This window comes from Aethina tumida, chromosome 5, assembly GCF_024364675.1.
Source record: "Aethina tumida isolate Nest 87 chromosome 5, icAetTumi1.1, whole genome shotgun sequence".
Taxonomy (NCBI): Eukaryota; Metazoa; Arthropoda; class Insecta; order Coleoptera; family Nitidulidae; genus Aethina; species Aethina tumida.
Window position 1 is genome coordinate 14,415,760 of NC_065439.1, and position 72,089 is coordinate 14,487,848.

Genomic DNA, 72,089 nt, shown 5'->3' on the forward strand with positions numbered 1-72,089 from the left:
ATATTTACCTCATTTTTCTTTCGACAAACTGAAATATTGTTCTTCTGTGGATATTTCTTAATATCTCTTATTGTGTTTTCAAATACATAATAATAATAAATTTACCATTATTTTACAATTTTGTATTAAAATTCTTATTAGATTTTATAAAAATATGACATATATTAAAATATATATATATATATATATATATATATATATATATATATATATAATATAATAAACACAAACAAAAATTTACAAAACAATTTATTCTTTTCCTAACTTACAACTTAAATTTAAATATTTATTACATAAATTTTCACAATTTTTTCTAGTTAAAAATACAACATAAATAATTGTTACAACTATTTAAGTTGTTTTATAAATACCTAAAATTAATAATAATTAATTGTCTATTATTTTACAATTTTATATTAAAATTCTTTTTAGATTTTATAAAAATATAAATTTACGACTTTTTTTTTAATAATTTTATTTAAATATTAATTATTTAAATTTATTTAAATACATACTTAATGTAATAAATACAATTAAACATTTATTAAAAAGTTTATTCTTTCTTTTTTTGAAAATTGAAACATTTATTTGGGGGAATTTCTGCACTTTTTGTTAGTAAACAATATATTATTATATTTATTTTAATTATTTTACGAATACATAATAATAACAATATATATTCCGTTATTTTTTACAATTTTATATTAAATTTCTTATTAGACATTATAAAAATAGAAACATACTACTTCATTTCATTTAAATATTTATATTTTAATTTTTTAATGAAATCAAAAAATTATAAAAAAAATATTCTTTTTTGAAAATTCAAATATTTATTTGATAAACTTATATAATTTTTAATAGTAAAATAATTTATTTGCCACATTTGTTCAAGTTATTTTACGAAGTTCTTATTATATTTTATAAAAATATAAACATACTATTTCAATTCATTTGAATATTTATATTTTACTATTTTATTCCTTTTCAGATTTTTTGAAAATTCAAATATTTAATTCATAAATTTCTACAGGTTTTAATAATAAACAATATATTGTTACATTTGTTTTAATTATTTTACGAATACGAAATAATGATTATAAATATACATATATAAATATATATTTGTCACATTTGATTTATTTAAGTTCTTATTAGATTTTATAAAAATATGAACATACTATTTCAATTCATTTTAATATTTATATTTTATTATTTAATGAAATAAATACAAATAAAAGTTTAAATATATATAAAATTCTCCTTTTTTTAATATATTTAGTTTATTAAAATTTTATTTTCTGTTACAATTTTTAATAAATTATAAATAAATTATTAGTATATTTCATTATATTATTAATAATATATTTGATATAATTCTAGAATACGTATTAATTTTTATTTATTTATTTATTTTCCTTTTTTTACATTTATTAATTAAGATTAATTTGTGTTATATAATATTAATTTATTAAACAGCATATACTGTGATGTCGTAAGAAGTCACTCGTGGTAACTTTTGAATGGAACAAGATATCGACCTCGAATAAAAAAGTCTATTTAAAACGTATTCAATATTTATTCTTAGAAAAAATTAGGTATTACTATAATTACACAATAGAAGATTTTGTATCCCGATTAATTCTGAATTGTTTGTTGTGCTTATAATAATTATATGGGGAAGACATTTACAACCGTATGGTAAATATTTGTTGTTTTGATCAATTCAAATAATATATGATAATTTTCAAAATAATTTAACAAGTCACATCCTATTTATTTATAATTTGTTGTTATTAAAACCTCTATATTTCTATATTTTTTAAATTTATAATTAAAAATATTTTTACATCAGAATTTTGATATTCTCGAAACTATTATACTTCTACTTTTCTTTTTTCATGGTTATATATTAAAAACCCAGTTTTCTTTACCCTTTTTTTACAGAAAACCCTCTTAACAATTTTAATTTTATGGCATAATTATTAATTACATTTTGTGCCCGCGGTAATTTTAACGATGACCGAACGCGTAACGTAAAAAGTTGAAAGAGTTTCCAGTTGCCGATTTACATTTTCGATTTGTGTAAAGGGCGGGGGTTGAAAAAGGCGCGGTGTTAGGCGAATCTTTACGCGTTTTGCATAAATTACTTGCGCGAAATAACACAATGTTGTGTACAGTACCGATGGGTATCTGGAGTGAGTAAAGGAAAATTACTGAATTGTGTGGCAGATAAAGGCAAGTAATACCGGTAATGGGCTATAAAATGTGCACAGTACAAAGGGCACATAACGCCGCAACTCGTAAACAGATAATTACCTTCGCCTCCATTTTAAAACGGCACAAACCGAAATGATGACCCATCCGGAGGAAAAAGCCTTAAAACGCACCAAAATCAACACTCTGGCTCGGGACTAAAATAATAATTCGGCGGATCGATCTACGGGTTTTTCGGTCGATAATTTAATTTCGTTCAGTATTTTTTCCGAGGTGCGACTCATTGTTCATCCGCCATACTAATAGCTGTCCATAATACAATTTGAACACTTTGTGGTGTCCGGATTATGACCTCACACGAAGCATTTTCGAAGATGAATGGCGCAAGAATGCTAATAACGTCGGATAGGTTTCGTTTTAATTATTTTCAGATTTATTTTACGGGCCAGTGTATAATACAGTCGGTGGACGTTAACAAATTAATTCGTGGGCAATCTATTAATTATGATTGTAGGGAGCTGAGGAAATTCGATTTGATTCCAGTTTTGTATTTAAATAACTGTTAAATTGGTCCCCGGACTTGTGAGAAAGATTGTTTATTAAGAGGTTTATTAATGTTGGAGCGTTGCTTTTATATACAAAGAAAATTGTGGTTTCTGAATTATTGTGCTATTTTTAACATTTATTATAACAGTTACTTCTTTCTATATGTAAACAAAATTTGGCCTGTAATATTCTCCGTACATACTTTGAAATTTTTTTATTTCAAAATATCTTTATAAATTTACTATACACAAATAAAAAATATGTACAAATGTTATAAATAAATAAAATATATTAATATAAAATAGAATTAAATTGAGTTTGGATTTGTATATTATTGTGTATGTTTTTGTATATTTTTTATTTTCAGTTCTTATGATATTAAAATTTATACAAAATATCTCTAATAAATACACAAAATTTAGTTTTATTTAATATACAGTGGTTTGGTCTATCTGAATCCTGAAAGAGACATCATGTGCAATAGAGACAGTAAGTCTTCTGTCATGCATGATGTCTCTCTCTAAATTCAGACGGGTCAAACGCTTTTCCTGCTGTATAGAAATAAAAAATGAATATCACTGAAAATTAAACACCCTTTAATTATTCTTTCAATACCTAGTTTATTTGTAGTTTTTTCATTTGTTTAAATATTGATGATGTAAAAAGGAAAAACAATTTTCCTCTTTTATCAATAAACAAAATTTAGATATAGTTGTTCAATCCAGTAGATAGTTTTTGTATTTTTTTATTTCAAAACTTATGATATTTAAGATTATACAAATATAAAATATATACAAAATTTAACAAAGAATGAAAGAAAATTTAACTATTAATTATTTTTTTCTGTACGTAGTTTAGGTATAACTTTAAAATAAACAAATATAAAATATCTACAAAATATTACTAAAAAATAATAAAAAAAATAACTATTAATTATTTTTTTCTGTACGTAGTTTATATATTTATTTTATTTCAATAATGATAATTTTAAGATTTATATAAATATAAAATTTATACAAAATATTATTTAATTATATTATTATTAATTTAACAATTATTTTTTTTTTGTACGTTGTTTTTGAATTTTCTATTTCAATTCCAATAATAAAATTTATACAAATATAAATAATAAATGTCCATAATATCACTAAAAATAATTAAAATTTAGGTTATAATTATTAATTTAATATTAATATTAAACCTTTTTTGTATTTTTATTTGTTTAAATATGGTCATATTAAACAGAAAAAAATCTTTCTAAACTTATGATATTAATATTTTACAAATATAAAATATATGTTTACAAAATATCATTAACTATTAATCAAAATTTAGCTTTAAGTATTCTTTGAGAACCTAGTTTATTTGTAATTTTTTATTTGTTTAAATACTGATGATATTAAAAAGAAAAGAGTCTTTATCTTTTATGAATAAATAAAAATAACAAGTATCATTAAAAATTAATCGAAGTTTGGATTAAAATTATTATTTCATGTACATAGTTCTTGTATATATTTTTTTAGGTACTTATGATATTAAAATTTCTGTTAAAATAAATATAAAATATTTACAAAATATCACTAAAAATTATCAAAATTTAATTTTTAATTATTTTTTTTTGTACGCAGTACAGTGATATTAAAATTTCTGTTAAAATAAATATAAAATATTTACAAAATATCACTAAAAATTATCAAAATTTAATTTTTAATTATTTTTTTTTTGTACGCAGTTTTTGTATTTTTTATTTTGTACAAAACATCACTAATAATTTATATAAATGTAACTATTAATTGTTTTTCAGTACGTAGTTTTTGAATTTTTTCCAAATTTATAAAAAATGTTACTAAAAAATGTATATAAAATGTGTGTATACAAAATATCACTAAAAATTAAACAAAATTTAGCCTTTAATTATTCTTTGAGTACCTAGTTTGTTTGTATTTTTTTTATTTGTTTAAATTTTGATTAAAATACAAAGAAAAAAGCCTTTATCTTTTATGAATAAATAAAAATAAATTAATGACAAATATTAAAAATTATTATTCCCTATACGTAGTTCTTGTATATTTTTTATTTAAATACTTATGATATTAAAATTTATGCAAAAATAAATATAAAATATATACAAAATATCTCTAAAAATTATCAAAATTTAATTTTTAATTTTTTTCTTTACGCAGTTTATGTATCTTTTTACTTCAATACTATTGATATTAAAATTTATACAAATATTAAATATATACAAAACATCACTAAAAAATGAACTAAATTTAAGTATTAATTGTTTTTCTGTACGTAGTTTTTGATTTTTTATTTCAATTCTGATAATAATAAAATAACAAAAAAATCACTAAAAAATTATATAAAATATTTGTATACAAAATATCAACAAAAAATAAACAAAATTAGCCTTTAATTATTCTTTGAATAATATAATAAATATAAAATATATATCACTAAAAATTCAATAAATTTTAACTATTATTTATTTTTTTCTGTGTAGTCTTTATATATTTATTTTAATATTGATGATTTTAAAATTTATACAAATATAAAATTTTTTAAAATTCAACTATTAATTAATATTTCAAGTAATTAGTTTACTTTTTTATATGTGCTTCAAAATTGATGTTATGTTATGTTAATCTTTATTTTTATTAATAATTAAATGAATGCAAGTAGGTATATTATTAATTCCTTAATTTTTTAAATTCATTATGAAGTATATAATGTAGGTGATAATTAAAAATTAAATTAAAGTTAATACTCTTAGTTAATGTAGTCCATAAAAGACACTAAGTAAATTTTTAAATCTAATTTTAATAAAAATTACGAAAAAAGGTATTTTTATGCACTGCACTTTACCGAGTTTTTGTGGCGTTTCAGTATTAAAATGTAGCCAAAATATTACCATAATATAATAATGCACATTAAAAAATAACACGACCCGATTAATAATACAATATTACGAAAACCGTACAATTTCCAGGCCTAAATTTAATTTTCATCGGCCTGAATTCTCTCAAACTTCAATTACAACCTAATGAATACCCGTTTGAGCAGCACTTCATGCAACAGAAATAATGGACATAAATAATTGCAATAATACCACGGTGGAAGTAAAAAATCTCGATGATAAAATCACGCTGAAATTTATTGCTATTAGTGTGTAATAAGCTGAGATTATTTAATATTATTTAATTAATTCCCCTCCTCGTCAAATTGTCCGGTTGTTTGTGCCGGATGAGTTAACGAAATGACAAAATTACAGTGCAATGCAAACACGCATCTTTGTGTTAAGTTTTTTTTCACTTTCCTCAAGGTTGAAATAAACATTTTAAACGTTTAAATTGGCTCCATTACACAAGTAGACCGACAGCAACGGCAAAAAAAAATTCGAAATCTGATTATCAGAACAGTTTTATACCGTTTTTTCAATAAAATTTTGCTCCAATATTATTGTGTTCGTATTTGTTTTCACTGGCACAAAACACATTTGATGTGAAACGAAATAATTTACGAGCGTCCATCATTTCTGCCACACGAACCCGTACACGTTCTCGAGTTACACATGTTTAGTGTTGTTTCGTGTGTCGTTTCCGCTTGTCTGGTCGAATTAAATTTTTGATTACGCCGCCCGTAAACTAATTTCTCGACGTGTAACTTTTAACGCAATTGACGTTCACCGTTTTGTGTATAATAAAATTATGAAGACTTTTCCACTTTGATCTGTGCGATTTTGAAGCCGAACCGTCACGTCACGGATTCGCGTAATAAATCGATGGTTTTATGTCCAGTCGTTTTTGTTTAGTTTGGATTTCATAATAATAAACAGCCGTGATTTAATTATATTTATATTTATTGCGTTTAATAAATTTAAAAATTATTACTTCTAATTTTTAGTTTTGTTACTATTTGAAATAATTATTTTTAATTTTAGTTGAAATCTAATGTTAAATCGAACATTTAATGAAAAGTTCATTTGTATTTATTAAATTAAGCTTATCTATTTCCCAAATTATATTTCAATTGTTTTTTTTATATTATGTAAAATATATACATACCTGTTTAATTTTAAAGTTTCAAATGTCAACCTAAGAATAAAATAATAATATTTCTAAAATATTATTATTTTTATTTTTGTTAACTTTTTAATTAATTCTTTTCCTTATTTGGTGACGAATACAAAAATATTTCACATGTTAATAAGCTTAATGTTAAATTTTTAATGAAATAATTAAAGCTTAGAAAATCTTTTTTTATATTTATGTATTTTCCAAATTTTATTTTCATACATTTTACTCTTTTTTAATTTTTTATTTAATATTTTTATATGTAGTATTCTCAGTTTTGTTGTTAAATAATCGAATACATATTTTTACTTTTCCTTGATTTTTTAATTATTGTCTGATTATTGTAAAGAAAAATATACTATAATTATTAAAAATTAATTTAAATATCAAATTATATTAAATTTGACGAAAAAACGTTTTCAATATATTGATATACTTTCCTAAATTTTTTTTATTAATTTTACCTTTTTCTTTCTTTATTTTTTTAAGTATTAATTTATTAAATACAAAAACTATTTAAGAAATTTGTATTAATTTTTTATTTTTGATTTATCATTTTCAAAATAATTTGATAACATTAAATAAAATTAATGAGATGTTGTTATATTATATTCATATATATATTGTCCAGATTTTAATTTTATTGAATTTGTATATATTTTTAAATTTATATTTAATATTTCTAATATTTTTTATTTAATTTTACTAATAATCATTTTTACTTATTAAAATTAAATTTTAAATTTTTATTATCGAGTACAGTATAAATTAATATATTTTTTCATTTTTTATAATTTTATTAACTTATTCTTTTTCCTTTTTGTAGAAAAACTATTTTTATTATTTAAATATTAATTAAATAGTACTAATAAAATAACTTCAGCTTTAAAAATGTTTTTCTTTTATTTATTTTTACATATTGTGAAAATTTTTATATCCATTTATATTATAATTAAATTTTTTTAAATTTATATTTTATATTTCTTTTATTTAATTTGGTTATTATTATTATATAAATAATAATAATGTTATTATATTTATATCTATGGAAATTTATAACTGATATATTTTTTAAATTTATATTTAATATTTTTATACTTTTTTTTATTTATTTAATTATTTCTCTAATATGAATATATACTAATTATTTAAAAGTAGTGTTTTAGTTCTTTTTAAATTATTGAGTACAAAATTAATTTAATAAATTAATATATTTTTTTCCTTTTTTACTATATTTTAATTAATTCTTTTTCCTTTTTGTAGAAAAACTATTTTTAATACATAAATATTAATTAAATAGTACTAATAAATTAACTCATCAACTCATCAACTTTAAAAATGTTTTTATTTTATTTAATATTTACGTATTGTGAAAATTTGTATTTCTATTGATTTTACAATTAACTTTTTTTATATTTATATTGTAATTTTTTTTATATAATTTGATTATTTCTGTAATATATAAAGTTCTAATTATTTAAAAGTATTTCTTTTAAAGTTAATAAAAAATATTATTTCATAATTATATCTAATTGGTAGTTTTTTAATTTAATTCTCTTTTCCATTTTGAAAAAAACACATTTTTTTAAAAAATATATTTATATATATTTTTCACAATAATATTAAATATTATTTAAATATTACTAATGAAATAAACTAAAAATGTTTATGTCTGTGGAAATTTGTGATTAATATATTTTTTTAAATTTATATTTAACATTCCTTATTTTTCTTTTATTTAATTTAATTATTTCTGTGTAATGAATAAGTACTAATTATTTAAAAATAGTGTTTTGGTTCCTTTTAATTATTTAGTTCAAAATTAATTTAATAAATAAATATAATTTTTTATGATTTTATTTTTCGCAATTTTTTTAATTAATTCTTATTCCTATTAGGAAAATTTATATAGAATTATAATAGTTTTAAAAATATTCTAATATTTTTTTATATTTTTATTTTGGGATATATATTTTTTTAATTAATTATTATTTTAAGATAAAAGAACTAATTATATTATTTATATAATATTAAATAATTCTAATAAAATAATTCTAGTTTTAAAAATATTTTTATTATATTTCTTTATGTGTAATCTGGAAATTCTTTTTAAATTATTGAGTATAAAATTAATTATACGAAATCAATATTTTTACATTTATATTTTTATTATTTTATAATTAATTCTTGTTCCCTTTTGAAAAATACTATTATTAATATTTAAATACTCATGAAATATTTCTAAAAATGGCTTTAAACACGTTTTTATTATATTTATTTTTGTATTGTGGAAATTTTACTATTTTTTTATTTCTTTTACTTATTATAATTAATTCTGTAATATCCAAAGTATAAAATAAATAAATAATGATATAATAAATCAATATTATTTGTTTACGATTTTATTTTTGCAATTTTTCCTTTTAGGAAAATTTAAATAACATTACATGAAATAGCACTAGCTTTAAAATTATTTTAATTAAATTTATTTTAATGTATTGTGGAAATTTTAGTTTTATTAAATTTATAATTAATATTTTTCCATTTCCTATATTTTTCTGTTTAGTGTAATTATTTATATAATCGTTTCTAAGTAGTAATTATTTATAAATAAAAAAATGACTTATCTAGTAACAAAAATTTTATTTTTTTTTAATAATTGTTATGTAATATTTACGTAATTAAAGAATAATATAATTTAATTATATTTATACTTACCTTTTTATTTTAATTTCATTTAAATGTTTGCGGAGACTGACAATAAAACACGTAGAAATTTTTGAATATGTTTTACTCATTCACATTGACTCTAAGGACAATTTTAAGTACTAAAGCTTTGTATATAATACAGTATATTAAAATATTGCAAATACCCGTCGGACAGACGCAAAATGAAATAATAAATAATTAATATTAAAATTTTTTCACGAATATATTACAACTTTTACAAGACACACTAGGTTATTATTTACACTATGTACAAAAAACATTAACAACTTTACAAATAATATATGTACGAATTTTCTATGGCGGAAATATTTTACAACAAAAAAAAATCGCACTAAGCATTTGTACAAAAAATGAGATTCTAAATTGACTACTTTAATCAAACTCGAACTTGTATTTGAATCAAAACGTGAGTGAAAATGGCGCTTTTGACGAAGTTGGTCACAGCCTTGTACTGAAACTCGAGAAAAATAGTCAAAACACAATTATCCTACATTTATCACCTTCTTTCTTATCGTTCCAAATTCAAAATTTAAAACATTCTGAATGTTTGTGTGACTGTTCGAACCGCGGAAACGAAAGACGACGTAACCTATTTCTCCTGCGTTATCACCAAATTCTTCGGACAATCGTCCTCGCTGATCATCGGCTTCTTCTTCAGCATGCCCAGGTCCTGCACGTTCTCGAGAAAGCTCTTGTGCGCGGTCAACAGTTTCGCACTTTCCACGTCCTTCTTCAGCTCCTCCATGTCGCGCTTCAACTTTGCCCTGCGGTTCTGGAACCACGTTATCACCTGTGCATTCGTCAGTCCGAGGCTGGACGCGATCTCGTCCCTGTCGGCGGGGCTCAGGTACTTTTGGTACAGGAACCGTTTCTCCAGCTCGAAGATTTGGTGATTGGTGAAGGCCGTTCGCGATTTTCGCTTCTTCTTCGGCTGCTGGCGCGAGTTGAACAGGTTCAAGGGGTTCTGGCCATCTGGAAAAAATATTTCTTGTTATAAAGTGTTTCGTTTTAAGTTAATTTGGAGGGGTTATTTTATATTAATAGGAGTGTTTCTGTCGGAAAGTTCAGGAAAAGAGTTCATAGAAGCTTGTAGATTAAATTAATGTTATACTTCTTGTGGCTGTATGAAATATCTTGATATTTTTAATAGTTAGTGTGATGATGATGATGAAAATTTTGCATGACCAGGTTGTTGTTAACCCTTTCAACGCTCAGGAAGGGCTTCTATTAGTGTGTACGTTTGGTTTTGTGTTGCGCTAAACGGATTTGGGTCGAAGCGGTGTCGTGCAAAAGAGAAGTGGTGCCGTGTAATAATATTATTAATGATATCGCCAAATCATTGTATTTGGTTGGTCGGGAAAATGTTGAACGGGCGCGTTGCTGCACACTGGCAGGTGTGACTAATTCGTTCGCCTTTGTGGTGGTGCGCCGACACCGGGCCAGTTGCACGATGGTACTCCCATGGTTGTGCTAACGATGGAGAACCAGTTGGACGATTGTATTCTCTCTGTCGGTCTCACCTACAGCGTAGACTCTATAACTTAATGTTTTAAACTGCTAATCTTGTAGTTAATATTGAATTTTTTCGGGATTCCGTAGATGTTTCGATGCCACCAAAGATCTTTCGGCCCATTTCACACCTTTAATTATATAGATGTCCGTCCATTAGTGATATAGATTCACACGCTTCGATCTATTAACAATGCCGGCCATTATGTGTCTAATTTGCACTTTTACAACAATAGAACACCTAGACGACCATTTATCAATTCGGAAATTGTGCTAGAAATTCGTTACAATGGAGACGTCATCCAAGACACATACTAATACAACAGGATGTCTCCGAGTGTAAACGGTTTTGAAGTGCGAAGCGTCGAAACGATGTTATTTTTAACAAGGCATGCCGGCCACGACTTAATATATTAAATCGAACTCAACAGTTGACACGAGTATTTAAAACACCACACGTATCTGCTTCTTGTCGGACACGTTTACGGCAAGGTAACATGACAGGCCATACGGACGTATGGGTACGGTCCGCAAAAAGCGCACCATCAAAAGACGGACCGCGGCACAATTTCAAATATTAAAACCGATAAATCATAACGACCGTGACGGAACGGAAAATAAAAGGCCCCGATTTTATTGCTAATAAAAATTCATAATAACGGGCCGAGCAAATAAATGTCCGGGACATTATCCAGTACATTAGACGGGATTATTTGGCGAATTCCGGACAGGGCCCCCCGATTTTCGGACCATTAATACGTATTAAGTCAACACATTGTCACCCCCACGGGGTTAATAAAACAATCTCGAGCCATAAGTTGCCGGTGATTCCATTCCGAACGATTGTTCCTCCGACATGCATCAACACTCCCGGAGAATCTCGATGGAAAATTATAATTAAAGGCGAGGCGGCGGCGGCTCTTTTGACATCGCAACCTTCTCTTCGATTTTTTTTACGCGCCGTAAATGCTTTTCACCACTTCACCATACATATCCACTCGAAACCGTGCTCAGAAACAATATTTGTGCACTTGTAAATTTCGACTTGGTGCGCAACTTGTCGTCTTCAGTCGTATGGGCTTCGTGGCATGCAACAGTTGTTGCATTGTTAATTTAGTTTTATAGACGCGCATAATACACAATAATACGACATTCTTCGCGTTTAAAAAGATTTTTACACACTTTACTGTGATATGTTGCCGACGAGTTCTTTTCATCGATTTGAATTACCATTATTATTCTTCATTCCTCCATTATAACTGTCGGAAGAAACCGCTAAGCGTATTACCGAACAAATTTCGTCTCGAAAAATGTAATAATTATATGGAATCGGAAAAAATTAAAACCGATCCACCCCTTTGAAGGTTGCCAAGCCCATTTCTCGGGGCAGGTGTAAAATTTGTCAATTATTCCGACACTCGAAACCATCAAAACTGCACCTCTCTATAATTTTTTTGTCCTGTGATTACCACCCCGGCTGTGTAGGGGCGACCTTTCACCAAAACAACGGAACATTAAAGGGTTGATGGGGTATCATTTGTAAAAACCATCGGATAAATTAAATTAAACTACATTCGGGGGTCTATTATAATCTCATTTTGTTCCACGCTTTACCTAAAACATATATAATTTAGAAAATAACCTCCAGAGTTAAAGTGTTTTTACTGGAGGTATAATTAAATTCAATTTGGATACGTTCGGACATCTGTTCGTAAATCATTAAAAATAAATCAGGAACTATTCAATTCTTCTGCATTTGAATATTCAGTCCGAGCACATAGGTGAGTAACAGTTAAGTTTATTAAATTTTCCTTAAACCGTAATCATTCCCACCAAATCAGGTTTACAATTTACATTTCGCTATAAACTCGGCACTGTAAAAACACACAATGTATCATAAAATTGCGGTTGCCTCACTAAAACTTTATCCAAACAAAGGCACAGTTGAAAGCGTGAAAGCATGAAAAAGCTGTTAATTACGGCCAACAAGAAATTGTTTTGCATTCAAGACACAATTGGATTGTAATCGTTTGAGGAAGTCCGAAAGGCGATTTTTCCCGACAATTAAATTGAATTTTCAGCGGAAAAACGTGAATGCACCGTTCGGCCACGGTGCCGAATGAAAATTTCTTTCGATCTTCCGCAAACAATGTCGTAAACGTCGTCATAATAAAAACAGTTCAAGTGTGAAAGTGGATTTTTGTTGCGGACCAAACAAAATGGACCCGTAACAAAAGAAGGACACTTTGCACGCTGCGTAATCGACGATTCCGATACGTGGCGGAAATTCCGAAAGAGTAATGGACGGATAAACTTCCATGTTTTATGTCGGGGGCTCCTGCAGCTTTTGTCGCACGATGAGAAATGTATCTTCGACCCCATTAATATCGGAGAGAGGAAAAAAAGCGATTACGAAACCACCAACCAACATGTTTTACACCCATAGGGGTGAAGTATCGACTAATGTCATAATTAATAAAGAGCCCACTATAAAAAATGACTTCCTGCAGCACAAAGAACAGTTGCGTTATCAATGACGTTATTTCGGACAGTTCTTGCGGTCGGTTTCTAATTCCATCGCGCTTCCATTTGTACATCAACGCCACGAATTCTCTATTACGGAAACAGTTGTTTTAGAGCCACGCCTTTTAATGAGCACCAGCGTTGGGAACTGAATGCATTTTCCTGTCAACACACATCTCACTTCGGGTAAGCTGTAATTCGAACCTCCGATTTTGAGGATAAACTGTTAAATGACAAGATGACAATGTAACGTAACAGACGACGTCTAGGAAGTGCTTAATTTGCTTAATTACCGAGTGGGACGACCAGATTGTTGGTTTATAATGTGATAATGTGATATTGGCATAGGTGTGATGTTGGCTGTTTTAAGAAACGACACATCCACGGAAGAAGCCTTAGAAGATCCACTACGGCGAAACTGGCTGTTGAATCAATGGAGCAAGTTTGTTAAAAAAAAAGTAAGGAAATTGGTAATTTAAGATTAAAGCAAGGCAAAGGAACATTGTGTATTCAAGACGTAATCGATCGCATTATCCTGATGTTCCGAGTCGAATTGAAATTCAGCGCAAACAGTGCGAAACCCGAAGACGAACAATCCAGATTAGTATTCACGACTTCCATCCCCTCAAAGTTTCATTGCCCAATATAATTAATCTAATCTGTTTTATCTGAAAATGATCTGTTGAAAATAATTACGCCCCCATAAACCAGCAGCGACTTAATGAACATCCCCCGGTCCTCGAGGCCGGTGGAGGGAGGATTCGAGTTAATGTTTCCACTGTACACGGAACAGATTTATGACGTCAGCGGAGAGTTTTCTCGCGCCCGTGCCCCGGCGGAATGCTCATTTTCTCATCAGGAGTAAATCGGCCGGAAAATAGCGCGAGGGCGGGCGCGACCGAATTTATTACGGCACTGTCAACCCCGCAGAGTTATTGTTAGCGTTCGCCCGTATTTTGGTTGGTCGCCGCCGGGTAGAACGTCCCCGAAACGCGGTAATAAAGTTGGAGCTTTTTAAGTGGAAACTCGCCAACCGGATTTTCGAGCACAAAGGTTTACGGTTTTTAATTAAATTTCGATAACTGGGGTGGTCGGAAGTCGGTACGTTGATTGAGTTACGTTTGGTTCACGAGTAGCTCTAACCTATTTGGCATTTTTACATTGAGCAAAGGAGAAATCTTGATATTTTTGTATAAAACCAGGAAGATAAGTGAGGCACACACTGTCTTTTAACTTATAAAAGTTCATTGAGCTTCTTCTGATCCAGGGGTACTATCAAACTTCAAGGCATTTATGTTAAATGAATACTAACTAAATTGTAATAAAAGGAAAAAGAACTCATAACATTTTTCAATAATACAAGAAAGTTAGATGATGTTTACTTTAATCATGGTTTAATACCACGATTACTTTTTAATCTACTCGTCCAAGACCTTTTTTGGTATACACATTTAGAAAGAGTATTTATTACTGAATCATGAAATTTTTAAACAATATAAGAAGTTTAATTCCTTTTAAACAAACCCAGTATTAAATCAGTACCATCCTATCTATAAAGCCAAGAATATTTTTAAGGTGCTTCTGGCCCAAAACCCTTTTTGGTATTCACATTTAGAAAGAGTATTTATTACTCAATCATGAACTTTTTGAACAATATAAGAAGTTTAATACCTTTCAAACAAATTTAGTATTAAAAGATTACCATTTTATCTGTAAAGCCACGAATATTTTTAAGGAATTTCTAGTCTAGATCATTTTTGTTATTCACATTTAGAAAGAGCATTGATTATAGAATCATAAAATGTTTAAACAATATGAGCAGTTTAATTCCTTTAAAACAAATCCAGTATTAAATGAGTACCATCCAATCTATAAAGTCACACATAATTTTAAGGTGTTTCTGGCCCAAAACTCTTTTTTGGTATTCACATTTAGAAATAGTATTTATTACTGAATCATGAAATTTTTGAACAATATAAGAAGTTTAAATCCTTTCAAACAAATCTAGTATTAAATGAGTACCATCATATCTGTAAAGCCACGAATATTTTTAAGGTGTTTCTGGCCTAGATCCTTTTTTGGTACTCACATTTAGAAAGAGTATTTATTACAGAATTATGAAATTTTTAAACAATATAAGCAGTTTAATTTCACATTTAAAAAGAGTATTTATTACAGAATCATGAAATTTTTAAACAATATAAGCAGTTTAATTTCTTTAAAGCAAATCCAGTATTAAATGAGTACCATCCAATCTATAAACCACAAATATTTTTAAGGTGCTTCTGGTCCAAAACCCTTTTTGGTATTCACATTAAAAAGAGTATTTATTACTGAATCATGAAATTTTTAAACAATATAAGAAGTTTAATTCCTTTCAAACAAATCCAGTATTAAATGAGTACCATCGTATCTATAAAGCCACGAATATTTTTAAGGTGCTTCTGTACCAGAACCCTTTTTACTATTTACATTTGAGAAAGCGAATTTATAAGTGAGTCCTGAAATTTTTAAATAATATATGAAGTTTAATTCCTTTTAAACAATTCCCATATTAAATGAAAACCATCGTATTTATAAACCCAAGAATATTTTTAAGGTGCTTCTGGTCCACAACCTTTTTTGGCATTCACATTTGAGAAAGAGAATTTATTACTCATGAAATTATAAAATTTTTAAATAAAATAAAAAGAAGCTTAATTCCTTTCAAACAATTCCAGCATTAAATGAGAATCATCGCATCTATTAAGCCATGAATACTTTTTAAATTATTTTTGATCAGTGTCTTTTTTTAGTATTTACATTTAGAAAAGAGAATTTATAACTGTATATTAGAAGTTTAATTCCTTTCAAACAATTCCAATATTAAATGGGAACCATCGCATGTGACTTGAAGCAAATTCGAGCTGTCCCAACTCCGTTATTTTAGTAGTTATTAGCTTGACACCCGAAATCAATTACGGGGCAATTCGGAAGCGACATGTATTTCAATTTTCGGAATGGATTAAAAGTTTTGCACGAAAATTGAAACGGAGCAAATAAATTAGGTACGAATCGATAACGCCACTTGAGAAATCCGTGCTCCGGGTTTTCGGTGCGAGATGCCCGAGGAAGGAAATTCAACGGTGTGTCACCCGTTTAATCGATAAGGCAAAGGGCACTTGACTTCTTTTATTGCAACGGTTTTATTATTTTCAGGAGTTATAAAATTACCAGGTAGCTCGGTTTTATGGCTTCTTATGGTTGTTTCAGTTTTTATTGCTACCGTCGACCTCTACTTTTCAAACAGTTACAAACAGAGTTAGTTCCATGGCCCATTTAAGGAGTTTTACTGCTAATACAGATAAAAAATCGAGTCCAAATGTGGAGTGGTCTGTTATTATCTTTATTGTACAATTAATAAAACTGAACACCATTTAAAGTGCAAAAACCAGTTCTGAAAAATTAATTAAACCTACAAAACGTCTATGAAATTTATTGTTGCCTAAGTGGACATATTAAATTACCCTTTAAAACCTAATAACACATCAATCAATCAATAGATCACCCGTAACACCTCCATTCAGACCGATTTCTCGAATCCTTTGAATCGGACCGGGTCAATTTCGAGATAAGTGACTGAACAATTGGGGATCACATTAAACAACCGTCCGAGCCGAACAAAGACGTCTGTTTAGACAGGAAATGAGATGTTTTTTCGACGTACCTTTTCATCTCCGGCGAATCCTCCACATCGTCGGCCAAATTGATTCGGAATCATATAGTTTTTTTTTTAACTGCTTTCGGTACGATTGAAAGCTTTGTGTTGGTGGAGAACATGGCGTGGAAATTTCGTATAGTGGGGACTGTTTAGTGTTTCGTGGCTGGATTATCTGGGATCAAATGGTCCCGCCTAAATGCTCCGGGTTCGGTTTCTGTTTTCGCTTAGATTACCGTGTTGATAAAACAAAGCACGCCCCTGATTAAGGGGGACGTTGTTCCGGGGACATCTGCCTTTTCGGCCCCGGCACACTTGAAATTATTGGTTGCGGGCAATTCCGAGACACCCTCGGGTTTAGTCTAATGATACCGTGTGGGTTTGCCGAGATGGAGACGTAATTAAGTGGCGTTTTTTGGCGTCGTTATGGACGATTTTTTTACGGCCCTCATCGGGGACAGAAAACAGATTAAAACCGGTCAACTGCTGGATGATTGTTGTTTTTTTTTTATTATCATTGAGATGATGAGACGTAATTCCGAGGAACTTAAAATTTTAAGAACGTTACATTAAGTGGCAATAAAAAACGGTGGTTGTGTTTTATTAGAGGACGTTTTAAATTTGTCGACTAGATTGTGCGGAGTGTTGTTGTTGTTGGCTGGTGGTAAATTTTAGAACGTAAAAGATTTTAAGCACCTTTTTAAGTTATCGCGCTCGGCAATTTTCATGTACTTAGTTCGAAAATTAATACCTCAGCGGCCGCAAAATGAAATTCCTCGCGCAACAACGGCGAAACGTTAACAAAGAAATCGATACGCGTAACAACGTATAAAGAGTAAAGCGCCACGAAAACGAGTCTTGTTTCAGAATCGACCATCGCCTGAAACTTTTGTTCTTTCACCGCACAAAAGGCCCTCCCCAATTTATCAAGGGGTTATTCCTGAGGTCGCCATTTAATTAACGTAGATAATTAGTGAAATTTGCCTTGTCAGTTCCGAGCGTTTCTTGTCCGCACACAAAAAGTGTTTTTGTAACAAAATTTTCCTTGTTCATTCATTTTGTGCCATCATTAATTTCCATTATAATTAATTGATTACGGGACCAAAAACACAGGTAAAATTTATTAATAGGATTACACACTCCATAACTCCATCGGCGGGATTGTTTACCACAAGAAAACCAGTGCAATGAGTAACAGTTACCAAAAATAAAGGGACACCCCTCAGTTTTACGACACGATTTCGTCATAACTCACCGGTCGCGAAGACAAATGGGTGGACGAGTGGAACCCGACGAAAAACAAGGAATTACTTAATTTCTGGTGGCAATAACTCGCAGCAATCAATTTGTCAACGGGTGCCCCAGAAATAGACTGCGACTAAATACCCCCATGTTAATTCTCGAAATCCGTAACACGTGTTTAGCGCCACACAAAAACCAGAAAAACCCGATGCGGAAGAGATTCATTTTGTTTTGGGTTGCGACTGTCAAGACACCGTTTCTGGGTTCCCCTGGGGACAAGGAGGAATCGCAGCGGGACGTGCCTGCGTTATTTACGGGCGGTCATTTTTCCGTCATCAACGCCAAATGACCCGAACGTTGCGGACCATGTGCATTCTCTAATTTAAACTTGGTATGGACGATAATTAGCGGGGATCATTTCACGGATCTCGCAGGAATTTTAATTGAAAAGGGTTTTTCGGCACGCGATTTTCGGACACTTGACTGCAAAGCATTTTCAACGGTACACAACTGCTCGCGAACTGTACTGTACATGCGAATTGTCATTTGAACCAGCAAATTTTAGGACTCATTAAAGTAGATTGCTTGAATCATTAAGAATTATGTGGAATGTGAAATGGTTAACATATATTGCTAATTGTCTATCCGATTTATTTAGTTTTACGTCCAGGCCACAACAAATGCTATTATTTTCATTAATATCGAGACATTTCAAGACAAACACATTCGCGAACAATCTCACACTTGAATTACGGCCGTGGGTGCCCGTGTTTGCCATATGTGGCCATTTTTGCTGGTCGAAAATGTAATGGTCACGCTTTCGTTTTGGCCCCGCATCAATTATTTTCTGAGTAGGTGTTAATTCACCTCACCATCGATCGTACGCGACTTCGTGAAACAATCGTCCTAATAATTTCCTGTTTTTCGGCCATGCCAACTTGTAATAAAGCTTGTTCGCCTTCGACGGGATTATTTATTGTACGTACGAAAACGAAAATCAGATCTTGGAAATTCTGGTATTTCGACTTAAAATATCATTAGCATAATGTCTAATTAAGGCTTATTTACATGGAAAATAATTACCGACCCCATTCAACAATTCCTTTTACAAAGTTTAACGGACGTTATCGCGGATCTTTGCGTGTTACCTGCAGCATTTCGTGAAATAAATCTATTTTTTATTTTGTGCTTTGTCGCTGCCGCTTTATACCTTATTAGTAAGCGAATTTATGAAAATCATTACGCGACAATTAAAAGTTTGCGGCCGTAAAAACTGGGACGAAGGAAGGATCCTTTTTATTTTAGTGGCTTATATTTCATCCGGTCTGCTATTTATTTTGACAGTTCGAATGTCAAACATGGTGAGAGGTGGATCCACTCGACATTCATTATCATTGACTGTTACAGCTCTTTGTCAATGTGATTTATCTCGAGTGCAACAGATGTCGATCGTGCCAATTAATTATCGTTTTATTGCAAACCTTGATTTATTGTTATTTTTGCCGCAACGGACGATTTAGATTTTCGAACGGATATTTTAAAAAATTGTAATTAAAAACGCATTAGGAAAAAGCTTTGTTGGACTCTGTCAGTTCTGCAACATTAAATGATATTAAGATTGATCACGGCCTAGTAAAAAATTACATTTGTTTTGTTATACCCTTTCCATTTAATTTCGCTAATGTTTTAGGCTCTAGTTTTGTTTTACTTTGTCAATTAATAGCGAAATTAAATGATAGTTTCCTTTTGCCTTGGCACCAAATAAGTTTATTAAGGATTGATTAACTTATTGTTAAATAGGAAAGTACAGTGTTTATAAATCCATTCGGTGTCAATGATAGATAATTATTAATTTGATGAAATCTTTAGATCGTAATTTAAAACTTTGATTGACACCAAATGCGTTTTCCAATAATATTGAAGGCATAAACTCAATGGCAAATTAGGAAATATACATTACTGTAAAATATTCCACTTGAATGTCCCTGGAGGATTTTCGTTTTCTAAACGTGGCCTCTTCTAAACCATCTATTGATTTGAAAGTTAAAGATTTTTCTTTAAATTATCATGAAGCAACTGCTTGATCAGTTTTTAGTTTTTTTTGTGACCAATGGTTAATTAATTATAATAAACCAAAGATCTTTACTAAATATGGTATTTGATATAAATTCATAGAGAGCAATGAAAGACTATAAAGTAGAAAATTTAATTTATGTCTATTGAACAATAAGAGTGGGCAATTTTTTAAAGAATAAAATTAGATTGATTAGTTACATAGTAGACACAACAGAAATAACAATAAACATTAAGGTACTGCCATTGTACCACAGCTTATATTTTTTAATATATTTTAATAAGTGGCTATAATTATGGCCACTACTGCAAATACATCTCATCGCAAGTTAAAACTTTGAATGACACCAAATGCTTCTTCCAAGAATATTAAAAACACAAACTCAATGGCAAATTAGGAAGTATAGAATTCTGTAAAACATCCCACCCGACTTGTCCCTGGAGGGATTTTAATTTTTCAGATGTGGCAAAAGACTTCTAGTAAATAATTGATTTAAGTTCACAGAGAGCAGTGAAGCACCTTAAAATAGAAAGTTGCTATAATTGTGACCATTGAAAAATAAAAGAGTAGGTAATAATTTTACGTAATAGACAAAACAGAAATAACAATAAACATTAAGGTACTAGCATTCAATTCAATTGGTACAGCTAATATTTTTTAATATATTGTAATAAATGGCTATAATTATGGCCACTACTGTAAATAAATCTCATCGTAATTTAAAACTTTGAATGACACCAAATGCATTTTCCAAGAATATTAAAGACACAAACTCAATGGCAAATTAGGAAGTATACATTTCTGTAAAAGATCCCACTCGACTTGTCCCTGGAGAGATTTTCGTTTTCCAGATGTGGCCTTCAAATCAGCGATCGATTTGAAAGTTGAATATTTAATATTCAAATTAATTAATGATGAATTAAATTGGAGATGTAAAACGATATTTCTCGAAATTTCTTGGGAAACGAACACACGATATAGAGTTTCCAATTTGTACTAATACATAATCTTGAAAACAAACAACTTGGGGTAAATAGAAGGCGTACGGCAAAGTAACTATATTACAATTAGTAAGCGATCCTAACTAGTGGTTAACTACAACTCCGGCCGAGTATCGGGTTACAATTAGAAAATAGTAGGCAGTCGTTTGTGTGAGCGGCGGTGCCTTTTAATCCCGCCGCATGAATTAAGACCATCATCGTTTTTACTAATAATAGACACAAAAACGCTAATGTACTTATAAACTACTTAAAAACGGGCCTTTCGGTGCTGCGGTACTGTGGTACTGCAGTTCAATGGCTCGAACTATCGGTTTTGATTAACTCTAAATTTAGTCCATATCGATCGACCTTACCGTTGATCTAATTGTGAAAAGTAACGTTGCGGAGCGTTAAATTAATACGGTTATTAAAAGGCGATTGAACATATGTACGCGGACCCCAAACACACACCCCTTTTAAGCCGATGTAAAAAATGGGACCCTACAAACATCCTCTTATGCAGATCGCATGCAAATCAAATGCAAATCGTGACATTTCGCTTGGCATTTAATATACGAAACAAAACGCATACCTACATGTTGTTGGGAATTAACTTAGCAGCCGTCAATAAATCATACGTTAATGTATCAGTCAATTAAACGAGTGATAAATCCGAAGTTGTTTTAATTGAATATTTTGCAATTCCGTAATGGAATACATCAACGTCTAGCTCACAATAATTAAAATATCAATAGTTTTTAAAATGGAAATTTACGGTTCCATTCGGGAAAAAGTTGCGACAAAAACGTTGCGACACAGTTGTCAAAGCAGAGCTAATGGACTGAGTACCACGCGCCTTCACGTGATCCAATTTCAATAGTACCTGATCAATAGACCCGTGCAACGTTAAAATCGGAAGACGCGGTACATTTCGTGTTGCAAATCTAAATTTAGTTTGTTTGGGATTCCAGCCCGAGTCGTAACTCATCCTCCTAGACTAAGCGATTATTAATAAGATGTATCTTCTTAGCGTCTCAACAAATCATTCGACGCTTTAATTTTAAAATCAAACGAAAACATCGCCGTTTAAATCGAATTCATTTTAATTCAAACACATCGCTATTTAATAACGTGACAAAAACCGAGATGACACCAGAACATCTGTCTGGAGCCGGCGTTAAGAGAATTATCGACGCTTTAAAGACCACGAACGTTTATGAGGTTAAATTTAAATTGTGAATGCACATCTCCTTTTTTATTTTCGGACGGGGAAAATAACCTTTAGAATTCGTCGAGTTCCATCTAATGGATAATAAATGACGTTTGCCCAATGCGAAATTGCACCAGGAAGCAATAGAAAATTGCTTTGGGAACCGATTGGGAATTAGCAATTGGGTTAATTCAGATGAACAGCGGCGATCAGTAAGGCAATAAAATGTGTCTGGCAACAATCAAATAACGCGTAATCCAGATTAAAGCGACTTGTCGACGTAATAGTGACATATTGGACAAGGGGCACCGCAATCGTATAAATCACCGACCGAAAATCTTATCCCCCATGAAACGTTTAAGCGCAGATCTCATTTGCCACTGCTTTACGTCCGACCTCCGATAATAAATTACACGGCCATTGAAAAACACGTACGAAATTTTTATTAATTTACCGCTAATGAATTTCGTATTTAGCCGGTAATAATTCAACCGAGGCTCGGGCACGATAAATAATAATAGTAATATCAGAAAAAGGTTTTTATTGTTTTCCGAGCAAGGGAAACGGTACATCACTAATAAAATTTACATGACAACCTCGGTATAATTTAGTGGCCGCCATCTACGTTGGTGGCAATAATAAATACGAATGCTACACTTATCCTAGTTGCGCTGACTCGCAGGAATGATGGGTATATTAATTAGCTGCCTCGGCTTTATGGGCATTACGTTTAACACGACTCGTCGTTCCGCGATCGGTACTTTATTCGAAACGTCTACATCCAAAATTTATCAGAGGCAAGGCTAAGAAAGGTGGAGGTATTGGTGCTTCAAAAACAGGTTGTTAATGCACCAATTAGATAACTAACATTCACTTCATCACTGTTGGAAATCAGTTGGATGGAACGGAGTGTGATCAAAAATGTACCACAGATGTAGAAATAAAAAATGTTGGAAAACAATAAGATATTGTAATGTCATGTTTAAAGAGCATGGAACAAACAATTGGACAATTTGGATTAGTTAAATTGTGTCTCTTCGGTCCACGACCTGTACATTATTTGAAACATCTACATACAAAATGTATCATGGGTAAAACTAAGAAAGATGAAGGTGTTGGTGTTTCATAAATAGGTTTGTAATACCATAATTAGCTAACCAACCATTTATCACTGTAAGAAATGATTTGAAAGTAATGGCGTGTGATTAAAAATGTATTAATATGAATATGAAGGTTTGGTACTTTATTGGAATGGTCTACATCCAAAATCTATCAAAGACAAAACTATGAAAGATGAAGGTATTGGTGTTTTATAAACAGGTTCATAGGACTATAATTAGATTAGCCAACATTCAATTTACCGCTGTAGGAAACGGTTTGAAAGTAATGGAGTGTGGTCAAAAATGTATTAAAGATGTAGATATCAAAAATGTGGGAAAACAAAAGAATATTATAATTTTATGTTTAAAGAGAAGGAAACAAACGATTGACCAATTTAGTTAATCGTGTGACACTCTTCGTTCCATGATCAATACTTTATTGGGATCATCTACATCCAAAATCTATCAAAGGCAAAACTATGAATACAATAAACAGATAGCCAACATTCAATTGCCAACAATCGTGTGATAAACTTCATTCCATGATCCATACTTTATTGGAATCGTCTTTATCCAAAATTTATCAAAGGCAAAACTGAGAAAGATGAAGGTGTTGCTGTTTCAACATCAGGTTGTCAATATAATAATTAGATAGCCAACATTCTCTTTATTACTGTAAGAAACGATTTGGGTGTAATAAAGTGTGATCAAAAATGTGCCAGATATGTAGAAATCAAAAATTAGGGAAAATAATAGAATATTGTTATTTTATGTTTAAAGAGCATGGAACAAACTATTATTCAATTTGGAATAGTTAAATCGTGTGATACTCTTCATTCCACGATCTGTACTTTATTCGAAAGGCCTACATCCAAAATTTATCAAAGCCAAAACTGAGAGAGATGAAGGTGTTGCTGAGATAACCAACATTCTCTTTATTTCTGTCCGAAACGATTTGGGCGTAATGGAGTGTGGTCAAAAATGTGCCAGAGATGTAGAAATCAAAAATGTGGGAAAACAATGGAATATTGTAATTTCGTGTTTAAAGAGCATGGAACGGACAATTGACCAATTTGGGATTAGTTAAATCGTGTGATACAATATTTTTTTTTTTTTCGAATTCGGAAAGGCAGCGGAGTTGCATAATGCGACCGCACATAGACCGCACTTGGTCTATTTACGATCCGGCCGGTTTTTTTGCTTTTATTAATCCGAAAATTATGAGAAACAAGACCCGAGAAACGTTACATAACTTGACCAGATCGGGACTCGTACTTATCGACGGTGGAAACCGTGATCGAATCATGCCCGTTCTCACAATTTAAAAATAATTGTGGTCATGGACCGAGGTGTACGTGTTGGCTACCGCCTTGCCAACCGAACGCTAAAATCATACGCCGACAAAAAATTATTATACCCTACGTGATTGTCGGCGAGCCTTTCTGATCGACCCGACTACTGGGTTTTACGACACCCAACTAGACCATTCCATGAATAATCATCGTGGGGTCGTTCAGAAACTGCGTCTAACACAAATTGCTTATGGTAACAATCCGAAGGCATTTACTTACACATTCCTTCGCCATCATTTCGTTTCTAATCTCTATTAAGGCTTCATAGCAGTTTTCTCCAGTTTAAACCAATTGTTGGTTAGTTTATATTGAAAGAACCGGGAGGAAGGAACAATCATGAAAAGTGTGGAGTTTATTTTGAAAGACACACAATGGCGTTGATCGATGAAAGTGATAATTAAAATTCGTCAATGTCGCTCTGTTTTATCGCTCCGCTAGACTAGAAAATAAATCCTAACTAGGAATCGTGGTTGCGGCGTTGGCTGTCAGGATGTAGGCCATGTTTTGATACCATTAAGTGCATTCCCACAAGCTTTGAATCGATACAATTCCCCTTCACAAGTCCAAGGAACAAACGGTTTATTCTCGGTCAGCCAACCAAAAATTAAATAATGGGGGAAAAAGAACTTTTTCACATCAGTGATATAATCTTATGTAATAACCAATAATCACATTCGACGTTCATGAAGACGAATGCGTCTCGAACATGAATAATCCTCTTCCATCAATGGGCACAAATCTGAGAATCCATTAAACTCAGTTCATTAATATATTACACGAAGGTGTCAATTTGAAGCATTCCTCGAAGTTTCATAACAAGACTTTAATAACAGGAAGATGACTTTTAACAAGACATTAGACGTTGCGTGCCGTGGATGCACTGAAAGGCCCGAAGCGACAAATTAATCTAGCCGATTCTTAGTTATGTCCCCGTTACACCAACAAGAAACGTCCATAAACCAAGATCGACAACTTGGAACGTTTCCAATGTTTATTGGCCTGTTGCGACTTTGGAAAAAACCCTCGCTTAATTCCCGGTAAGCTTCGCCGCTCGAAGAAGAAGAAAAAATGAACGAACGCTATGACCAATCACATAAAAATTCATGCAAAACAGTCGGCGTCCCTTTTTCGGGGCCCCGGCTACCGTGTTTGATGACAATTCGATATCTAAGAAGCCGTGGCCAATCGTACGACAATGCGGCCGCGTCTCGTAAACATTCGGATCGGTGCAGCCACCGAAAGGGGCACAGCTGTTCCCTCGTATATTTCGGATTAAAGGCACTGGATGCGTTAAGTTTTTTCTTCGTTGTAATTTTACATGTATTCATCAAATTAATTGGATAGGCGATAACAATTTATAAATGTTCACCCTAATTTTTACACGTCCGTGGAACTTCATGTAGCACCAACAAGTGAATCAGAGAAGTTACCAGGGATGAAGCCGGGGGACTACGTTGTCCTTAGAACAATTAACAATCTTCTGTGCAAAAAGTGTGGAAAAAGAGTCGAATTGATTGTGGGTATCAAAAAGGAAGGAACGGGTGGTAAAAAGCGAGGAAGAAAGACATAGGAGGTCCACGGGGAGAACGAGTAATAATTCATCTTTGACGGTGCATTATTGTTAATTAAATTAAAGAAGTAAAACAGTATAGCCCGGAGGACGGCATGAATATTATTAGCTCCTCGCAGCACGCCGCCGATTCGACGTTACTTTATTAGAGGAAACAGTGTTGGCCGTGAAAATGAATTTAAACGATAGAACGCACAAAAGTGCACAACAAAACCCGGACGATAAAATAGATTGAAAAGTGGTGTGTGATACCGCATTTATATAAAATAAGTTGTTGGCCACTCAATTAGCCACATACCGCTCGATACTTTATTCCACACCGGCTTCCTTTGACCATCTAGCCTCTCCAATTAGTGTGAACCGTCGCCTCGAGGCTCGGCGGCCCCTTTGATCTCTCAAAATTACCTGTTACCACTTAGACTGTGTTTAAACCTGTTGGTCGCGGACCGTACGCGGTCACAGTCACAACGACGCGCCAATTAGAATGTGATTAAAATTTTTAAAGAGTGTTGCTCATTAATAACCTTTTCGGCATCGCGTTCACAGTCTAAGTGTGTTTTGGTTCGGGGCCCTTTTTTTTTTTGAGCCGAATGCCCGAGCCGTGTTTATTAGCCGGGCCCGGAGTTAATCGCATTTTCGGTGTCAATGATACATGTTGTTGAATTGGGAAACCTTGTAAAACACTGACGATTTGTTCGGAATTCTCATTGGCTTCTTTTATTTCTTTTCGATAAACCGCACAGCGGCAGAAGTGTCGGAAATCAATACGGAGAGGAGATTTTTGCATTCTTATCTATTGTTACTGTTTTATTCTCTGTAAACCACATAAATATTGTTGGTTACAGTTATTGTATATACTTAAAATAATATTAAACTTTGTTAGTAACGGGTTAAGTACGATTTAAATAAATCCTGTCGACTGCGCCAATTAATAATGAATGTCGTGTAAATAATAGAAAAGCAAGCAGAAGTATTTATAAATAATCAATACGACTTCGTCAGTTTTGATTAAACTAGTGAACATTAATCTCGAAATAATTTGCCTCACACACAGAGCACTTGGAAACAAGAAAAGAGACAATGTAAGAGATAAAAACAAATAATTAAATATTATAATGAGTAACTGTAATAGGATTAGTGGAAGCTTGTAATTACGCCAGTAATTACAGAGTTATATTAATAAGTATATTATTAATAAATAAGCGAATGAAATCATCTCATTACCGTAGTGACATTTAACGCAGATAAATGATCTACGATCCTTGATCTATGGCCGGTAATTAGTGGCGGTCTTTAACAATTTTTCAAAATTCGCCATTAAGAGGGTGAGTCCGGTTGTCTGTTTTGATTGCGGGTGGTTTTTTTTTACGATACAGAAGTCGAATGCGTGGGAACGTTTTCACAGGTAGTAAATCTAATGGGGCGTTTAAAGGTCGACCACACGGATTTCGATTTTCCTCGATATTTCCGAACGGTTTTTCCATCACGCAGGGTGATTAACACATCGGAATCTATGGTATAGAGTGCACTGGCCGCGGGTGCACGATATGTTTGGTTTGGCGAAGGAAAAATGCAAAACGAGACACACGTCAATGTGTCAGGAAAACTTATAAGTACTTTGTAATTATTGACTTCGATTTGTTTGTGTGTGTGTGTAACGTTGTAACGAGTGCGGGGGGGAAAAAAACTTGTTTAAATCGAAACTTATTCATACATTGTTGTAACCTTGGCGGTCAGTTGTAACAGATGAGGAGCGGGCTGCTGCGCGGGTTCCTGCGTTTTATTAAATCGACGTTTAATGAACGTTTTATAATTCGACCGACACCGTTTTAATTAGGTAATTAAGTGAAATTAACAGGGCTTCGGGGTATATCATTCATCGATCAATTAACTTATTTATCTAACGTTTTAACGATCATTTTTTGTCTACGTTGTAACGGACTGGTAAACTGTAGTAAGAGTGTGAGAAATCAACAAGATATAAAGTGGATAATTAAAGGGATTTAACAAAAAAATATATAAGTAAGGCAGTTATGGTAAAACAAGGTTTAAGTAGTAATCATAACGACTGCGCCAATTATTATTAATCTAATAAGTTTTAGTATCTTATTAACTTTCAATTTTTAAAAAGTTAAATGTATTTAAAATGTGTATTAAATAAGTGTTGACACCTCCAATTTTATAACCAGTTTAATGAAGTTGTTAATATAACAACGTTAAATTAAATTGGTTAGTTCAAATTATGTTTTCAGATAGTGAAATTATTGTAAAATATATATTTATTTAAAAATAACATAATTATGTTTTGAATTAAAAAATCTTTCCATGCCAATTTTATAATTAGTATTTCCACTGCAATTGACACAATTAATTTTAATTGTTTAAGTCAAGGAATTTAAAAGATCAATAAGTGACTGCGCCAATTATTAAAATTTTAGTAAATTATAATTTTGCTGTTAATTTTGTAACTTTTAAATAGTGAAACAATTGTAAAATTCATATTTAAATAAATGAAATATGAACTAATTAGGTTTTGCATAAAAAAAATTTTTTTGATCATGTTAATTTTGTAATTAGTATCTTAATTGTAATTGATTCAATCAATATTATTTGTTCACCTTTTAACAAGAAATAAACTGTATAACTCAAAAAATATAACGTATAAATAAATAAGACAGTTATGGTAAAACCAGGTTTAAGTAATAATCACATCGACTGCGCCAATCATAAAAAATATTGCCAATTGTAGTTTGCTGTTAATTTTGTAACTTTTAAATGGTGAAACAATTGTAAAATCCATATTTAAATAAATGAAATAAAAACTAAATTAAGTTTTGAATAAAAAAATCTTTCTGACTATGTTAATTTTGTAATTAGAATCCCAATTTCAATTGATATAATCAATTTTATTTGTTTACCTGTTAACAAGGAATAAACTGCATAACTCAAGGAATTTGACAGATATGTAAATAAAACAGTTATGGGAAAACCAGGTTTGAGTAATAATCACATCGACTGCGCCAATCATTAAAATTCTAGTAAATTATAATTTGTTGCTAATTTTGTAACTTTTAAATGGTGAAACATTTGTAAAATCTACATTTAAATAAATGACTAAATTAAGTTTTGAATAAAAAAATCTTTCTGATTATGCCAATTTTATAATTAGTATCTTAATTGTATTTGATTTAATCAATTTTATTTATTCACTTTTTAACAAGGAATAAACTGTATAACTTAAGAAATTTAGCAGATAAATAAATAAAACAGTTATGGAAAAACCAGGTTTAAGTAATAACCACATCGACTGCGCCAATTATTAAAATTCTAGTAAATTATAATTTTGCTGATAATTTTGTAATTTTTAAATAGAGAAACAATTGTAAACTGCATATTTAAATAAATGAAATATAAACTAAATTAAGTTTTGGTTATGACAATTTTATAAATAGTATCTTAATTTTAATAGATATAATCAATTTTATTTGTTCACCTTTTAACAAGGAATAATCTGTATAATTTAAGGAATATAACAGATAAATAAATAAGACAGTTTTAGGAACTATGTGACAATCACATCGACAGCGCCAATAATTAAAATTCTAATAAAAATTAAATTATTGTTTATTTTTTAATTTTTAGTAATGAAATAATCATGAATTGTATATTTAAACAAATGTAATATGAATAAGTTTTTAGTTTTGAATAAGACAAAGTATTTCTTACTCCGTCAATTTTGAAATCAACATCTTAATTGAAGTTGTTAACATCTGTTAATTTAACTGACTGTGTAGTTTCCTTTTTCAGCATATTTGTAGATGCTAACAACTGCTAATTTAATTTAATAAATTAAATACTGGTTATTTGAAATTTAGTCGGTTCAACATGTAACATTAACAGAGAAGGTCAAAAAATATTTTTTTAAATTTATTACTTTATTTTCTGGATAGGCATGTTCGAAAGCATTTCGGCCGAATTTCCGTGGACGCGCCGAATCGAAGAAAGTCGTTGGACAGTCGTTTTCCCGATTGATTCATTTCGGATTTCGGTGTCGTGATCGAGACCGCCTCCTTAAAACAACGATTTCGGAATGATAGATTATATAGATTATTAACCTGAGCCGAGGCGAAACTGGCCCCGCGGCGGCCCGAAGTGAGACCTCACACGGTGTAATTTTTTAATTCGGCACTCGACTTACATATTATTTATTAATACGTTAACGTGATCGGCGTTTCTCCGGCTTAATAAACCCGCTTTTCCCCCGATGGGATTTTCGCAACGCGGCACTTAGACGCGGAATTTATGCGTTATTTATGCCCGATTGTCGTTTATCATATTATTTATATTGCTGGAATTTGCATTTTGTATATTTCAAGTCTCATTAGCGGTACTTTATAGTAATTAGTAGTCGGGTTAATTATGATATGTTTCCGACGACGATTGGGAACGTGATCTCGATTCCTTCTGCGGCGTTTGCCGTGTTTATTCGTTTATTTATTTACAAGGTTCTTTAAGCATTGCACTCATCAATTATCGCGGGTCGTGGAATTGAGTTATTAGTTGTAACAAAAGATTTAAGTGTTGCGTTATCCTTCGAAAATCGCCTCAAACTTAATTGATTTGCTGTAACAAATTTATTACAAGTGTATAATTAATATTTAAACTGTCATTAATTTTTCAACTTATCGATTATTACAATTGAGTTACATTAAAATTTAATAATACCTTTGATGTGTACTTTTAAGCGACATAATTACCATAATTTGTTCCCGTATTATTTAAATATCGTTTTAATTTATTAAGTTAATGTTGAGAATTGTTTTGTGGTAAAAACAAACGTAATTAACTGATTTAACTAATTATATATATTGTTTGTAATTTAGAAGCAATTAAGTTTTTAATAGTAAGATTATTTAAACAGAACTGTTTAATGACCATCAAAAATCAGTATGAATCACAGATTTGCATCGTTATCTAGTGTTTATATTTATTTACATAAACCACAGTAATATTACAACTTACTGTGTTGTTGTTCTTTTTTGTGTTCTCACATTTATATTAATCTCAGAAGGTTAAACAAGGTTTAAATCAATGTTCTATTGACTGCGCCAATCATAACTGTTTTATATTCATTAATAAAAACTAAAATTAATTTAAATGTTAATATATCATTTTAGTTTCTAGGATTGTGTTTGTGACAAAAAAAAAACAGATTATAATAAATTATTTAAACCAGAGTATTTATAAAATGGTTCATAAACAATATTAAAAAAATATAAAGGTTATAACTTCATATCTCTTTGACGTATAATTGGAAGCTGAAAAACAACTGATGTTGGAGAAATTTCGTTTTGTTGGTTGGCTGTTCTTATTTGCTTAGTGATTTAGGTGTTTTTGAGCACTGTTGTCCATATTTTTCAATGCTTCTTCTTTTCTGTTGAAGTTGTTTCTGTGTTTATTGATTTCAATTGGTTCACTAATCATTCTGTTGTGATATCCATTTGTGTATCTTAGAATTTTATCATATGATTTCCATCTAACTGTGCATGTTCAGCTACAGCAAATATGTCTGATTGCCCTAGTTTGCTTTTTCGTTTGTGATTCTTAATACAAGTTCCTATTGAACGTTTTGTAGTACCGACATGTACTTTCCCGCAAGAGTATGGTATGTGGTATATCCCAGAAGCTGTTTGAGGGTCCCCCCTATCTTTTGCAGGTTGGAGACTTCGTTGAATCTTCCTTGTTGGTATAAAAATAGTATGGATGTTATGTTTTAATAAGATTTTTTCCAATTATAACGGTAAAAATCTTATCAAAACATAACATCCATACTGTTTTTACACCAACAAGAAGATTCAACAGAGACTCAAATCTGCAAAAGATAGGAGAGGTCCTTCTGGCATATACCTCATACCATGCTCTTGAGGGAAAGTATATATCGGTACTACAAAACCTTCAATGGGGAATAGAATTAAGGAACACAAACCAAACTGCATCTTAGAACAATCAGCTCTAGCTGAACATGTATTGTTATGATGGATATCATAAGATAAAATTCCAAGATACAAAATTGCTTGCCTCGATAACTGGATATCACAACAGAATCATTAAGGAAGCAATTGAAATCCATAAACACAGAAACAACTTCAACAGAAAAGGAGAACCATTGAAACTTGATAAAATATAGACACCAGTGCGCAAAACACCAAAATCACTAAGCAAATAAGAATGGGCAATGAACAGAACGAAATTTCTCGACCATCAGTTGTCTAAGTTGTCATTTAGGTGTCTCAATCAGTTGTCAAAGGCACACGAACCAAATCAGACCTGTGAAGATGCTATCCACTCGGGCTAGCGAAACGTCAGGAAATAATTCCAACAAACGTATTAAAAAAAATGTTTGTTTAAAGTAGTTTTACAAGGTTGTTTGCTATTTATTTATTAACACAATACAATAAGCTTTTATGTATTAGTGACTTGCATTTTTGAATACATTTTAAACAGTTGTTTATAATTATTAGTAATTTAAAAATGTATCAGTAATATAAAAAATATAATTATATTTGTGAGATAAAATTCAAATTTAATACAAATTATAAAGAAATGGCGTAACCAATTTAAAATGATTGAGATATGAGAAAATTGTCTCTTTTTTAAGTTATTTGAGGATTTTAATAGAATACTTCTTAAAGAGGTTATTGGGACTGCAAAAAATTAATTTGTTATGAGAAACTTCTTAAACAAAAATAAATATCAACTGTATAAAAAAATTATAATAAAAATAATCCGAAATATTTAAAAGACATTATTTAGTCCATTTCCAATATATTTTTTACATAAATATTATATATATTTTATTTATTTCATGAACTACTTATTATAAAAATTGGCAGGATCAGAATACAATTTTTTTATTATTTTCATATTTTTCTCTATATAAACATTAAAAATTAAACAAAAAGGATGTTGAGTGGTTAACATAGTTATATTAATTTAATTATTTTGAATATATGCTTTTTTATTATTTAGGAAACAAATTATGTTTATAATTATTTATTAAATTTATTTGTAGGCCCATTTATTATATTTTTTAAGAATTTAAAAAATAATTAGGCCAGTTTGTAGAAAAATTGTTTATAATAAAATTTTCTTACTCAGATACAGTAAGTATGTTAAGTAGGAAAATTACGTTGGAAGATCATTTTTGATATTCATATAATACTTTTAAAGATTTTTACATTTTTTATTGCCTATTGACAAAGAAACATACTTTCTTGTTTTTAATTGTCACTTAACCTTAAAAAATAGACTTTCTTTTCATTCCACTATGTATATTCTACAAAATACTTTGATCCTTGGAAGTTTCAACAATTATTATTTGGTAAATTTTGACCAGGTAATTGGGGATTCAATTTTAAAATCTTATTATTGTAAATAATCTCGTTTGTCTACATCTAAACAAACTAACCATCTTACGTTTTTTGGAGGTCTATAATACGATGGATTTCTATTTTTGACTCTTTTCCAAATAGCATTCAATTTTAGTTAAGGAAAATCGGCAAAAGAAGGAAGGGAATGTCTTTTCCGGTTAGTAATAAGTATGTATCAAAACTAACCCTCACCTGCACTGGACTCGCCGGCGGATGAATCGAACGTCTTGGAGGTCATCTGGAAGAGGGCATCTAGAGGTGTGGCGCCGGGCTGTTTGCCCTGCTGCCTCTGTCTCTGGGCCGTCGGCACGATGTCCGGACTGCAACAGTCGCTGGCCACACTAGACGACCGGTCACTTCCCGTTTCCGACGTGTAGCTGGCATTGAACGCGGCGAATTCGGGCCTAAGCAACGCGAGCTGCTGCACCTTCAGGTGTCTTTGGAAGTTCTCCAGCCGTTGCTGGTGCGCCTCCATCTCCGGATCAATGTCCCACGGGCGCACTATCCTACTGCACTGGCTTTTCGCCGGTTTGTGGTTCAATATGTCCATGATGGAGAAACTCTTGACGCCGTCCGACCGTTCCTCGACCACCTCGACGGTGGGTGATATTCTCCTGTCGGTTTCGACCATCTTGAGCTTCTTCAGCGGCTTGAAGTACTCGTCCGCCTCCGGCTCGGGACACCGGCACTTGTTGTATGCGGGACTGGGCTCGCGGGACCGCACCGCCGGACTGGGACACCCGACACTGATCTCGTCCTCCGACATGTACTTGTCCTGTCCCGTTTCGAGAGCGGGACTCGGCGACCGCGACGACATCGGACTGTCGTACTTCGTGTACGGCGACATCTCGTTGTTCACACTCTTGGGCGATGACTCGATATCTTGCATCTTCCAACACAATACGGGCCAATACATCAATAGTCCCGGTAACGCATCACAAATCACAACATTAGACAACAGCAACGGCAACGTGAATGAATGTCAAAAAAAAGTTGGGAACTGAACTGGGAACGCACCGAAAGTCGTCGAGGAGGATCGCAACAACACGTGCGTACTGCCTTATTCCTATCTTAAACAGATCTGGTAACAAGTGAAGGTTCTACATGCCAATCTAGTCGAGCGCGGGCCTCTTTAGCAGGCCGCGCCCCGCCGTTTAGCGCGCCGTCCAATCGTAGGGCGGCAGGAAATTCGCCGTCCTTTATAAAAATGCCGCTCCCCGTTCCGATTGGACGGGGGCGGTGCGGCCGGCCGTTCGCTCACTCCGCTCGCCCACCAATCATCTGTCCAATTTGTAGATTGCAGTTTATATCATTTGTTTCCGAGTAGATAAATGAGATTTTGTTTTAGGGTGAGATTTACTGATGTATTTAATGTAAATTATTTTGGTTTATTGCGTTTTACGGTTTTATTTCTTTACGGGCGGCCCATAAATTCGGATTACTTTATGTGGCGGGATTTTGAATTAATTTTAGGGACAGGTCGCGGACGGGAAAAATACGACTGAAAAATTGACTTCAATTAAGTTACGTTGGGGAATCTTGAAATTGTATTGTTTTAACAAAATCTCTATTAAAAATATTTTTTTATGATAAAATAAACATTTGAACCAATATTTTTACTTAATTTTAGGTATATTTTATAGATTTACTTTTAGTTTATATTACAAATTCTTAAAAAATTAACTTTTTTTAAATATTATCTTAACTATGAAATGTCTATATATTTTTTCTAATATTTTATATATAAAAAAAAAATAATTATTTTTTTTAATAATATTCTATTAACTTAAAATTAAAAAGTACTTGCATATATTTATTATACTATATATATATATATATATAAATATACAAAAATTATAATTAATATTATTTTATCCTATTTTTAAAATATTTTCTTAACAATCATATTTTTTGATATTTTATATATTTAAACTGATTAAACGTAAAGGACCAAATAAGAAATAAAAAAATGTTCAATTTTTTTATATATCTTTATTATACTTAAAAAAATAATTTCAAAAATTATTGAATATTACAAATATTATAATTAATTTTAATTTATTATTATTTTTTTAATATTATCTTAAGGATCACATTTTTTGATATTTTATATATATAAGGTGATATAAACATAAAATCAAATAAAAAATTGAAAATTCTTCAATTTAGTTTTACCTAAAAATCTTACAATTTTATTATTTTGACCAACAAAAAAATAATTACTCATTTTTTAATATTCTATTAGAAAAAATAATTTAAAAAAATTGTTGAATATTATAATTATAATTAATATTATTTTATACCTTTTTTTAAATAACTATCATAATTTTTGATATTTTATATATTTAAACTGATATAAACATAGAATCAAATAAGATATAGAAAAATGTTCAATTTAGTTTTATCTAAAAATTTTACAATTCAATTATTTTAACCAAAAAAAAATATATTCTATTAATAAAAAATTAAAAACTAACATATATTTTTATTTAAAAAATTATTGAATATTACAAAGATTATATTTATTATATTAATAATATTTGAATATTATCTTAACTATTATATATTTTGATATACTTAAACTGATAAAATCAAATAAAAAATACAAAAATGTTCAATTTAGTTTATCTTAAAAATCTTATAATTTTATTGTTTTTAACCAATAAAAAAATAATTATTTGTTTTTTACTATTCTATTAAGTTAAAGTATATTTATTATACTTAAAAAAACTTGAGAAAATTATTAAATAATACAAATAAGTATTATGTTATTCCATATATATAAATAACCAAATGTTCAATTTAATTTTACCTGTAAATCCTACAATTCTAAAGTTTTAATCAACAAAAAAATGAATCGTTTTTTTTAAATAATCTATGTACTTACAATTAAAAAGTATTTTTTGTGATAATTTACAATTTTAACTAATATTTCTTAACATATTATTAAATATAATTAATTAAACAATTAGTTTATAACATAAAATTATTATAATCTTCAAAATAATTAATAAAAATATGCTTTCAATTATCAAATACATTTTTTGTGATGTTATTAACAATCATAATAAAAATTAATAGGTATTAAATTGATTATCTTTAATAGAAAATCATATTTATTATATATAACACAAAAAAGTCTAAAACCCAAATTTTATATTATTAAATTCTCTTTCAATAATTTTCATATTTTTTATTATTATTTTTTTCTTAATGACGAAGGTTAAAAAATTAATAGAATATTTATTATTAAAAATTATATAATGACATAATTTATTAATTTATTGTTAATTGTTTGAAACTGGAAATACCAACCTTTAATAACATCAAAGATTTCTTGATATTAAACTCACAGAAAAAATGGTATAAATTATGAAAAAAACAAAAAAATTAATATATAATTTTATGACAGAAGTATAAATAACAAGTAAATTTATTTATAATAAAAATAATTATATTATATTAAAATTACTTACATTACGTATTAAAATACTTTTTACAGAAAAAATCAACTTTGATTTTAGTTGATTTCAAAATTTTATATTCAACATTAAATTTCGTTTAAATTTATTACTACTTAATAATAAAATTTAAGGTATTAACTTGATAAAAATAATAAAAGTTTATAATTTGTTGAATTTTATGTGCGAAATTTAATTTTTTTAATTGTACTGTGAATTATATAAATTGTTAATTAATCTTGAAAAGAATAATTTTTGCTCGACCTAATAACAGAAACAATGACCTTTAAACGTTTCGAACCTTTTATATTTATGCAATGTTTTTAATGTCAATAAAAAATCCAGTAATTTACAATTTATAATACTATAGTATTTAATATTTTGTGTACAACTTTCACGAAATTCAGAATGGCTACCATAAAATTTTTATTATGACCATATTTTTCAAAATGAAATTCATCATTACGGATTGAAAAAAAAAATGCGTGTTTGTGCCATATTCCATTTTACTACGAATCCGTCTAGTAATTAAAACATTTAAAAATTCCAAACTTCGCTTACTCAAACATAAAATGTTCTCGCAATTTACTTCGTTTAGACACACATTTTGTAGTTAAATAGTTCTGTAAGTCAATCCTTAATTACGTACAGTTTTATGATCTTCAATAACATATGTTCATATGTAGGCATGCATCCTCATATGCACATCTTTCCAAATCTACTATTTTACGTTGTAAAAGTCTAGTTGATTCCGGCCATGTTGGCGTACTGCTGGACTGGTCGAGGAGCATCAATCATTTCCACATCGAAATTAATATCACGATATCAGTGTCACGGGTTCGTGTGTTAATTCGCCCATTCCCACATGATGTATTAATTAAATTCTACGAACAATGCGCCACATTAATTATAGGTGAAACGCCGTTGGAAACCCAAAACGTTATTTTTCACCTCCACTAACAGTTGTTCGATATATTTAATTTTTTTCCACCGCCGGTTGTTATTTTTATTTCTTAATTTCCCTCCCCGCATTGATATTAATGGTGTTTGATTGTTGGAGGCGAATAATATCTCCATTACATGACCATTAGTGACGGCAGTAGTGCAATGATATTTATTAATTATCGCAAATGCGGGATAGAGAATTGCACGTCGAGAAACTGTTTGACTGTGAAACGTGTGACCAAATTAAGTAAATTGCAATTACCGTTTATTACGGTCGAGCATGTTTTTTTCCAAATTCCCAGCTCGAGAAACAAAACTAATTGCCCACATGTTTTTGTCGGCGTACGTAGATACGAAGATTTTAGCACGAGTTTTTCCGTTTTTGAAGTGGGTTTCGAAAATTCGGGTCATTATTTACTTATTTTCCCGCCTTCCATTCAGGAACCGGCAGTCAATAATCCGACAATTACCAACAAAGACGTGTCGAAATGCTCTTTTCACTCGTGCAATCGACCGAAATCATCGCAAAGGGTCCCTCTCTGTGTGCAACGCCACAATGCGCCGCTTTATGACTGAGAACGGATACAGATTATCATCTGCTCATGTCTTTTGTTTGGTACATGTTGTTTTTGGGTTAATGTTACCAACTATTATGTCATTTAGTTTTAGGATTTACATATGTTAGTTTGATTATAAATGATTGTTGGCTTTTTTCTGGTACCATTGAAATTTTTGAAGCTTCCAAAAGTTTTAATGATAAGGTGAAGGGGACAATGAAGTATAATCAAAGATGTTTTAAATAGCCAATCATATTTTCACATATAAAAAAATTGTTTTTAATAGTGTCAATCACAAAATATTAAATATTAGGACTTTTTATATTATTTACTTGAGTTGAAAGAAACTCATAATTTAATACTAAACAATTTATTATAAATTTTTGTTTTGTTGTTCGTAATTAAATGATTAAATAAATAATATAAGTGAAAAGGAAAATAAAATAAAAAAGTTTAATTTTTCGATATACAGTGGTGGCCAAAAATATAGTACAAAATTTAAAATGAAACATTGTATAATATATTTTATAAAAATATTTAATATATTTCAATATTTTATACTTTTTTGCTCTTTTCTTGTCACACATCATATAAAGGATGGATATATTATATTTACGCTTTATGACAGTATTTAACAATAAGATTATAGAACTTAGGATGCTGCCCAAAATGGTTTATAATGTTATTAACAACACATTAATTTGAAAATACAATATGTAAACGTTCTCCCACAAAACAACCCCTTTTATAGACAGATAAATTAGAAGAATCAATAAAAGAAATTCTTTGAAATATTATGGTTTGGATTTTCTTTTCTTGGCATAATATTACATAAAATTATCAGTATCCTGCATCCTTAGAAATATAAAAAAAAACATTTACTAATGACAATTTACCAGTTTCAATGATAATCATCTGAAGTATGCGTTCAAAGTTGTCCAAAATTGGTTAAAATCTCGATTGGCCAGCCTAAAGTTTAGATCTAAATCCAATTGACAAATTATGGAACTACATGAAGTCTCGACTGAAACATCTCTTCAAACCATCAAATTTAGATGAATTGTAGTTATTAATTGAAGAGTCGTGGATTTAATTTCAAAAGACCTTTGTCGATATTTCGTTGAATTTGTACTTACAGGTGGTTATAACGAAGAAATGGTACTCAACAAAATAACTATTTATGTGTAAATATTATTATTAATTATTAATTTTTTATTATTTAAAATGTAGATACTGAAGTTTAACATTTTGAGTAAAATTTATTAATTTAATAACATATAATATGATGCTGAAAAATTGTCAAAATGTCCAATTTGTGTAATACTAAAAAATTAGTGACGTAAAATTTGTTCATTATTTTTCTATTTTTGATTTATTCTTGCTTTTCTTTTTAAAATTATTTTAATTAGGTTTAGTTATAGATGTACATTTACTAATTGGCGTTAAATAGTAATGTGTGCTATATTTTTGGCCATCACTCCATATTAATTTGATTATAAAAAATTTAAATATTTTATTTTTTATTAACTTACTTTAAAATTTTGTTTAATAACAACTAAAAATGTCCTAATTCTATTTGTGTAATACTTAGTTTATTTTTTCCTTTTTTTTTTTTGAAAATTTATGTTTTTATACGATTTATTGAAGTATAATTTATTAAATTAATTATGTAAAATATTGAAAGAATGTCAAAATATCCAATTTGTGTAATATAAAAAAATAGTGACGTTAAATTAGTTTATTATTTTTCTTTTTTTGGTTTATTCTTTCTGTTTCTTTTCAAAACTATTTTGATTACATTCAGTTATAGGTGTACATTTCCTAATTGACGTTATTTAGTAATATTTTATTTTTTATCAACAAATTTTGATTTATAACAACTAAAAATGTCTAAATATGTAGTTTGCTTGATACTAAAAATTTAGTGAGATAAAAATGAATTAATTTTTTTCTTATTTGGTTTATACTTTCCTTTTCTTTTTGAAAATTTATGTTTTTATACAATTTTTTGAAATTTATTAATATTCCAGGTATTGAAATTTAACATTTTGAGCACAATTTATTAATTTAATTATTTATAATAAGATACTGAAAAAATATCAAAATATATTATCAAATTTGTGTTATTCTAAAAAATTAGTGATCTAAAATTGGTTTATTTTTCATTTTCTATTTGAAAGTTTTTTATACAATTTATTGGAATTTATTAATATTTTATTGTTTAAAATGTAGGTATTGAAGTTTAACATTTTGAATATATTTTATTAATTTGTGTATAATTTATTAATTAATGTATAATAAAAAATATCAAAATATATTTTCTTATTCTGTAATTAATTTTGAAAGATAAAATGATATGATATTATCGATGATTTCAATATTCTCGTTTTATTAGCTTCAAAAGGTTTCAAAGATGAAGACATTTAAGATTCCTGAGTGAAGAGGTGATAAAATTTGATTCCCAACAAAAGAAGAAACATTTCAAAAGTTGCACAATTGCATTTATATTCCAATAAAACTTGTTTCGATGCATAAACAACAAAGGAAAGTGGATTAATTGTTTGTTTTTTTCATTATCATTTTCCCTTCACTTTCAAAATCAGTTTAGGCCACTAATTGAATTATGCCTTATGTAACGAGAAGCACATATTAAACAAACATAAATTAATAATTTCACTTGTTCCACTATAAACGTTAACGCGTATTTTATATCGTTACAGCAAATAATGCATGTTTAATCCGTGGTTGCACCATCAAACCACCTCTCCGACTCGTTATCCTTGCCATAAAAGCCACCAATATGAAAATTATTTATGTACCATTAAAAAATATTTACGTAATTAATTACAACCCGGACAACCGTTAGAAAAATATTACCCCGTGGCTATGTTCGTATGGACCGCACCTGGTTCCAGTTATTACTCTCGGCCGTGGACGTTTTGGAAGTCGTCTGGTTTGCCAAATGTCGGACAAGGGTGGAGAATTATTAAATCTAACGATTAAGGGTTACAGATCACAAAAGGACGCAATCTGGGACGAATTGCCTCTCATCCCATAATCCTAATTGATGTTTTATTGTGTTCAACACTTTTTTTATTAATAATGATGACGATAATTCATCACATAATGTGTTTCTACACTTTTGTTCAGCCTATGTTTTTTTATTAGTGTAATCTGTCTTTCACATGAATTTAGTATTTCTCCACTGTGGTTGACAAATTTTACATTTTTTCCCGTTTTTTATGGAGCCATACAAAAATGAGAAACACAAAAACGAAGATCGTGATTGGGAAGGATATTTTTTGGGCAGCTGCACTCGATATTGGAAAAGGTGTAAGCGTAATTATACACGGGCCCTAAAGGACCTCACACTTCGCTCACGCCCTGTACGGCCCTTCCTTTCACAGGGCGTTATTTATACCGTGGAACCGTTCGGTGATTGCCCGTCTCGGTATCACGTATCGAGAACCAATCGCATCTTCTTCCGGATTCACTTTGTCCGCGTCGAAAATTTGAAATTGTGATTTTTTTAACCGACTGGAAAAAACGAACAGGTTAAAACGAACAATGACAGTAGTAAAAACAACGACCTCCAAAACCGCAGCGCGATTTTTTTTTTTAATTACCCCACGTGCACGGAAAATTAACATCCCATAAAATTGAATTCGTCGATGAAAAAATATCACGTTCGCACGGAAACAACCAGTGTTGTTAATATTTAAAATAATAATAAATAGAAAAAAAAAACAGTCGATTCATGTCGACGGGAGATGTTGCATTGTGTTTTCGATTTGATAAATGCGTTTGTTCGATGGCAAAACGGTAATGGCTGACAAAATGTGCCATCAGCCCCCCGGAATTGTGATTGGACAACAAACGATCATAATTATGACTTACCAATCTATTATATTATAACGTATGAATTGTACATTTAATATCGGGGCTTTGTTACTGCGGATATGGGGTAGGTCGCTTTTCAACCCCGGTAATGATATGGAATATGATCCACTTTTAATATTACTCGGCAACTATATACCCTGTTCCGAATACGTATTTGTATATTAAAAAATCCAGTTTTTATTTGGAAAAATGATTATTAATTTTATTATTGACATAGATATGTACTGTATTAACATGTATTAACGTATGAGTATTCTGCTTTTAATCTATTTTATTACAATTTTTTATCTGGATGTATAATGGCGAAACTGTAAATATAATTTGTTGAATGTTGAACGGGCACAACTGTTATTGTATTATAATAGATGGACATTAATTCCGCCACAATGTCTTTTGATAAAAAATGAAATAGGAAACCGCATACGCAATGTGTGCTAAATTAGTACGGTCTTTTCATGGAAATTTAAAAAATCAATATTTTGAGTGACCTACGTGAGTTATTTAAATAATTGTATTTATAAGATTAAATAGTAAGTATAATACTATAAAGTTGCACGTTCGTTTTGAATTCTTAGAAAATATGTGTGGAATCAAATAAAATCAAATATCATCATATATATACCGGGTGTCAACGAATCCATTAAACAAGGCATAACTTCTAGGACACTCAGTATATCAAAATGAAATCTGTATAGGTAAATGGTATGAAAGGAGGCGATTTTTAGCATATTTTTCACTTTTCGGCCACATCCGGTTTTACCGTAAATGGTTCAGTTTTTGAATTTTTGAATGGAATAGTATATTTTTATATTTTGAATGATTGGTAAAATTTTCGATCAGACTGTGACATTTAAAAAAAATACTTTACTAATACTTTTAGAAGATTTATTTACTGGAAACTTATTCTGGAAAAAGAATTCATTTAATTATTACTAGGAAGAACTTTTGTGTTTCTGAGTGTTTTTTTGTAATGTAATGATTTATTATATATATTTAAAAAGTTTTATTTATTGGGAAACTTTTGAAAATATGAAAATTATCAATTTTAACAAAGATTCATTTGTTTTCAAAAACAAAATTTGTGGCACAGTAATTTTTTTATTAAATTTATATGTAAAATTAATATGTAAAATTCTTTTTCTATTTTATTATTTAATATTTGCTTTGGAAAAAATGTGCTTTTGTATATTTCTTTTTACTTTCTAAGTAATGTCCCTTTTTTCGTATTTAAAGCTTTTTGAAAGTATTGAATATAATTTTTTTACGAAACAGAAAAAATTTTTTTTTATAGATGTAATGAGAACTTTTTAAAAAGTTTTATTTATTGGGAACTTTTTGAAATCATGAAAATTATCAATATAAAAAAATATACATTTGTTTTTAATAAGAAAATTTGAGTTAGTATGTGATTTTTTTATTAAATACTTATTCTATAATTTTGCTTCTTTACTTATCAACAGAAAAACATCCAAAGTTATGCTGCAGTTTTTACATATTTAGAGCCTTTTGAAAGTGTTGAATATAATTTTTTATCGAAAAAGAATTCTATTAATTATTACTAGAAAGAGCTTTTGTATTTTTGAATTTATTTTTATTAGACGTGATTAAAAAACCTTTTTAAAAATAAAATATTATTCTTAGATAATGTTATTTTATTTTTATATATGAGTTTTAAATATTTTTTATAACATATTAGAATTATATATTTTTAAATATTTAGAACTTATAACGAAACATAAACAAAGCAACTCAAATAAAACTATTAAGAGAAAAGTTGTTATAAAATATTGTCGTTTAATAATTTTTCGTAACAAACAAAATTAAATATGGGATTTATAGTTATTCTTAGACAATTTTATTTTATTATTATTTATTATTTAATATTTCAATATTTTTTATTAAATATTAGATTTAAAATTTTTAAAATATTTATAACCTGTTGTAAAACATAAACAAAGTAAAAGCTATAAGAGAAAAGTTGTTTTAAAATATTGTCCTTTACTAAATTTTAATTAGATAATATTCTTACATACTCAGAATAGCATAAAAAATGACGTTTTATATTTCGATTTTGAGACAAATATTTATTATTTACTGTTGAGACTAAGAACATTTTTTTATTAAATTTCTATTGAAAAATTGTGCTTTTAAAGTTTTTTTTTCTCAATTTTTTATTTATGTTGCCAATTTTACATATTTAAAACTTTTTGAAAGTATTAAACTTTTAAAACTAAAAATTGTTTTAGAATATTGTTCTGTACTAAATTTTAAATTAGATACATACATTACATATTCATGTCTATTTATTATTTATTGTTGATACTAAGAATATTATTAATTTATATTTATAATTTTCTAAAAAATATTTTTTAATAAATATATTTATATCTTTTATATTTAGAAATTGTTGCAAAACGTAAACAAAGCAATTCAAATAAAACTAATAAGAGAAAAATTGTTTTAGAATATTGTTCTGTACTAAATTTTAAATTAGATACATTACATATTCATGTCTATTTATTATTTATTGTTGATACTAAGAATATTATTAATTTATATTTATAATTTTCTAAAAAAATATATATTTTTATTATTTAATATTTCTATTAATTTAATTAATTTTGTATTTTTAAATGTTTATCTTTCCTAATTCTTGATTTGAGTTCCTAATTCATTATATTTTGTGTTTTTTTTAAAGTACCAAACTTTTATTTTGAAACTAAAGAAAAGTATTTGTTTTAATTATTAACAAGAAGAAAATTTAAGTCTTTGAATGTTTTTTATCAAATATGTGCTTATTTAATTTTTTCTACATAATTAAAACTAGATAATTTTACTTCATTTAAATTTTTTAAAATATTTATAACTTATTGAAAAACATAAAAGTATTTCAAATAAAACTATTAAAAGAAGTTAAAAATTTGTCATTTACTAAATTTTAATGATTTCATTTTTTCTATTTATTATTTAGTGTGGACTAAATTAATACTAGATTTATAATTTTTAAAATTAAACCTATTCCTATTTTATTATTGAATATTTCATTTGACAAAAATGTTGTTTTTATTAATTTTCGATTTGTGCTGCTAATTTATTAAGTTAATTTCACGTAGTACTGATAACAAAAAATCATTTTATTTAAAGAAGAAATCGTTCTTTTGTCCGGAGAAAAATATATATGCCCTTCTTTTCGGAACAGCCTATATTTACACAATGACAGATATAAGGGTAGCTAGACTATCAATTTGGTTTATCTGATCTACATATGTATTTGTACAAATTACCGGCGTAATTTGGGACCTCGCCATTGTACTTTGTGTAACTGATGCATGTCGAGCAATCCTCCATTCGATACCCGGTCGTTTCCATAAATTATTCAGGAGGAATCGACTACCGTTCCACAGTTCCAGGAATGCCATTCGTGTTGGTGATTTCTTCAAGACAAACAAACTAATTCGATTTTCAAGCTTTCACTTTTGAGTAAAAAACATTGCGCAACTTTTTAATAGTTTGGGGCTTTAAAGAATAATTAAACAATTTTTTGGTTATTAAATATGAAATAAAATTCTATACACACAATTATCATTGACCATGTTACGTTATAATTTTAAAGATGTGAATGTACCATAATGGTAATTGCACATGTTAAATGAGATTGTTACAAAATGTGACATTTAATGTTGTAATAAAGATTTTATTGTCGATTTTATTGCCCGGACAATCGATTACCACAACAAAATATTATTCAATAAGAAAAATAGGAGATTGGAAATGGTGAGCCAGACGGGGAGAGACACGAGACGATGCTGGTGAAATTTTGCGTGTAACGATCCACTCTATTTACCCCGACGAAATTAAAAAAAAAAAAAATTGTAGATCAAGTTTCGACAGTATCGGCAAATATTAGTGGGATTCCTTGTTAGCTTCCATGACGTCGGCTCTTTGTCGGTCCCTTTGATAACCATTAACCGCCCAGGATCCTAATTGTCACATCATAAATACGAAATTCCGACGCAAATTGAGGAAACCTGGGCCACGATTTTTTTTCCTTCCTTACCGACCACCTATTGGATATCGATACCGAAGGCGTTTTTGTCCGGTAATTGTTTATTTAGGTGGAGCGCATCGTAAAATTGAAATCGCCACTTAGCATGTTAAAATGTTGTAAAAGGCACGGTCCAAGCTCATCTCATTCCATCCGACCGTTTTTAACAGTTTAGTAAAAAATCAAAGAGTTTGGATCGAAATGGGATCGTATAGTTTTATGATGTTTGAGCTGTTCGACTTGTTAAATCACGGTCAGAATGTGTCGTTTATTATTATTATGTTTATTTTCACGACCTTGTACCAATCTCAAAAATAATATTTATCGTTGCCAAACAGTTTCCGAGAATGTGGCTACTTGATTTCCCGGAATTCGGTTTGCCTGTTGCTTCCAAAGTAGTCGTAAATATTGTTTATACACAGAAAGTTAACTAAAATTCAGCAGGTGTCGTTAAAATTGTACATTATCGCATAATTACTGTATACTTGAGCTGCCACTTCCATTTTTAAAGGAAATTATCCGGAAAATTGCGTTTGTACAATCCGAAGTAATTAGTTATGGCAAATTTCATTTCAAACCAGCTCGAAAATTGTATTAGAATTACAATAAAATGGAACGCGGTTGCAACATCCTCATTCAATATGTTAATGCAAATTCCTGGTGTTAAAAAAAGTTGGATCATTTCGACTAATTTAGACATTAAATGGGAACACCAATTGATCATCTGTTCGTCTCGTAGGTTTTGCATACAGAACCCCCTTGTACAAACAAAAGTCACTCAATCATTCGAAAATATCGGTGGCACCTTTCAGGAAAAACCGCCACCACAATTTACCACACCAGTTGACGGGCTAAGTTTCGGGAGGGCCAGGCGTTCAAGTATAAAGAGACAACAGCAACTGTCACCCCGAATAACAACAATAACTCTATTAGCCCATTGTACCCGGCTCTATTAACTTCCATTTGGCGGCCTTTGTGCCCCACAACCAACACGAAACCGTATTATCCTCCATCCACTGTTCCTCCGGGCTAATCCGTTTAGATGAACGGGATCGGTGTTTTGGTTTCATTTGGAATTAAAGGAGGGTTTGTTTTTCTTTGATTAATTTATTAACCAACGAGTTGTTCGATAAAGGTGGCCGGCAGTATAAACGTCATAAGCCAATCGAAAGGTGATTTTTCAAAAAGACTCAGGCACAATCGGAAATTAAGTCGTCGCAATTGACAGGGCGATGTAAATCGCATTCGGGACGATTTGGCACGGACGTTGAAATATATTATGAAAGTGGTCATGCGGCGAGGGGCTGGAACCGTTCGAGTGTCGATTCGGCACAAACGCTCATTGTCACCTATGTAAATCGACACACAAAGCGTCCATAAATAGGTATTGATGATTCTCGAGTGCCAGGTAAGGTTTAAGGCGTAAAAAATGTTTTTCCCTATAAACCGCGCCCCGTGAGCAAAACGGCTTTGTGCGCCCATGCACCACTTGACATTCAAACATCGACACTAGTAATTTGGAAATCCGCATTATTAAAATTCGTGAGAAGGGACAATGAAGCGGGCCCATTCATTATGGCCGCAAACGATTTCGATATTAAAATGAGAATGACATGGCGTGAAAAATGGCACTAAGGAACTGTAGAATTATCATCATCGTTCCGTAGGATAGACGAGCTTTGTTCTCCAAGTGTTGTTTCTCGCCTTTTGTTTCGTCGTTGATCAATCACCTTGTTGTGCGTTTCGATCAAAAAATTCACGAGGGCACAAACGTAATTGTTAATCCGGATTTTTGATATCTTAATTAATGAAATCGCACAACCCGTTCTCGTGTTTTATTAACCCTCATGAATAATAGATACGTTTCCTATGTAAATAGCAAAGGTTGTGTCAGAACATGCCCTTATGTAAACTGATAAAACAGTGCGGAGTATATCATTAGCATTGCCACCTTATATATTTACCGAACATGCCATGCGGCCATTTTTAATAAAATATGCATGCCTAATTGGATTTTTATGACAGAAAGACGAAAATGAGTTTTCTGTTTTTGTGTGGTTGTGCGCATTGACGTTCAATCGGAAGGGGGACAATTTTCATAAGGCAAAAACAACATTTTAACATAGATACTGTTATTAACTGCTTGTAAATATTTTTTTACTATAATGGATATTAAAGTTTTATTGAGTATTGGTAATAGTCAATCAATGACAATAGGACATTGTTATTTATTATTTTATTGCAAACACTGTTCGCAGGTAATTTATATTTTAAATTATGATGTTCAACGTTTTTATTGCCTTTTCAATGTTCACATTAACTAACAATCGAATAGAAAAATATTGTTAATTGTTGATTGTTTTTCATGAGTAACAAATAAAAAAAATAGTTCATTACAAACAGTATAGTTTTAATCCTGGTAAATATTCCCTTTTTTATATTAAAAATTTATTTATATATACATATATATATAATATAGCAAATAAACAATAATTATAAAAAATAATATTAAAATAAATACTTTATATATTAAAACACAAAATAATAATAATAATATACAGTGTGTACTGAAGTTTATTTCGATATTATAAAAAATATTCTAAGAAGTAGACATAGATCCAGTTTTTTACCAAGACATAAGGTTGGAAACTTCTTAAATTTAATTTATTTTGACTATCTACCAGTACTGTTTAGCTTCTCACTGCAGTATACGAATTAAAAATATTAGTTTTATTTATGACAAAGCGAAAGTAACTCCCAAGGGTCTTACTAAAACAAATTGTAGACTTTAGAAATGAGGGTATGTCCTATAATCGAATGTCTGATATTCTGCACATCAATAAAGGGACTATATCCAAAATTGTGAATAAATTTGGCACTTGTTGAAGACCTCACAGTAAGACTGTGCAAAAGGACTACAGGAAATGGGTCTGTTTAATGTATTTGGAAATGATGGTAAGGGGTTTGTAAGGTGATCAATAGGCAAACGGTTCCATAAAAATGCCAGTTACCGACATTTAGACACGGAAGGAGCAATTTTATGATTTAGGACTGTTTTAATCAATATGGATTTGGCCCATTGGTCCATATTACCGAAAAAATTGATCGATACCTTTCATGGAGGATAATCTGCCACTAGGTGATTGTTTCAACAGGACAACGATCCCAAACATGCTTCCAAGTACTGTAAAAGACTGGTTCGAACAAGAAAAAGTGCAAATTATGCTTTAGTCTTCACAATCACTGGATCTAAATCTTATAGAACAACTTCGAGATGATTTATACAGGAACATACGGGAAGACACAATAAAAAATAAGGCGGAGCTACTGAAGTCTTCAAATGGAATGATAAAAAATATCTTCAGAATATACCAGAAAATTGATTGATTCCTTGAACCATCATACAAGCTGCTGGTTATGCAACAAAATATTAATGGTTCTATGTGTTTTCGATTCGATAATTAAATTATTTAATAAGGTTTATGCCCAAATAAAATAGTTTAATTTTGTATAATATTCTATTTTACCTTATAATATCTTAATAAAAGCGATTAAAATTTCTAGAAGCATTTTTATTCATTCCTTATATAAGACACTGTTCAGTAATTTTATTTAAATCATTATTAATCATTTTTATTAACTATTCGAGTCAATTTTGAGGTTTCCAAACTTTTGTTGGAGTAAAATGCAGTGCAACTTCTTTAAGTGATACCATGACTGTCCAAGAAAATTTCGACTTCTCAATACTTCAAATAATTTACAAAATAATTATGAATGTGACCAAATAATGAATGTTGTCGCAAATATTTCAGAAACTGTAGAAACATGGAAATATTTTTAAGTTTTTAAGATGGTTGAGGAAGAATCCAAGTCCACTAACTTTTCACAAATTCTATTCAATTTTCCTTTCTAATTCATTTCATCTCATATTACTATATGTTAAAATAAAGTGGGGGTAATCCGAAACATAAAAATTTGATTTCTGTTCAATCGATAAACTTAATTTCAAATGAAACAAATTTTTCATGCCCTTCAAAATTGACAAATTTATTGATGTTTTTTGTTGTTTCTTATTTAAAATCAATCAAAGAATTTTTCAATAAAAAAATTGCATAAAATTAAATTAAGATTTATGTATTTCGATTTGTTAACTTTCGAGTTATCAAGTAAAAATCACAAGTAAATTTTTTCATATTGTTGCCAACCAATTTCATTTCAAATAATCTAACAAAACAATAACTCTAAATAAAAATTTTTACTGGACATAAATAATTCGTTCATCTATTCTATATGGTAATGAATATTTTATTTACCAACATTAAAATTTATTTATAATCACTTTTTGCTTAGTATGACTAAAATATTTATCCATTTTTTTAAATATACAATCACAAACATTATTTATGACTTTGCATATATTTTGATTTGTTTTTTATTTATGTTCTGTTCATGTTTATTTATTTATATATATTAGAATCTAGTCATATTAAATGATTTTGCTATTTTTAATAGAATTTGAAAGAAAATTATGTTAAAGATACTTAAAAACTTATTTTTCTCATTGCAAGTACATTAGAAATGTTTTGAAATCTATTCTTAACAATTTTTACTATTTTATTACAAAATCTGTTTGTAGATAATTTTTAATTAAAATTATTATTAACGTTTTTTATTACTTATTTAATGATTACTTAGCTAACAACCCAGCAAAAAAATATTATAAACTGTTGATTTTAATTGTATGTGGTAATTAATTATTTTTTGTTGACGTATATTTATTTGTGTTTAAATTTAAAAAAACTATTATTTCGTGTATTTTTATGAAATTTTAGATGTTTTTATATAAATTATTTTTATTAAATAAAATCTTTTGTTGAAATATAAAAATAATACACTTTTAATAAATATATTATTAACTAAAATTAAATTTGATTTTTGATTTTTGTTCATATTTATTCATTTGAATTATCTATTATTAAAATTAAAAAAATAATACACTTTTAATAAATAGGTTATTAACCAATATTAAATTTAATTTATGATCGATAAAATAAAAATGTGACGTATTTATTCATTTGTCTTAATATACAAATGTATTTTTTTATATATTAAAATTAATTTTGATTTTTAATTTCTGTTCATATTTAATAATTTACGAAAATTGTTTTAATATTTTAACAGTATATGAAAGAAAATTATAAAAGAGAGTTACTTTATTAAAAAGTTATTTTTATCGTAGTAAGTACATTAAAAATGCTTCGAAATATATTTTTAACAATTTTTTTTATTTAAATCTGTTTTCAGATTATTTTTAATTAAAATTATTATTAACCTTCTTTACTACTCACGTAATGATTACATTTCAACAAATAAATATTATACTATTGAATTATATTAACTATTTCTTTTGTTGTTGTTGAAAATTTGTGTTTAATTAAAGAAATTTTATTATTTACATTATGTATTTTTGTACGGGTCAATAACTAATTATATTAAAATATGTAAAAATATTAATTTTTTAACATATGCATGTTATTTTAAAATTAAATTGGTTAAATTAAAAAAATAATAACACTCTTTTAGCATATATAACAAAATTAAACAATCAATATTGGTATTCGTGTTCCATGAGTTTTCTCGTGGGACTTCGCAACGAACCGGGTTAATAATAATAAATAAAACTGGGGTGCAATCAATCAATCAACAAAATTCCATTACAATAGCAATTTCCCATTGTCGGTTCGACATTAAATGGATCACTTTATCTGATATCCGATATCATTTCTCATTAGGCCACCGCGTTATTATAACAATACAAGAAAAACTTCATTTAATAATAAAAAAACAAACATTAGATTCATTACTAGATACATTTCCAGATAAATTTATTTATATACCCCGTCTAATAAAATTGATGCATACACACGATAATTTATCGGCACAAAGGGCGGACGTCTATTATCGAAACGGAATAACACAATTGGCTTTGCGTCCGAGTTAATAAACGCCAGTTATTAGTCCGGTGTCCATTTCATTGGTAAAAAAAAGCGTAATTTTTCGGGGATGTTTGCATTATCCGACCAAAGCGGTAAATTCAATTAAGTTTTTCGATCCGATCCGATCGGGCATTCGCAATATGGCACAGGCATTTTCATGGTTCATGAACACCCGGTCGCTTGATGTGGTTTTCAGCCGGTGAATAACAAAGGTGAACCATTTATAAAATCATTTAGAAAAATAATGGTGTTGTTGTTGTCGTTTTTTTTTTGTTTCTTTATTATTTAGGTTGGGGGCCACCTACAGTACACTGTTAATATCTCAATTATCTCACTTCCTAGGCCCGAATTACCATAATTTCGCCCGTAAGCGCCGCCTCTGCTCACCACGATTGGCGTTGCTTTCCCTTGAACGGCGTTAGGAAACTTATTCGGCCACGGAAACTGGAAATTTTCGGGTGGATAATTGTTTCCCCCTGTAATTATCGGCGATACGACACATAATGTGCGGTCTTTTGCCTTTCGGTAATGTCGTTATAATACTCTGGGATTTTTAAAAGTTCTTAACAGGAAGCACAAATATTTTATTACTTGATATTTGACTATTTTTTGTAGTAAGTACCACATATTATTTAAATGAACTTCTAAGTCTAAAAGGTTATAGTTTTATTTTTCAACTTTTCATGTTCAATTAATGTGAACTATCGAATAATTATTAAATGAATGTAACTAATTATCTAATGAATTCATACGTATAGTTTTAAAAGTATATAATTTAACAGAAATTTATAATATTAAATAAATAATATAGATAATTTATTTTTATGCATTTTTAATTAATTTATGAGAATTGAGTTTCCCTACTGAATGACTACAATAAGTAAATTATGTTCTATGGAATAAATTTGGATACTTTTAAATTAAATTAGTTCACATTTTTTTGGTTATAATCCTGTAAATACAATAATAAAAACTACTAAAACTACTTCAGTTCCCTATTGAATAATTCGAATACTTGGCTATCTATCGAACAATTCGATAATTCTCATCTATATTAATTAAAGGAGATATTAAATGGTTTATAACCAAATGGTTTTATTCGTTATTAATTGGGTCAATAGTAATCAAGAAAATTAATTACGTAGTAGAAGAAAATATCGATGCATCGATAGTTGTTCATTTTTCGATTATGTGTTTTTATAATATACAATAAAATGATTAAAATGAACTTTTAAATTAACAATAAGTTATTGTTTTTCTAGATCACAGATATCATTTTTTCATATTTTCCAGTTCTGAAACAATTGCATGTTTAAATTCTGATAGTGAAATTAAATGTCTTTTTACATTGTTCGTTACTAAAGTATGGTAGTATGAATACAGGTTTAAATAAATAAGTATATAATAATCCATACTACATACTTATAAATAAATTATTTAAATAAATAATTATTATAAAAAGTAGTTATTTCAGTTACCTATCGAATAACTGAATAGTTGGCAACTATCGAATGATTTAATATTTTTAATTTAATAGTTATGACTGCCAGAAGTTATTAATTTTTATCAACCTAAAATATCAGTCTTATTTTTCAATTTTTCCAGTTTTACAACAACTGCAAGTTTAAACTCTTTAAATACCAGTGATAAGAACAATCAGAGATGCATTTAAATAAATAATTATCACAAAATTCAGTTGTTATTTCAGTTATCTATCGAATAAATTGAATAATATCGAATTATTTAATATTTTTTATTCAACAGTTTTTTTATCTATTAAGTTATTAATTTTTATAAAGTTAAAATATCGGTCTTGATTTTCAATTTTTCCAGTTTTGTAACAACTGCATGTTTAAACACTTTAACTACCAGCGGTAAAAAGCATCAGTGTTGCTTAACTTATAGAATAATTAATTAGTTCCTAAAGTATAAATATAGATTTAAATAAAAAAGAATATAATTATTCATAATAAATTATAAATAAATCATTTAAATAAACAATTATCACAAAAAAGTAGTTGTTATTTCAGTTATATATCGAATAAACTTAATAGTTGGCAACTATCGAATTCTATAATATTTTCTATTCAATAGTTTTTTGTCTATAACTGGAATAGTTATTAATTTTTGTCAAGTTAAAATGTCAATCTTGTTTTTCAATTTTTTCAGTACTATAATCACCACATGTTTAAACTTTTTAAATATCAGTAAAAAGAGGCATCAGTGATAACTAGAATAATTATTAAATGATTTTTATAGGTTTAAATACATAAAAATATAATAATCCCTACTAATTATAAAAAAATATTTAAATAAATAATTATCACAAAAAGTAGTTGTTATTTCAGTTATCTATCGAATAAATTGAATAGTTGGCAACTATCGAATGATTTAATATTTTTTATTTAATAGTTATTTATCTATGACTGCCAGAAGTTAATTTTTATCAACCTAAAATAAATATCAGTCTTATTTTTCAATTTTTCCAGTTTTATAACAACTACATGTTTAAACTAAAGTATTATGAGTATAGGTTTAAATAAAAAAGGTATATAATAAATCATAATAAATTATAAATAAATCATTATCTATATTCATTACTATTATATTAGTTATAGTAGTAATATAATACTTTAAGAGTAGTATCTGAAAGATCACTGAAATCTTTTGAAAAAATAGAATAATTATGAAAACGTTTGAATAACTTAATAGGTTTTTTGTAATAAATAATTATAGTGAATTATTTTTTTTTATATATAAAATATCTCTTTTATTTTTCAATTGCTCAATAACAACTGCATATTTAAATTCGTTAAATATAATATTAGTGATTTGAACTATCAAATGATACTATCGAATAATTATTAAATAAACTGTTTTATAGTTTTTGTTAATAAAGTAGTTATAATATAGATTTAAATAAAAATCTAAGTATATAATATTTCATAGTTATCTATCGAATAAAATGAATAGTCGTCAATTATCGTGTAATTTGATACCTTTCATTCAATAGTTCTATTTGTCTATTTAAAATTAAATGAAATTACGAACATAAATTATCAATTTTCTGTCAAGTTTTAAAATATCAATTTTATTATTCAATTTTGTATAACAATTGCAACTTTAGACTCATTAAATACTATTGATATAAATTATGGGATATGGATACTTTAATTTGTTTTTTTTTTCACTGTGGTTATTACCAAATTAATTATATCTAATCAAATATATATTCAGTTCAAAAAAAGTTTTAATTATATTGAAAAATCATAAATGTGATAAATAATAGACGTCAACTATTAAATAATTCAATAGTTTTTGTTAATTAGTTCTCTTTTATTCTAATTCTATTTTTCTATTTTTGTAATATATGATATAAATGTTCTAAATAAACTTATAAACTAACAATAAGTTATGGTTTTTTGTCCAAGTTTTTCTCGGTGTCGTTAAAGTGATGGAAACTAGCGAGTGAAGCTCATTATTGCATTGTTATTAAATGAACCATCGAATGATTTTATTCCAATTCTATTGATTTCTACAGTAGTAAATAATTGAATATATGGCAATAAGTATAAACTTGTTTTATATAAATAATTTATAATAGAATCAAAAATGGTAATAAAATATTTGTTATTACATGAGTCGTTTATGAAATTATTCTATTAATTTCATTCAATATTTTCAACCATTATTAAATATATGAAACCCAAACTCGACCGAGTTGAAGGAAGGAAGTCATTAGTTACATCTATACCGCAATTATGACCGATTATTTTCCATATTTTTCTGAATGTAAAGGGAATCAAATCTACAAATGTTATGGGTGTTATGGAACTTAATTTTTAAATTTGTGAAGACTAATCCGACGAAGTAAATTAATTATGGCTGTGAACAGTTACACAAGCAAAACGGCTAAAAATTAATTAAAACCGCACAAATCGTATAAATCGCGTCGAACATAATGGTTCATTATAATGTCGGATACAAAAGAAACGCGATTTTTCACAAACGATTATCTTCGCCGTTCCGAGAGGTGAAAAAACAACGGTGGTACGTTTACATTGGCCTAAGAGTTAATAACAATAACACACGTCAATTTTAATGGTCTGGTAGACAATATGTCGATTTGGAGGTTAATTTATTTGGGCGTTCGAGCGGGAAATAAAAGAGTCCAAACGAACGGACATTGACAGGAAGAAAGGATGTGTGGTCAGAAATAATCCAACCAATTAGAATACGTATTACAACGTGAGAATGATGTACGGTGTGTAACAATCTAATTTAATGCATTATATCGGTACATCGTTTCATTTTCACTTGTAATTTTCAAATAATAATCGTCGACTTTCTATACGTGTCGATCACGGACGACCACTTACAAGTCTATAATAAATAGATTTATTGCGGGCTAAGATCCTTCGAGACGAAACATATGGATGGAAACAATCATCATCATCATCATCATGATCATAGGCATCAGCATCGGTCTTTTTGTAATCGAAAGGGAAAAGTACGCCAACAAAGTTGTGCCACCGTCGTAAAATGCAAATAACGAAACGTTTATTACAACATTGTCAACTGTCGGCTTTTACGTAGTTTTTTTTATCGGCACCTGCATGTACTTTTACCGCTGACCGCTACTAAACTGTCATAATGTTTGAGGCGATATTGGCGCTTTTAATATTTTTAATGGGCCCCATTGACAGATGCAGTTCCAACATTTTCACTTGGCCGTAAATTAAATGGATGAGGAATGTTAAAGGCGCCGTAAAAGGACACCTTACACATAAAAAAAAGAGCTCGATGCCACATATCAATTCACTTTGCCCACTCGTATCTTTATGGTAACACTTTTGATTAACAGACGCGTATTAATTTTATTGTTTTACGACCTGACGACCATGTTAATGAATCGTGCTGAACGAAGGAAACATTCCGATTCGAAATTGAACGGATGACGCTTGCGTTCTTTTCCCTTAATAACATAATTTCAATAAAACCTTTGTGAACTGGGTGGGTAGCCGTTAATTGATGACGCGAACTAATCAAGTTCCCACACCGTTGGATCAATCGTACAGGATAAATATGAAAAGGGCAGCAACAATAAAGGCGATTCACAATTAAGCATCGGTTTCGTATCGGGCTGGAAAAAACACGGTGAATTCCTAGTTAATTCCCATTGGTGTGTTCCGTTCGCTGCATGGTGGATGTGGTTAAAGAACCGATTTAAAGACCGCGAAAAGCATTCAAAACTCTCCTTAAAACTTATTAATTGTGGCTATTGTCGGGAGACAGTGCTAATATACGCTTGTGTATCTTCACAATCATTGACAGTCACATATTTCAAAGGAGCCGCCAACGCGATATGGGTGTTCCATTAAGCCGGGGCATCGCCCACTCTTATTAGAAAGAAAGGGCAACGGGCGATCCTTCTCCAGGATGAACAGAGACGAGACAACACCAGTTTGGTGAGCGAGAGAGAATAATTATATAGAATACTAACAAGTAGGGGTTTTATTTTTATAATGCCACAGTCTTATATTGTTATTGAGCTCATCTTTGTTCGATTCGAGCCGACGCATATACGGTGATGCGCAACTAAAAACTGCACCGTTCCCATCGTCGTCCTCCAAATACGAGCAGACAATAGCAAAAGAAATAGTGGTGGAGACCGAGTGAAGATCATAGAAGTCGGTTCTGTCGGAAATGAGTGACATACGAGCATCGCTAAACAGCTGAGCAGACAGGATAGCCGCGCACGCTATGGCCGATTTAATTTAACAAACGACCGTCTCTTGGACGACCGGGGGCCGCCTCGTCTTTGGCCGCACCGACGACAGTAATGTGTTTCTTGTTTTTAAACCAATTAGTTGAATTAATATTTAGACTTATCGCCCGCTCGCACCGACGGAAGATCGATGCCGGCACGTAATCCGGTTATAATTAGTGGAAAACGGGATGGGAAAAAATTGAAGGCTACCCCGAATATTAATTATCTTTTCAGGGAATCCTCCTCTTTGTCTACATATTTTTACGGAATTGCTATTTTTACATTTCTGAGTGAATTGTTCCTTTTCCGACATGGAAAATTTGATTTGAGTCTCAATTAAATGTACCAATTCTTCTTGCTACACTTTGATATAGGGCAACGATAAAATGTTATTGTCCAAAAACACTAACACCATCTATTAAAAAGTAGAATAAGTGTTTATAATTCCATATTTAATATTAATTAATCCCTTAGTAATATGAGGTATGTTAATATGCAAGAAATGTCAATTTAATACAAATAATTTATGTGTTCTTTGGTGAGAAGAAATGTTTATATAGTACTTAGTACTATGTATTATCATAATTATGTTCAATAATGTCAATTATTTCAGGCAATGATGTGTCTAGTTTACAATTACAAGATGAAATTAATCATTAATATTACACCATGTAAATATACAGTGTTAACAAAAAAATTCTTATAGAAAAGTTGAAGGTGGTGAAGTGGGGTTTGTCTTCAAATGTAACAACTCTATATATGGAAAAATTACAATTTGACATATTTCGTATAAAAAGAGACGGGAAACAAGTCCAGACTCTCTGAATATTAACTATCCTCGCAGGATTCACACTGGGTTTGCCTGGAAAAATTCATGAAATTAAGTTCTTAGAAAATGAAAATACTGTTTCAAGTCATTTTAACGTAAGAAGCTGAGTAGCCTCAATAAATTAAATAGTTATATGTTTACTTTTCCGTAAAAAATTTTTGAATTTGTAGTTGTTAAAACAAAATTATAGTTTTAAGCCAATTTAGCTAACTAGAAATATGGATAAATATATATGGACCACTTAATATTAGTGCTATATATTTTTCTGCTATTCGGGGATAGGTGAGTTAAAAAGTTAAAAAACACTACCACCATTTATTAATGAATAGAATAAATACTAATTACATCTACTGAAAAATCTGATCTTATCTTTTAATTAAGATTATAGTTCGAAAACAAACGAGATGGGAAAAAGGGTCTCTGAATATATAAAAAATCAAAAATATAGGAATATAAATTAAATGTATGTACTACATAACCTTGATAAATGTATTTTCCTGTTAAACCGTGAATAGATGGCAGGAATAAAATGTTTTAAACCTGTTATTGTCCAAAAACACTACCACTATCTATTAATGAGTAGAATAAATATTAGTTTCTTCTTCTGAAAAATCTTATCTTATTATTTAGATTACAGTTCGTAAAAAACTAGATGGGAAAAATTGAAGGGTTTCTGAATATTAATTATCTTCACAATAAATTGTTAAATACGTCTGGTAAAATTTATCAATCTATAAATATTAAAAATCAAAAATATTGTTACATAAATTAAATGTATGTACTACATAACCTTGATGATATGTATTTTCCTGTTAAACCGTAGATAGATGATAGGAATAAAACGCTTAAACATGGTGTAGTCCCAGACACTATCACCATCTATTAATGAGTAGAATAAATATAAGTTACTTCTTCTGAAAAATCTTATCTTATCTCAAATTTAAGATTATAGTTCGTAAAAACGAAATAGGAAGAAGAAGGACCTTAAATATTAATTATCCTCACAAGAAATTATTAGTTTCGTCTGGTAAAATTTATGAATTTATAGATATTAAAAATTAAAAATATTGCTATATAAATTAAATGTATGTACTACATAATCTTGATGATGTATTTTCCAGCTAAATCATAGATACATAGTAGGAATGAAATGCTTAAACCTGTTATTGTCCAAAAACACTACCTCCATCTATTAATGAGTAGAATCAATATTAGTTCCTTCTACTGAAAAATCTTTTCTTATCTTATAATTAAGATTATAGTTCGTAAAAAACGAGATGGCAAAAATTGAAAGGTTAATATTAATTATCCTCACAAGAAATTGTTAGAGTCGTCTGGTAAAATATATGAATTTATAGATATTAAAAATCAAAATTATTGCTATATAAATCAAATGTATGTACTACATAACCTTGATGACATGTATTCTCGTGTTAAACCGTGGATAGAAAGCAGGAATAAAATGCTTTAAACCTGTTATTGTCCAAAAACACTACCACCATCTATTAATGACTAAAATAAATATTAGTTACTTCTACTGAATAATCTTATCTTATAATTAAGATTATAGTTCGTAAAAAACGAGATGGGAAAAATTGAAGGATCCTTAAATATGAATTATATGAAGAAATTGTTTGCTTCGTCTGGTAAAATTTATGAATTTATATATCTTAAAAACCAAAAATATTGCTATATAAATTAACATAACATTGATGATATGTATTTTCCTGCTAAATCGTGGATAGATGGCAGGAATGAAATGCTTAAACATGTTATTGTCTAAAAACACTACCACTACTGTAGAAATGATTAAGACATAATCGGTTATAATTCATAGAAAAGGAGATGGGAAATATGTGAAGGCATCTGAATATTAATTATCCTTACAGGAAACTGTTTAGTTTGTCTAGTAATATTTATGAATTTTTATTTGTTAAAAAACAAACAATTTTAAACCAAGAAGCTGATCCTGATAGATGGCACTGATAAAATGCTTAAATTGGTAATTGTCCAAAATCACTAGCTCCATCTATTAATGAATAGAATAAATATCCGTTAATTACTCCTGCTGCGTTTATAAATCCATATTTAATATTAATTAACAAGAATTTATTGAACATGTGTGTTTGAAAAGAATTTTAATTGAAGGCAACAGTAAGAGCAGGTCAATGGAGACTTTCTATCAATAAAGTAACACCCATAAATCCATTTGTAATAACCATTAAAACACCCACATGTTGGAAACGCGATACAACACTCGAAAACAATTATATTATTATCAACATTACATACTAAACAAGCGCTCAATTTGCGCAAATTATCGTGGCACGATCCAGAACCGGCCTCAGGATTAGAAAATGTGGAAAGATCGATTCGCAACGATTCCCAACCAATTTCGTTCGTTTTGCTCAAATATTTCATATCAACATTCCATTTGGAGGAAACGATGCGGGAGAACCATTTTTTAATGGTTAAATTCATGGCTACTTTCACGATTCGAATTGTCCGTCTTATTATTCACGTTATCTGTGTTAATAACATGCGAGTACTTTACCGGCTCGGTATGGCGTGAACGGCTGCGCAATCTATTATTTCACTTAATGGAGATTAGGAACTATCGGCACCGCTCAAACGGCCCGATATGCAAATCGCCGATTGTCTTTGGAAATAAATTAATCGACGGTCATTACGTTTTCTGCGCGCCTGATTATGTAATATAATTTATTTAAAAAAAAATTGTGTCAGTCATAGATATTTTGTCGAAGCCATCAATTAACGGAGATCAAAACAGACGAGCGTTTCATATCAACACACGTGTAATCGGCGTTTTGGCACGCGGTCTCGAACCTAATTAAAATTTTTACATAAACACGATTTCAGCACACTGGACACATATCTACATTAACAATCTCTAAATGTGCCCCAATAAATTAGCGTTAAAATTAAAAAGACATTGAAAATTTGCTAATTTAAGTGCCCGGACAGCTGCTTGGACCTGATCCAGAATAAACTGGGGGCTCCCTTATTAGTTAGTGTTTTTGTTTTTTTTTTATGCTTTTTATTTAGGTTTCGTTGTGCACGACACCTACATGCTAATATTAAACGTTTTAATCAAAGTTGTCTATCCGTGACACGTCAACTGGTTATAACACTCGGAATTATGTTGTTTACAGCTACTCCACGTCCAGGTACATTAACAATATTAAACGTTTTATGTAAGAACGTAATTACAATGGATCTAATCTCTCTAAATAGCAGATCTAATATTTATGGCGATTCAAGGTAAAGAGATGTGCGGTTGTTGTTTAATGAAACGCTGACCTCATCATGTTTTATATCACTGGAAACTGTACATATCGTCATCAATGTTGTAATACTTTTTTATTATTGTTATTCAGGCACTGAAATGTTTCTCTTCCACCTAACAATTTGGTCGCACGTGTTTTCGATTTGCTTTAAACAAGATCGATGGTTCAGACATCTTTATGACATCTCGAACAATTAATGGACTCCCAGACGCAATAATTAGTTCACATGCCGTGAATCGCTCACCGAATTCGACTTGAGGTGGTCCACGTTTATGTGTTTGCGTTCGAAACGCCAATTTATTACCAATTATGTTCTTTTGGTGAGAAGGAATGTTTAACAGTACGAGATATTATTGTAATTACGCTCAATAATGTCAATTAATGCAGGCAATGATGTGGATAGTTTACTGTTACAAGATGGAATTTATCATTAATATTAATTTGGGGGATTTGTAATTTTGACTGACTTGTATATATGTATGTAAATTTCGGAAGTCACAACTTTAAACTTGATAAATTACTTGCTTTTAAGTAAGATGTTATGGGAAGTTTCTGAAATGTTTATAATTTTTCGGGGAATCGTCTTCTTTGTGTAATTTTAGGGAATTACTATTTTTAATTTTTGAAACGTTCTTTTGCTGAAGTAAAATTTATAAATTTGGAATTAATAAAATCTTAAAGGATTTTGTTTATTTTTTTTATTTCAAGAGTACTTTCATCTTAACATTATTTTCTTGCTATTCATTGACCTATAGTAGTGAACAAATATTTAAATTGGTTATTTTCCAAAAACGCTTACACCATCTGTTAAAGTATAGAATAATTACTTATAATATATGACAAACCTAAAATTAATGTTAATTAAGGCAATACTTAAATATTTTATTAATCTTTTTAAGTTCATTTTAGTAAGGTTTGTTCATTTATTAGTTGATTAAAATTAATGAATATTAATGAATATATATTAAAATAATTTAATATATTATTAGTTTGGGCTTTGTTAAATCTTCATCAGGAAAGTATAAAGTGAATTTATATTTAGTTCAAAGTTAAAAGTATTGTAAAAGTACAAATATGTAAGAAAAACTTACATACTCAAAATTACACATTATAAAACTTTAAAACTTCAGCAAATTTTTATACATAGTTTTGGGTAAAATGAATAAACTAATAAAATTATTACTGAATGTAACCTATTTATTTTGTAAAATTGCTTCAAAATAAGTTTAAATTGACCTAATTATTTGGTAAAATGTCTTTATCTGGACCTTTATCAATGTTGCTGGCTTCGAGTAATATATATATATATATATATAAATTTTAAATTTCTCTTGATTGTGTGTGTATTAGAGTGGGCCAAAAAAGTCGACTGAACACTGAAAAAATGGTTCCTAGACACCTCTAAAAAATGCTCTTCAAAGATGAGCTCTTAATTTTAATAGGAAGATCCTTCTTATCTCACTTTTCTTTATTTTCTTCAGTTCCATATGGCAAAATCCATATTTCGTTATTACTTTATCGTACAGAAAATATCTATTTACTTTTTTTATAGGAAATTGAACATTTTAAAAAAAAGGTGTTTTACAATTTTTTATAACTATTACCGTTTAAAAAATATCGGAGGTTAAAGTTTGAGGAATCTATAATAACAAATATTTCTTTTTTACTTCTAAATTTTATAACTCTTAGATAAATAAATCTTATAAAATGCACAACATACATCTTTGTGGCAAATTAAACGCTCTACAAAAAAGGTGTCTTGTGTTTAATCGATTACTCTAACCATTTAGATTTTAATAATTTTTTAATGAAGTCATAAATTTTGAGAAAATTCATTATCTATTTCAGAAAAAATAAAGTTTTTTATTTAAGAAATGTCATTAAACATATCAATAGAAAACAGAAAAATAAATAAAAATTAAAACTGAGTTGTTAATTATTTGGTCAGGAGCTCCAAAAACTATATATGTAATGTAGAAATAAAAGAGGAAACATTACGTACAAAAAACACAGATGGCGCTAGTATGACAGGTTATGAAAAACAGAACTACCATCATTTGAAAGTAAATTCTTAAGTTCCTCAGATAAAAAATTCAAATTATAAATTTTATGAGGAAAAAATTGAGTTACATTTTAAATAAACCCGTTGAAAAATATTAAATCACAATATCAAATTGTGATAAAAACAAAGTTATGAAAATATTGTTAAAAAATTGATTAGAAGCAAACATATTCCGAAATAAAAGATGAAAGTTAAAATCTGTTATTCTGAAAAATAACCTCAAATTTTTATGAATATTTACAAAATTCGTGACTTAAATGGATAAATTTAAAATATTTATAAAAAAACTATTAAAATCAGTACGCATTGGGATTCGAATGCGAAACTTTCCAATGGTTGGAATTATCGATTAACCGCATGAGATCTTTATTGTAGAGCGTTTTATTTTCTAGAAAAATATATGTTGGTCATTTTATAAAATTTACTTATCTACTAGTTATAAAATTTTGAAGTAAAAAGTTCTTCAAACTTTGACCTCCGATATCTTCTATACGGTAAGAGTTATAAAAAAATTTGTAAGATACCTTTTGGTAAAGCGTTCAATTTTCTACCAAAAATATATATAAATAATAATAATAATAATATAAATTTCCTGTACGATCAAATAATGGCGAAATATGGATTTTGCCATATGGGACTGAAGAAAAAATGGAAAACCAAGTTGAAGGGGACCTTCCTATTAAAATTAAGAACTTATCTTTGGAGAGCAATTTTTAAAGGTGGTATAGGAATCAATTTTTCTGTCCCAGAAATTAAAAAAAATTTAGTCAATTTTTTGGCCCACCCTAGTATGTATTGAATGTTTTCTAATTTTTCGGATATATGTCTATTTAATTGTAAACGTATATCGAAGTTACTTTTGTTAGTGCATTTGTGAAGTTCTTGAATTTTTGGTTTTAGTTTCCAACCAATCTTTCCAAGAACTTATGAATTGAATTTAAGGGATTATTTTTGACATTTATGGATGTATCCAAATTTCGGTAGATGATAGTAAATCTTTTGTAAGTTTTTTTATGAAACAAAATCCTTATAAAGATCTCACTCTTAAGTCTTTCCTTCAGTTAATAATCGTAAGTTGTTGGAAGAACAAAATTTAAAAGTTCTTAATTTCATCTGTCACAGAAACACTTGTGACTTAAAGTTTTAATTGTGGCTCCCTTGTAAGCTTTTTAAAAAAACAAAACTTTTACAATTAAGCATCTCTTCGACGGAAACACACAAAAAAACCCATTATTACTGTCAGCAGACAAATATCATTTTAAGCACCGTGCATACCGAGCCAGTTGGCTTATTAATGTTTATTTAGATGAGATTTATTATCGTCTCGGCAAAGACGACAAGATAACTAAAATAAATAGTGAAAAAGATGTCAATTAGTGCGGGCCCGTGGTTTAGATGACGATACGGTATAAATAGGCGCTCGTTGCGAGGCCTCGTTACTACGCGAATTTGAGCGTGACTCTCCGCTACGTTTTTACGTCTAAATGCGGCACCAAACACATGCCCAAAACCACCTTTGTACCCCCGTGTTTTTAACACAACAATCCAGAATTAACCGGGTCCCACAAAAAACAGTCTTCTTTACGAAGCACAATCGACGATCGAGAGAATCGACGAACAATTTAAGGAGTGTCCTAAACACGATTAAAACGAATTTTCGATGGATGATCAAATTTTTATTGAATCGAAGATCCCGAGGCGAAGAGCATTAACTCCACTTCCGCACATGCAAAGGTGTGTGTGTGTGGTTCGGCGAGGGCGTCGCCCAAACTTAATTATCATTTAAATAAATACACATAAATCGCAATTAAATGCGTCTTTTTTTGCCTCTCGTACCGTTAAAATTTATGTCGTCATTTAAATTAATAATAGGTTCGTTATTGCGCGAGCGAATGGGTCGAGAGGTGAAACTGAATTGTGTTGTAAATTAATTTGTCATAATATTTATTTAGTGTGTTGATTAATGGCGAAAAAAATTGGGCGCGGGGATTTTTTACTAATAAAGTTTTATTGCACGTAATAAATTTTACGGTGATCGGTGATTTATTGCGCAACTAAACAAAAAGTGGTCAATTTTATTTTCGTTTGATTAGGTCACTAGTAATGTAATAAGAAATTTTTGTTGAATATTTGGAAAGAAATAAAAATAAGTCAAATAAAGTGACTTATTCGAGCGATAAATTACAATTTGTTGTTTGAATTATACTGAGCATTTTAGACATCTGTTAGGCGGTAGCTGAAGTATATTGGACTTAATTATGTTATAACAGGAAACTAGTTATTTAAGAAGTATATTCTGTAAGTTAGGCTCATACTAGTCTTTCATAGATGGCGCTGTTACAATAAAATAGAAATTTACATTTTCTCATATTGATGTTTATGATGTATCGAATTATTTATTTATTAATAATTGATATGATTAAATTTGGAATTTAAAATGTGTAATTTTATTTGTTAAAATATTTGTTGTTGTCATAAAATACAATTAGCAAATTATAAAATCTACGATTTATTCAAGCAGGAAACTATATTTTCGGAACCATGGTAATAGACTTTTAGCCAGTTAGACATAGATGCCGCCATCATAAAAAGTAAAAACCCGAATTGAATTTATTTAAATTTGTCAATTTTAATATTTTTTGTTGCACCGTTTTATAATAATAAATTAAAATCTGTTATATTTTTATTTATATTTAATAACTAATGTTTTTTGTTATTAGTACTCTTTATTAATAATTTTAAAATGTAGTTCATGTTTTGATTTATTTAAACGCTTTTGAAGAAAGTCTGTGTCGCCGAAAGTTAATTTTACATTGATTATTTATTGGATTAGAGCGTTGACTGACGGACGGTACGAACACAAAAGGGGGAAATGATGAACAGTAGCAGAAGTGAGTAGATCGTGTGTAGATTATAGAGGAATCGTAATGCAATCGTTTGTTTACAATGCAGTAAAAACAATCCGTCAGTCATCTGTCTTTGCCACTATACACTGTTAGAGAGAAAATACTACATTCAACATTTTCGTCTGTAAAAGTGTCCTCAAGAGAATATTTTAAATAATAGTTTAATATATTTTAGTTGGGAATACATTCAGTTAACTGATTTTAATAATTTTTAACATTTTTTCAATTAATAAAGTCATTATCTGTTTCGTCTAATAATTAAATTGAGTTTATTATTAATTAAATTAATATTTTTTGTTTACCAAAATATAAGTATATAAAGAATCTTACCGAATATTTGATTTTACACTATTTTGAGATACCTGAGAGATTTTACAGTGTAGTCCGTTATTGCCTAAGATTGTTTGTGTGTTTAAGTAACATTAAAAGCGTAGCGGGCATGTTATATTGAGTTATATTCAGGTTTCAGGGAACAGACACTCAGATGTTGCTGGTGGAGTATTTTGAGAGTAATTTAGTGCACATTCCCATTGTAAACATTGTTCGTCGGTTTTGTGGCCACCAGTAATTACTCCGCATTGTCTTATTAATAAACTCCACATCCCGTCGACCAAATTAATACGATTAATGCGATAAATTCGGAACGATTCGATAATTTCACTTCCGCAACGGGAATAAAACGGTGGTGAGCCAATTATTCCCCCGATCGAGAGAAGAGAAAAAAAAAAAGGAAACGAAAGAAACGTTGAATATAAATTGATTCTGTAATTTCTGTTCGACCGCGAAAGTCTCTCGAATAAAGTGTAGACAGAATGGCATTTGATTGGCCAACAAAAAAGTTTGCTGAAGTTGTCAACTGCTTCTCAAGGATCCAACCGATTTCTACGGACGGGGAAAGATTAGTCTTTATTGGTACAATCTCCGACATAAACTTTACAACTCTCCACTTAATTTTTGTTACCATTTCCAAATTATTTAGGGGTTTTTTACGTTCCGTTTGAACGGTAACTGTATTAATTTAGTCTCCTGCGAAATATATCTTCAGGTCATTAATTATTGTTATTATTTAACTATTAATTATTTGGTTTTAAACAACAAAATGTAAGAAAATTTAAGGTATACATAAAAGTTTTGATGCTCTCCGTCTGAGCTACAGTACAATTTTTGTGGTTTCGATTAAAACGTTATGTAAAGTGATTTTTGTGCGGAGTGTAGGATCGGAGAAGAGAGAAACCTGATCCGGTCGCGTCCCGCAGTCCCGACGAGAGAGAGAGGAGGAAAAAGTGAAGTTGTGGCAAAGTCGAGGGTCGACTGATTGAAGCGTTTTCAAATAAAATCGGTCTCGGCGACGAGCGCCGCTATTACCGCCTGTTAGAAGCTGTGGTTACGGTAAATTGATCGTGATTCAAAAGAAAATACATCGATTGGCCCGCATTTTTATTCCGGTGCCGACGTTCTTTTTATTCCGTCCTTTGAATGGGTTCTCCGGGGGCCGCGTTTCGCGTAATTTGTTCAATTAATCGGATTTTTGCCACTTCAACGAATCACCCGGGTATTTTTGGTAATATTAATTTGCGAAATGTTGCACGATTAAGTTGCCTCGGTTGCGAGTCGGGGCAACACTTGAGGAACCTGCGTCAAAGAAGATGATTTAGTGTGGTTATCGAACAATTAAGTGCACGTATAATATTCGGAAGCCGTCCACTTAAAAAAAATGCTTCGATACCGGCCACTTAAAGTGTTTAAAATAGTTATTTTATAAACAAGACTGGTTAAGTACGAACACTTGAATAAAGTGGCCCACTTCTTATACATATGGTTATTATAATTTATTAAAACACAAACATTTACGTGAACAAAAATTATCTCGTTGACGGATGGTCGCGCTAAATTATAAATATTATACTAAAATATACCAAAATATCGCTCCTTTTTGCTGCGTCCGTGGGATAAGATGGAATAATAAGCAGGAGTCGAATTTATTTACGCACTTTTAATATGTTACATAACATATTTCTCTGAAGTGTACATTAAATCGGATATTTTGAATATTGGAGGCTCAAACAAAATATCTTCACATCTAACACGTTCCCACATAAATGTTTTATACATAGTAAACATCGATGTTTTACAGTTTACATGTCAAAAAATAAATATCGTGCACCCGTTAACATAATGCCGTAAACACCCCGGCATAACAAGTGAACTCCTTCAAATTTTGATTAAAGGCAGACGAATTTTTTCCACAATCCACTTTGAAGGTCTCTGGATTTCAAAAAATATATATTGAGTTTGGAAAATTTCAATATTTTATTAAAATCATTCAATTCCCACATGCTTTCAAAATGAAACAACTGGACATTAAAAATCATTTATTGGTCTTTTTATGAATGCGTTACACACTCACTTGAATAAATAATCCTGTTGTCTACAGAAAACCGTAATTTCGAATTTAATTTCATTTTAGTAGATTTTAACCTTAGACAAACACATAAAAATCAATTATAGAAACCAGAAACACATATTTAAATTTAAATTTTTGTTATTGCAAACCAATCCAATTAAATTTTGTTTAGGGTGTCATAATTATTCTGAGCGTTGAGAATTACGCTTATCTTTTACACCTTCTGGTTTTAATATTTTAATATATTAGTAATAATTTTTGGAATTTTTCGAAGACTGTTATGGTATTGGATACGATCGAAATTTTAGTTAATTAAAATATAAAAATAAATTATAAAAAATTGATTTTAGAAATTTTTGAATTTTAATTTTAAAATTAAGTTAAAAGTTTTTAAAAAGTTTAACACAATTATAACAATGATTAGATTAAAATGTTTAATTAACAAAAAAATTACAGAAAACATTCAAATTTTTAATCATTTAATTTTTTATTATTTGATTATAATAATTTTGAACTTATTTGTAAGGTTTTTTTTTAAATAAATGGTAAAAAAATAAAAATCAGTTACAGAAAATAAACAATTTTTTAGAAATTTTAGAAGGAAGAGAAGGAAAAAAAAATTATTAAAAATTAATATAACTAATTTTTGATTATAATAATTTTGAGCTTACAATTTTTCGAATTTGTAGTTTTTGAAATGTTTAAGACATAAGAATTATAACATTGATTGAATTAAAAAGTAATAATAAAAAAAACATAAATATCAATTACAGAAAACGTAATCAAAATTATAGATTACACTTTTTCTAATTTTAGTTTTAAAATTAGAATATAAACTAACGGACAAATTAGTTGTAAAGTTTTTAAAAAGTACATAAGAATTAAATTATTAAATTAAAAAATAAAAAACTTAAAAATCAATTAAAGAAAACACAATTAAAATTATAGATTAGAATTTTTGTTATTGAAAATCAATATAAATGTTTTTCGATTATATGTTGATTTTACAATTTTTCAAATTTTAGTTTTAAAATTAGAATATAAATTATAGGAATAGATTATTTGTAAATTTTTTAAAAAGTTTAAAACAAGAATTATATTATTGACTGCATTAAAAAAAAAAAAGAAAATCATTAAAATTATACTTTAGACTTTTTATATTTTTATTATAATTATGCTGATCTTACAATTTTTCAAATTTTAGTTTTAAAATTGGAATATAAATTACAGAAACAAATTGTTTGTAAATTTTAAAAAAGGTGAAGGCATAAAAATTATAAAAATTGACTGAATTAAAAATAATATTAATAAAAACAAAAAAATCAATTATAGAAAACATAAAAATTATAGGATAGAATTTTTGTTATTGAAAATCAATATAAATATTTTTATATTATAATTATGCTGATTTAACAATTTTTCGAATTTTAGTTTACAATTAGAAATTAAACTATAGGAACACATTATTTGTAAAGTTTTTAAAAAGTTTTAGATATAAGAATTATATTATAATAGATAAAACCTAAAAATCAATTACAGAAAACATAATCAAAATTATAGATTATAATTTATGTTATTGAAAACCAATATAAATATTTTTTGATTATCAATATATATTCTCTTGTAATTTTTCGAATTTTAGTATCAAAA

At 29.3% G+C, this 72,089-nt stretch overlaps 1 protein-coding gene across 2 annotated transcripts; it reads right to left on the bottom strand.

Moving 5' to 3' along the window:
• Positions 1-9,613: 9,613 nt before the first annotated feature.
• On the bottom strand, positions 9,614-35,292 carry LOC109603891 (homeobox protein Nkx-2.5-like). Of its 2 annotated transcripts, none has more exons than XM_020020388.2 (2): positions 34,449-35,292; positions 9,614-10,541 (listed from the first exon to the last, which is right to left on the bottom strand). In XM_020020388.2, exons 1-2 carry the CDS (start codon positions 35,170-35,172, stop codon positions 10,159-10,161), a joined length of 1,107 nt encoding a protein of 368 aa, XP_019875947.2. In that variant the 5' UTR covers positions 35,173-35,292; the 3' UTR covers positions 9,614-10,158. The 2 variants fall into 2 exon arrangements, with proteins under 2 accessions (XP_019875947.2, XP_049823470.1); XM_049967513.1 differs by having other exon boundaries at positions 34,443-35,292.
• Between the last annotated feature and the right edge of the window lie 36,797 nt (positions 35,293-72,089).

What these genes read in the sequence shown, in the direction of transcription:
- LOC109603891 (XM_049967513.1), bottom strand. Translation starts at nt 35,172, where the DNA reads ATGTATTGGCCCGTATTGTGTTGGAAGATGCAAGATATCGAGTCATCG. An exon ending in CGAGTCCAGTGCAGGTGAGG is followed by an intron (nt 10,542 to 34,442) that starts GTTAGTTTTGAT and finishes TATTTTTTCCAG; the next exon opens with ATGGCCAGAACCCCTTGAAC.